Genomic DNA, 72,089 nt, shown 5'->3' with positions numbered 1-72,089 from the left:
GTGCCCGAACCATCTAAGTTGTCCTTCTACTATTTTTTCATTGATTGGTTCTAGTTTTAGGTTTTGTCTAATTGTTTCGTTTCGTATTTTGTCTGTCCTTTTTCTGTTTGCTATTTTCCTCAGGAACCTCATTTCCATAGCATTGACTCTGGATTTTTGTCTCCCCGTCAACGTCCATGTCTCGCTGCTATACATGATTGTTGGTCTAACTACTGATTTAACGACTGCCGTTTTTACTTTTTCCGGTATCCCTTTTTTCCCAAAAAATGTTGTTTTCATAGTGTTAAATAAGCTTCCTGTTCGTCCCATTCTCTCGTTTATTTCCATGTCTTGTTTACCATTTGATTCGATTATTACTCCTAGGTATTTAAAATATTCCACTTGCTCTAGTTGTTTCCCGTCTAATTCTATTGCGTGTGTCTTCCTCGTATTTGAAATTATCATTGTTTTTGTTTTCTCTGTATTAATTTTCATATTTATGTTTGATAGTTCTTCTTCTAGGATTTCAAGATTGTTCTGTAAGTCTTCTCTGTTTTCTGCTATCAATACCATGTCGTCTGCAAATAGTAGCTCCGATAGTTGAGTCTGTTTCATTTGCCAGTATCCTAATGTTAGTTTTCTCATTCTTCTCTTGGCTTTCTTTATCGCTTCATCCAGTACCACTGAGAATAGCAGTGGACTCAGCACGCATCCCTGTTTGACGCCTTGACTTGTAGAAAATTCTCTGGATTCCTCGTTATTGGTTCTTACTGTATTTGTATTATTTTTGTACATATCCTTTATTACTTCTATTATGTGTCTGTCGACTCCCCTTTCTGTTAGTGTCTTCCAAACGTCCTTTCTTCGGATTCTGTCAAACGCCTTTTCCAGGTCAATGAAGCACATATGTATCTCTCTATTTTTCTTGATTACCTTCTCACTTACTTGTCTTAATGTGAATATTAGGTCTTGCGTGCTTCTGTCCTTCCTGAATCCACACTGTGTGTCTTCCATAGTTGTTTCTATTTGTGTTTTTATTCTTGTCTCTAGTATTCTTGCTAATACCTTCCCAGGGATACTTGATATGGTGATACCTCGGTAATTATTACAGTTTCTCTTGTCTCCCTTTTTGTGTATTGGTAATATAATGTCTTTCTTCCAGTCCTTTGGTAATTCTGCTCTATTTATGATATCATTCATTAGTTCTTTCATGCTATCCATTCCCTCTGTCCCCATGAATTTTATCATTTCCGGGGTGATATGATCCTTGCCTGGTGCTTTGCCCAGTTTTACTCTTTCTATTGCTTTCTCTAATTCCTCTCTTGTTATGGATTCCACTTGTTGTTCTTCATTCCTTTCTTGTATCTCCCCTATGTTGTCCTTGTCTACATGAGTTAGCTCTTTGAAATGTTCTCTCCATCTTTCCATTATTTGTTTTTCTTCTGTTAGTACGTTTCCATTCTTGTCTTTTATATTCGGCATCGTGTGCTCTTTCTTTTGTCTGAGTTGTTTTAATGCGCCGTAGAAGAGTTTTTGGTTTTCCCTATAATTTTTTGTCATTTTTTGTCCAAATATCTCCCATGACCTTTCCTTTCCTGCTTTCACCGCTATTTTAACCTCTTTCCTTTTTTCTTTATATGCTTCGTAATCTTCCGGGTGTTTTGTGCTTAGGTATCTTTTCCATTTGTCTTTTTTGTCCTTTATTTTCTCTCGTATTTCTTCCGTCCACCATTCTGTTCTCCTCATGTTAGTGTTTGCTATTTTTGCTTTCCCGCAAGTTTCCTCAGCTGCTTTGATTATGCTGGTTTTTAGATATTCCCATTTTTTTTCTATATTTGTATTTTTTGCCCTACCTTTCAAAGTATTATCTAATTTTTCTTGGAATTTCTTCTTATATATTTCCTCTTTTAATTTGTAACTTTTTATTTTTTCATTTACTACCTTTCTTCTCTTTTCTTCTTTTTCCTCTGTTGTTCTCATTCTCATTATTACTAGATGGTGGTCACTGCCAATCTCCGAGCCTCTTTTCACTTTCGTATCCTGTACTCTTTTCCATTTGTTGCTGCTTACCAAAAAGTAATCTATGATTGATTTTTCGTTTCTGCTGTCTTGTACTCTCGTGTATTTGTGTACTTCTTTATGTTTAAATTTTGTATTTGTTATAACTAGTTTATTCTCCATACATATTTCTATTATTCTTTCACCATTTCTGTTTAGCATTTCTTCTCCTTCTTTTCCCATGCACTCCTCTATTCCGCTGTTGTTGTTTCCGACTCTACCATTTAGATCTCCCATTACAATTATGTTTTCTTCCCCATTATCAATTTGCATTTGGAGCTCCTCGAAAAATTTATCTTTCTCTTCCTTTCTTGCATCTTCATTTACTCCGTAGGCTGTTATTATTGTCCATATTTCTTCGTCCATCAGTTTAATTTTCACCGATAATATTCTCTGGTTAACATATGTTTCTTCTATAACGTGTTGTAGTCTATTCGGTGCAATTATTATCCCGACTCCTTCTTTTGCTCTCTCTTTTGTATCCGCTCCTACCCAAAGTAACCAATATCCTTTGTGTATTTTCTTAAGACCTTTTCCTTTCATCTTCGTTTCTGTTATTCCTAGTATTTCTATTTTTTGTCTTATCATATCTTCTACCAGTTCTTCCTCTTTTCCATTGATGCTTCTCACATTCCATGTTCCCATTTTTATCTCTCCTTTTTTCTGCAATCTAGCTTTCCCCTTTTTCCTATTTTCATCCTTGTTTACCTTTGCATCATCTTTTTCCCTATCGCTTTTCCCATTCATTGCCTTGGTTGTCATTGTTGTGGGTCCGGTCTCATTATTTTCTTTTAGTTTTTTGAAGTCCCTTCCCCGATATTTCTGTGAGTTAGTATAAGTTTCTCTTTATTATGGTCCCATTTCCACTCCTTTCCATTAATCTCCAGTTTCATATATCCTATCTTCGTAGTATTACCTTTGTCTTTTTCTTCTTTTGCCATTTTCCTAATTTTTGCTTGTATTTCCCTTTCCTTTCTTGTTAAATCTGATTCTATATACACCTTTTGTCCCTGTAGATTTTTCAGTTTTCCTTTGTTTTTTAGTACACTCATCTTATCCGTTAGGTTTTCCATTTCTGCTACAAAGATTTGGTCGCCGATCTTCACCGCTCCTCTCAGTCTGACCTCTAATTTCATATTTCTTCCTATGAAGTGTTCTACTGACTCCTTTACAGGCTTTCCGTCGGTAGCATCTAGTGTTAGGCCTTTTAATACTATATTATTTCTCCGTCTATCTTTTTCCAATTGTTCTATTCTATTGTTTGCCATTTTTAAACCTTCTTCCAATTTTTCGTTTTTTTCTCTCAGCTCCTTAATATATTCCATCGTTTCTTTTTGGTCTTTCCGTATGGTTCTTATTTCTGCCATCATTTCATCATTTTTCCACATAACTTCCCGCATCATTTTTATCATCTCTTCATTTGTGTCGTTGCTTTTATTCGGTGTTCGTCTCGTCAGGTTACTCTTTTCAAAATATAATTTATCTTCTTTATATTTTTTCTTCTTAGATTCTTCGTCGCCACTATCAGATAGTTCTTCATTCTTTCTATAGGTTTCCTTTCGGATTGTTCCTGTTCCGCCACTGGCCATTTTAAATTAAATGTTAACCTCAGCACTAATATAAATATTATTATTATACACTTAGAAGTTTATTTTTATTTCGCACAAGAACGCTTTTTAAGTTTAACGATTATCGATAACGATAGGTCTTTTAAAAAACCGGTGTTTTTATTGTGATAGGTTTCGAATTCGAAATTACCTTATCGCCAATACACCTGCCACACGACCTCTCGCCTCGCTTGCCAAACTCGAACTTGCTAAATTATTAAAAACTCGCAAATTCACACCTAAGCAAACGGAAGCAATCAATACAAGACTGTCCTACACACAATACAGTAACAATCGGAACGATGTTATGAACAGTAAAAACTAAGACCATTGTTTAAAAAATAATTTTTTAAATAGTCTTTTAGTCTTTTTTAAACAATGCTAAGACAGTTTGGAATAAATAAAGGAATAACAGGTGCCTGTTGTTTCCGATAAATCTGAGACAATGACCGTCGCTCTGTCGCCGCCGCCGTGTGCCATGAGTCATTTTTTCTGTCGTATACATAGTTCAAATTACACAAATACACATTATCTCTCAAATATTATATTACATACTATCCTTTGCAAGATAATTCGGATGGAATTCCCCATATTAAGAGACTGGGCCGACATCAAGCACAAAATAATCTGGGGAATTCAATCCGAATTATCTTGCAACGGAGTATTCCCATCTCGGCCCACTCTAATCCTTTAATACTTTATGATACCCCAGGTACATTTTAAAAACCCCCCAGCTCGGCTCGACTATTAACAGGTGGGTATTAGGGTGTATTCCCATCTCGGCCCACAAATTTACCTTGGAATTATAGATTAGGGAAAATATACTGTTTGGGTATCTGCTGCGCCACTGCTCATGTAGTCAAAAACAATTATTTCTAGTTGAAGATACACTAATTTCACTGTTTTTGTACTATGTTTTAAAAAGCGTGTTATTCGGTCGACACCGCGTAGTGTAATTAATGTATCTTTTAATTAACTACTAGTTCAGTATCCAGGCAAAATATAAATGACATCTTTAAGTATAAATGAAATGTTTAGTCAAAGAGGAAAAGCATTCATCAAATCAATTGGAGAAAATAAGAACCGAATTACAACTAGTATAAACAATAGTCATAATCATAATCCGGAAGCAGAAAACCTATTAGAAAGACAAGTTTTAAGTCACGGCATAAAAAGAAAGGTTAGTATTTTGTTTACTGAAAGACAAAAGCGAAAATTCTTATAGACAATGCATTAAGAACATTTATCAATATTGCGTGAGTAGAAGTTTAACATTTTCGCCACAAGAAGTAGTCATTTATTTTGAAATTGCTATTCATAATGCTGTAGTTAAAATTTGGCCAAATTGTAAAATTACCGGTTGTCGATTTCATTTAACACAAGCCTGATTTAAAAAAATCCAAAGCTTAGGTTTGGTTAATGAATATAAAGATAAAAGTTCATATATAGGAAAATGGCTGCGTTACTGTTTTGGCCTTTTATTTTTAAATCCCGAAGAAATTGATGATTTTTATTTTTTTGAACTTTATGAAATTAAACCTGAACATCCTAAATTGGAAGAATTTTCTGACTATCTTTTACAAAACTACTTAATATCTGATTCAAAATTTCCGCCAACTGTAAAATTATTTGATTGTAACAATTAATATCTCATGGGCCGAGCTGGGTATATTTTATATCGGGCAGTTTTAATCTTTGCGCCGACTTGGGACATTTTTAAAAGACCTACCTGTTTCTTGGGACGAGATAGGCACTGTCCCTTGCAACGGATAGTACATTATTATTGTTGAAAGGTTTTTCTGATGAAAATCGGTCCGGGTTAGCCGAACTTCCGGGTTATCGGGGCCGACTTATCGGGGTTCCACTCTAGTTATTTTTTCCAGCTCATATTATTTTAGGTTTTTTATTTTTGTTATTTTTATCTTACATTCTCTTATTTATAACAACTAATAACTAGTGTAAAAGTAATATTAGTCTGGGCTGATTACCCTCCGTTACTCGCACACGGTGTGGGAGACCGGGCCTGTAAATAAATTCCTGTAACTCTGCTTGTAGTGGGGATTTTGAATGGCTACTTCGTATTCCTCTTCAGTGGTCAATCAACTGTGGGTAAAGTCAGTTCGCAGTGTAAAAAATAGTACTGTCCTTTTGTTATTACGCAACACGGTCCCGTACACCGTGTGCGAGTATTTGTGCACCAATTTTTGTGTTTGGATCACACATCGATATTTTTAGTTAGTAAGGTAATTTAAGATCTTTTCCTTATTTTCAATGTTTATAGATTAGTTTATTTATATTTATATATATAAATATAAATATATAACTTACCCAGAACCATCAGAATGAGGTTTAGGGAGATATGTGGTTTACCAACAGAACAAGTACCAGTCGTAACACCAGGAACTTCAGATCGCTGTGCTGTTTGTGATTGGAAGAAAAATAGAAAAACAAAGTTTTACTGCCAAATATGCTCAAAATATCTGTGTTTGGAACACCATTGTTCCAATGAATGTGACACCATTGTGTATTTCATGTTTTAAAAACCTTAATTAATTTTTATAACTTTTTTTGTTACTACAATTACTTTTTATTTTTAATTTTTTTGTGTATTGAATTAAGATCTAAAGTTCTTAGTAAACAAATTTAACCATATTCAATTTTTTTTCACTTTCAAAGTTTTTGTATATACATATAAATGGATAACAATGAAAATTATTAAATTTTTGATTAAAGTAATATAATGTGAACACAAACGCATATCTACAAAATTATATGATCATATATTCATTAAATAATTTAATCGTACACAATTTTGCAAAAAAAAATAATTTTAAAACACTGCTGACCCATATTTTTGGACCCGGTCTCCTGCACCGTGCGCGAGTATCCGATCACAAAAAGTTGGCGCGAGTAACGAAAGGATTATCGGAGAATAGGCCATTTTTGGGAAAAGTTATTTAACAGCAATTTTATTGCTGGAATCGAATTATAAGATCCTATATATTAATAATATAGGTATGCAAAGTCCTCAGTTGGTGTGCTACTTTTTTTACAAACAAAATGGCGCCCGAAAATCGTGTTTTTTTCAATTTTTGCTCTATAACTCGGAAGATTTTTACTTTACAACAAGAACACTCAAATAAAAATTCACCGTGATTAAATTCTGCATAGAGACGTGTTTTCCCGATCTGATCCGATGAAAATTTTCCTCGGAAAATGCGTGTTTTCCCAACAAAATCTTTAATTTTCAATTAAAGTTTTAGGTAAGAAATTATCTACCAATAATTAAATAATTTGGTGGCTTAAAACCCTTCTTGGTTTAGATTATATTTCCAGAAGCTGGTGAAAATTAAAAGAATATTTTAGCAACAATTCAATAGTTAAGTAATAATTTACGGTCGCAATAATAACCAAAATAATTATGATACACTGATTAAACTTTGAAATATTATAAAGATGAGATGCCTATTTAACATTTTGTGGACAAAATATAAATTTGTTATTTTTTTTGCATAATCTTTAAATGTTAAAAAAAAATAGTTATAAACAAATTAACGTTTCTCAGAAAGTTTTTATTATATTATAATTTAAAAAAATAGCTAAAATGCACATTTCAAATATTTTCAAAATGAATGCTTTAAAACTTTTTTGCAACCATTTGCAAAAAAGTTATGAAACAGCAAAATAACATACGACTACTACGGTGTTTATAATTTTTTTTAATTCTTTCAAAGCGTAGAAGTGAGACTAAAGTACAAGCTAATTATTTACAAAAAAATATCGATTATCAGTTTAATGTTTATATTTTAATTAAAGATTATAAATATATTTTTTTGTAATTTACAAGCGCGAAAGTAGAGTAATACAGTACGGTAGCTAAAATTTTCACTCGGAGCGACGATCGGCCGCGTGACGTACACTTTTAATAAATAATGTATGCTGCGTGTCAGTCGCTTCGAGTGAACATTTTAGCTCCGACTCTGTGTCAGGCCTACTTTTGCGTTAAAAATTACAAAAAAAGTATTTTTAACCTTGGATTAAAATATAACCATTGCACTAATTTTTGACATTCTTTGTGAGTAATTAGATTGTACCATAGGCTCACTTTTAGGCTTTGAAACAATTAAAATAAATTATAAACAACGGAGAAATCGTATATTCAGTTTGCTGCTTCATAACTTTTTTGAAAATGGTTGGAAATTTTTTTTAAAGCATTCATTTTCAAGACCTATGAAATACGCATTTTAAGTATTTTTTAAAATTAGAATATAATGAACAATTTCTGAGAAATGCTAATTTGTTTATAACGATATGATAATAAAAAAATGAAAAAATTATATTTTGTCGACAAAATATTAAATAGGCATCACACCTTTATAATCTTTCTAATTTTGATCAATGTCTCATGATAATTTTGGTTGATATTGCGACTGTAAATTGTTAATTAACAATTGAATTGTTGCTAAGATATTCGTTTCATTTTCACCGGCTTCTGGATTTATAATCTATTCCAAGAAAGCTTTTATTTCACCAAGCTATATTATATAATTATTGATAAATAATTACTGGCCCAAAAAATTTATTTGAATATTCCAGATTTTGTTGAGAAAACCCACATTTTCCGAGGAAAATTTTCGTCGGAGCAAATCGGAAAAATCACGCCTCTATGTAGAATTAAATTGGGGTGAATTTTTATTTGAGTGTTTTTGATGTAAAGTTAAAATCTTCGGAGTTATAGAGCAATAATTGAAAAAAATACGATGTGTCGGCGCCATTCTGTTTATAAAAAAAAGTAGCACACTATCTGCGGACTTTGCATACCTATATTAATAATAAATAGGATCTTATAATTCGATTCCAGTAATAAAATTGCTGGTAAATAACCTTTCTTTGTACTTTACTAATTAGACCAGCGTATTATAACTATTTTTTTTTTCAAAATTTAAAGATTATGCAAAAAAAGAAGAAAAAATTATATTTTTCGATAAAATATTAAATAAGCATCCCATCTTTATAATCTTTAAAAATTTGATCAATGAATTATGATTATTTTGGTTATTATTGCCATCGTAAATTGTTAATTAACAATTGAATTGTTGCTAAAATATTCGTTTAATTTTTACCGGCTTCTGGAATTACAGTCTATACCAAGAAAGCTTTGATGTCACTAAGTTATTTGATTATTGATTAGTAATTACTTACCTAAAACTTTATTTGAAAATTACAGTTTTTGTTAGGAAAACCCGCATTTTCCGAGGAAAATTTTCGTCGGAGCAAATTGTGAAAAACATTTCTCTATGCAGAATTTAATTGCGGTGAATTTTTATTTGAGTGTTTTTGTTGTAATGTTAAAATCTTCGGAGTTATAAAGCAATAATTGAAAAAAATACGATTTGTCGGTGCCATTTTGTTTATTAAAAAAGTAGCACACTATCTGCGGACTTTGCATACCTATATTATTAATATATACAATCATAAGATTCGATTCCAGCAATAAAATTGCTGGTAAATAACTTTTCCATGAATTTTGCTAATTAGCCCAAAGTATATACAGAAAATCATTTTACACTACATAATTACATTAAATTTGTTTTGACAAAGAAAAATATAGCAATATAAGCGTGGAACAATTACGTTCACAGAAGCCGACTACAACAAATTTACTTTAGTGTTGGTAACGAGCTCTTTCATTGTTTCTATTCCTACTTAAATTCAGATTAACTGGAAATCCTCTCACACGATTAGTTGTTTCGATCCGCTCGCTAGACACTCTGCTCTAAGTTAGGATTTAGGACTTGATATTCGAGTCAGTATCGAACTCTAGAGAGAGACAATGCTACATGTTGTAATCGAAAAACTATTATTTAACGAATTACGTCATCAAAACCTATCGAAAACTATTACAATAAAAAGAAATTTTAAATATTATATGGGTATACAGGGTGTCAATTTAAAAAGTTGCCACCACCTATAATTTGGTCCCTATAGAAAATCTAAAAATATACAAAACACGTCAAATTTATTTGTCAGGGGGGCATTTTATAGACCACTTTTCAATTAAATTACATAAACCCTCTAACGGGGGCGGACACAAACCCTAAAATCTTTAATGGAAAGGGGGTTTGAGTGATACCTCATTTTAAAGACCGTTCGATTACTTTTTCAAAAATACCACATACATTATTATATTTATTTTCAGTACTTTTGGAAAAATCAAGTGAAACCATACAGATATGAAGTATCGGGTTAACCCTAGTAAGGCGTTGCGGGTGCAAATGCACCCCAGACCTCGTTTTTCCCACCTATCTTTTTTAATAAATTTTTTGATTTTTGTCCATTTTTTTATTCGCAATAAATTCAATTCTAAACGTATTCCACCCATTACACCATTTAAAACTCTTAGCGTTTAAGTGCTATTTTGGAAAAATGACTGTAGGGTACAAATGATGAAAATTTCATATCCTGAATTGGACGTTTCTGATGTTTCACCTAAAGCTAATAGAACTAAGGGACAAGGTCGGTGTTACTTATGCCAGAGAAAAAAGACCGAAAGTCTCGGTTTAACTGTAAAAACTTTGTGTTGATCACTCTGTGAAAAATTTCGGGTGTTTGTTTGTCTTGCAATGATAATAATTTTTTTTAAGAAGAAATGAGCACTTTTTTGTAAAATTATGTTTCATAGGATAATAAACAAGTCCTAATTATGTTTTAAATAAATTTTCCAGACATTTACTTATAAAAAAATGGATATACAGATGGAGTGAAAATGCACCCCGCACCGTTGTTTACGTAAGAATCTAAGCACCGCATTCTGAGGGTTAATAACTCCAAAACTTTTTTTAAGTATTGAACTCCAAATTAATTTTTTTTGGGTATTGGAGTACTAAGAGTATTTTTTGGAGTATTTTTGAAAAAATCAAGTAAAACCGTAAATATATTAAGTATCGGGTTCAGAACAAATTTTTTTTAAAATATTTAGTCCAAGATTTTTTCAAAAGTACTGAAAAGAAATATACGGTATGTGGTATGTTTAAAAAGGTAATTGAATGACCTCTAAAATGAGGTATCACTCAACCCCCCTTTCCATTTTAGATTTTGGGAGTAGTGTCCGCCTCTTCTAGAGGGTTGATGTAATATAGTTGAAAACTAGGGACCAAATTATAGGGGGTGGCAACTTTTTAAATTGACACACTGTATAGGTACTAGTACACTTTAGAAGACCAAAAATAGTTATTATTAGAATTTTTTTCTCAGAACCCTTATTAAAAATGACCATAAAACTTTTTACATATTAATATCTAACTCTTATAGAGTACAAAAAATATATATCTTTTTTCATTTATGCAAGTACACTAATATTGTAGAGGGCGCAAAAGACGACGCCCCGAAAAATGATGGCGGACAGTTAATCTCAGGATTGGGATATCTGAAACAAAAAAATCGTATTGCATTTGAAAAAGAAAGGTTTCTTACGTGACAATTTACCACAATTTGACCAAAAAAAAATAAATATTTTTTAACCATGAAAAACTGAAGAAAAACGGGGGAATTTTTCACAAAATTTTTTCAAATTTCCGTAAAATCTTTTTTTTGCGCAATTTTTTACTAACGGTTGTAAAGTGTCACGTAAGAAACCTTCCTTTTTCAAATGCCGTACGCTTTTTTTGTTTTAGAGATCCCAATCCTGAGATTAACTGTCCGCAATCGGAACTCCTTTTTTTCGATGCCTCGACTTTGGCGCCCTCTACAATATTAATGTACATACATAAATGAAAAAAGATATGTTTTTTATATTCTCTAAGAGTAAGATATTACCTAATAATATGTAAAAAGTTTTATGTTCATTTTTAATAATGGTTCTCAGAAAAAAAATCTTGAAAAAATGCTTATTTTTGGTCTTCTAAAGTGTACTAGTACCTTAATAATATGAGTTTTTCTTCAGATTTTTAAATTACACAAAAAGGTAGTTTATTTTGTTATAGGATAGAAATAAGATCGCCCAAAGGCCAGTTGGTATGCAAGATAGTATAGACCAACAATGGAAAACAATAAAAAATAACATAGTAGGCGCAGCCATGGAAGCAGTAGGAAAGAGACAAATAAACGTCAACAAAATCAATAGCATGCCCTGATTCACGCAGGAAGTGAAGGAACTGGCCAATCAAAAGAAGAATGCATACATTCATATGAAATTAAACACCAGACAATTGGAACAACTACACAGAACGAAACGACGTAAACGCAAGGATAAAAGAAATAAAAGAAAACTAAAGGGAAAAATTTATAAAAGACATGGAAAGAGACTTGTATGGGAGTCAGAGAATAGTATGGGCAATGTTAAGAAGAAATAAGCTTGATGTCAAGGACACCGTACAAACAAATAAAATTACGACATTACGACAGCAATGGGAAAGATTCTTTAAAAATCCATATAATGAAAGTGAAGACCTAGAACAGATACAAAATGGATATGAGGAGGACAATGACATTGAGATAACAAACGATAAGATAAAAAAACATCATAAAGTCCTTTAAGAAGAGAAAAAAATTCATACACAAGGCGATATCACCAAAGAGACGGAGGCAAAAAAATTGCAGAACGAATAATTACTAAACTTATTTAAGAATATTAGGGAAGAACAGAGAATACCGAGCGAATAAAAAACAGCATAACAATACCCATTCTCAAAAAGGGAGAGAAAACACATCCAGAAAACTATAGAGGAATAACACTGCTTAACAGGACTCTCAAAGCATTCACAAAAATATACTGGAATAAATCGCCAAAACTCTAAAAATTCGGGAAGAACAATAAGGTTTCCGGAAAAATAAATCTACCATTGATGCAATATTTGTTATCAGCGGAAAAATTAATACAATTTAATAAACCTGCATATATGTGTTTCGTCGATATAACCAAGGCTTTTGACAGAGTGAGATTAAAGGACGTGTTAGAAATAATGGGAGAAAAAGGCTAACCACAGGCTAATTAACCTAGTACACGATATTAACAAACAATGTAAAGCAAAAATAAGAGTAGGACCCGTGTTGAGCTGCCCCCCCCCCCACTTGTAAAAATCAAAAAACAAATAGCCCTGATTTATGAGCTATTTATGAGCTCTCATATTCCGCAAACTAAAAATTTTGAGCTCGTTCCACTGAGCAGGAGTTGAATACTTTAGTGGGGGGGCTGAGTCACCCCCACTACTTAAAAATAGGAATATTGAATCGGTTTTTGCGGCAGAATTACGAGCTATTTATGAGCTCTTGAAATTATATAGTTTCGATTTTTGAGCTCATCCCCTTCACCCCCAAACAACCCTTTAATTGATTTAACTTAAGAGAAAAATGCTGAGAAAACTTAAAATATATCGTATTGCGGATATAATTCCTATAGCTTATATACTTCAAGAATAAACTATTAAATCACGTGCATTTCGATTATTGAGCTACAACCCCTTCGCAAGAAAACCACCCTATCTTCCCGGCTTAAGAGAAAGTTGTACTTGAAATTCATTAAACTAATTATTTGGCGACTACATATCATTTAATAATTTATAAGCTTCCAAATTACGCGCATTTAGATCAGTAAATTGCAATTTATTTTGTATAGTGCAGTCACTGAAGGTAAAAATCAACGATTGCCTTCAATTTCGTTGAACCTTCATCGATTTTCACGAAAATTGGTCAGTGGTTAGAGGATACCTCAAGAAACAAAGGTGACATGGTACCACCTTACGTCTTTACCCTGAGTGTGGATACCGCCCCTTCTCGGGGGTGAAAATTATTTTATAAAAAATAACTGCACAAATCTATAAAAGAACAAATTATAAACAAAATTTATTATATAAAGTTATTAAAATAAGTCAATACTTTTTAAGTTATTAAAGACCAAAATTTTAATTATTCGTGATAAAAATGCATGTTTTGAAGCGGTTTTTCGTAAATCACTGAAAAACTGTAAGTTTTTACAAAAAAAGTTAATAGTAGTTTAATTCGTATAGCTTATATTCTAAGAATAAACTCTTAAATCACGCGCCTTTCGATTATTGAGCTACAACCCCTTCGCAAGAAAACCATCCCCTATTCCCGGCTTAAGAGAGAGTTGTACTTAAAATAATTTAAATTAATTATTTGGCGACTAGATGTCGTTTAATAATTTATGAGCTCGCAAAATATACGCATCTCAATTATTGAATTGCCATTTTCTTTCTATAGTGCAGTCACTGAAGGTAAAAATCAACTATGCGCTCATTTTTGATAGGTATTTCTACGTACTTTGACAAGTATTTAGCACCTAAGTGTTATAAAATGTATCTCTTTCCCGTTATTTAAGCTTGAATCCTTAGATTTGAACAGTCGCAGAAAAAAATTTAATTACCAATAACTTACTTTAAATTAACATTAAAGGGTTTTTCAAGTAAGCAATTTATTATATTTTTTATTAGCTTCAATTTTAGTGATGAAAACTTTTTTGTAAAAATTTACAGTTTTTGAGTTATTTATGAAAAATCGCTTTAAAGCATGCATTTTCTTTCACAAAAATTAAAATATTTGATCTTTAATAACTCAAAAAGTATTGATTTATTTTAATCACATTATATAACAATTTTTTCTTACAGTTTGTCCCTCTCTCGATTTGTGGGGTTATTTTTAATAAAGTAATTTTCACCCATGAGAAGGGGTGACATATACCCCAGGTTAAAACCCCAAGTTGTTATTGTCAATTCGTGAAAATGAATGGAGATTTACCGAAATCGAAGGTCATAGTTGATTTTTACCTTTAGTGACTGCACTATAGAAAGAAGATGGCAATTCAATAATTGAGATGCGTATATTTTGCGAGCTCATAAATTATTAAACCATATCTAGTCGCCAAATAATTAATTTAAATTATTTTAAGTACAACTCTCTCTTAAGCCGGGAATAAAGGATGGTTTTCTTGCGAAGGGGTTGTAGCTCAATAATCGAAAGGCGCGTGATTTAAGAGTTTATTCTTAGAATATAAGCTATACGAATTAAACTACTATTAACTTTTTTTTGTACAAACTTACAGTTTTTCAGTGATTTACGAAAAACAGCTTCAAAACATGCATTTTTTTTCACGAATAATTAAAATTTTTGATCTTTAATAACTTAAAAAGTATTGAGTTATTTTAATAACTTTATATAAAAAATTTTGTTTATAATTTGTTCTTTTATAGATTTGTGCAGTTATTTTTTATAAAATAATTTTCACCCCCGAGAAGGGGCGGTATCCACACTCAGGGTAAAGGCGCAAGGTGGTACCATGTCACCTTTGTTTCTTGAGGTATCCTCTAACCACTGACCAATTTTCGTGAAAATCGATGAAGGTTCACCGAAATTGAAGGTAATCGTTGATTTTTACCTTCAGTGACTGCACTATACAAAATAAATTGCAATTTACTGATCTAAATGCGCGTAATTTGGAAGCTTATAAATTATTAAATGATATGTAGTCGCCAAATAATTAGTTTAATGAATTACAAGTACAACTTTCTCTTAAGCCGGGAAGATAGGGTGGTTTTCTTACGAAGGGGTTGTAGCTCAATAGTCGAAATTCACGTGATTTAATAGTTTATTCTTAGAGTATATAAGCTATAAGAATTATATCCGCAATACGATATATTTTAGGTTTTCTCAGCATTTTTCTCTTAAGTTAAATCAATTAAAGGGTTGTTTGGGGGTGAAGGGGATGAGCTCAAAAATCGAAACTATATAATTTCAAGAGCTCATAAATAGCTCGTAATTCTGCCGCAAAAACCGATTCAATATTCCTAATTTTAAGTCCACTAAAGCCTTAAAGCTTTTCAGCCCCCCCACTAAAGTATTAAATTCCTGCTCAGTGGAACGAGCTCAAAATTTGTAGTTTGCGGAATATGAGAGCTCATAAATAGCTCATAAATCAGGGCTACTTGTTTTTTGATTTTTGCAAGTGGGGGGGGGGGGCAGCTCAACACGGGTAAGAGTAGGACATTTGACAACAGAAGACATAGTTATAGACACAGGCATTCCTCAAGGCGATTCGCTGAGCCCTTTCACATTTAATATAATAATGGACATAGTAATAGAAAACCTTCTTTAAATAGCTGGATTTGAGAGGAGTAATACATTCTTTAGAGTCGTTTGCTACGCTGACGATTCTGTCTTATCGCCGATTCTGAAAACAATCTCCAATGGCTACTGCTTGTATTTAATACTAAAGTTAAAGAACTAAATATTAGCTCATCAACACCGAGAAGACTAAGTGCCTAGTAATTACCAAAGAACTGATAAGCTGCAAATTAGAAATTGACTCGAAAACTGTGGAACAGGTGAATCACTTCAAATATCTTGGAGCGGAAATAACAAGCTATGAAAATTTTTTAAAAGAGGTCAGAGTCAGAGAACAAACAATAAAAGTAGCTAGAATCTCGGGATGACTAAAAGAAATCGTATGGAAGAACAAAGACCTAAATACTAAAAGTCAAAGTATAAAAGACAACAGTAAGACCCTTTATAACATCATCATCATTCTCTTTGCCTTATCCCTATGCGGGGTCGACTTCCCTAACTTCTTTGTCCACACAATTCTATCTTGGGTAATATCAATGTCAATCCCCTTTACCAACATATCCTGCCTTATCGTCTCCCCCCAGGGCTTCTTTGGTCTTCCTCTCCTACTCCTTCCAGGAATCTGCACTTCAGCTATTCTTCGTATTGGGTGATTAACGTCTCGACGTTGAACATGACCAAACCATCTTAACCTATGTTCTCTCATTTTGGCATCAATTGCTGCCACACCTACACTTCCCCTAATATACTCATTTCTAATTTTATCCTTCATTTTCATTCCACTCATCCATCTAAGCACTCTCATTTCCGCTACATGCATTCGTTGTTTCTCTTTCCTCTGCACTGCCCAACATTCAGTTTCGTACATCATAGCCAGTCTTATGGCTGTTTTATAGAATTTTTCCTTCAGCTTCATTGGAATTTTTCTGTCACACACCACACCACTCGCTTCTTTCCACTTCATCCATCCAGCCCTAATTATTCTGCACGCATCTCAATCTATTTCTCCATTACTCTGTAATACCGATCCCAGTTACTTAAAACTATTGCTCTTTACAATCAATTCGCCATCCAAAAGTACCATTTTATTTGTAGTAACTCCATCTATAAATAAACATTCCAAATACTCTCTTTTTGTCCTACTAAGTTTTAAACCTTTTTCCTCCAGAGCTTGCCTCCACTGTTCCAGTTTTTGTTCTAAGTCCCTTTCACTATTTCCTACTAACACGACATCATCAGCATACATTAAGCACCATGGAATGTTACCCTGTAGTTTCGCTATTATCTGGTCCAAAACTAATGAGAATAAATACGGACAAAGCACAGAGCCTTGGTGCAATCCTACTTTCACAAGAAATTTATCAGTCTTCCCACACCATTCCTAACACCAGTCGTTACTCCCTCATACATATCACTCACAATCTTTACATATTCACCAGGGACTCCTTTCTTATTGAGTGCCCACCACAGAATCTCTTGAGGAACTCTATCATATGCTTTCTCAAGATCAATGGATACCATATGAGCGTTTGTTTCTCTACTCCTGTATTTTCCATCAACTTCCTTATAATTAAAATTGCATCTGTTGTTGATCTGCCCTACATAAAGCCAAATTGGTTCTCGGATATTTCGGTCTCTTCACGTATCCGTCTATCAATTACTCTTTCCCATATTTTCATGGTGTGGCTAAGCAGTTTTATAGCCCTGTAGTTTGTACATTGTTGTATATATCCCTTGTTTTTGTACACAGGTACCAGTATACTGCTCCTCCATTCGTCTGGCATTTTTCCAACTTCCATAATTCTATTAAATAGACCTGCTAGCCACCTTGTGCCTGTCTCTACCAATGCTCTCCATACTTCCCCAAGAATATCATCTGGTCCTACCGATTTTCCTTTCTTTATTTTTTGAAGCACTTGAGCCACTTCCTCGTTTGTTATTTTGGTGACCATTGCTGCTACTGTCTCCGTTGACTCCTCAGGCTGTCTGTCAAATTCTTCATTTAATAAGCTGTCAAAGTACTTTCTCAATTTCTTTTTGATATCCTTTTCGTGAACTAGTATTTTATTATTTTCATCTCGGATACATCTAATCTGATTAAAATTTTTGCTTTCTTTGCTGTCTGTTTGGCTATTTTATATATCTTCGTTTCGCCTTCCGTGGTATCAAGTTGAACGTATAGGTTTGAATGCGCTTCTGCTTTGGCTTTTGCTACTGCTACTTTTGCTTCCTTTTTCGCCACCATATAGTTTTGAAGATCTGTGTCGGATCTGGTTTCTTGCCCATTTTTATATAATTTTCTCTTCTCTTTTATTTTTCCTTATACTTCGTTTGACCACCACCAAGTCCCTTTATCCTCAAACTTTTTTCTTGACCTTTTCCCAAGTATTTCAATAGCAGTCTCTCTAATACTACTGCCCATTTTTCTCCAAATTGTATTAGGGCTTCCTTTCATGTTCCAACATATTTTTTCTACTATTCTTCTCCTGAATAGACCTTTTTTCTCATCTTTTAGCAGCCACCACTTGATTTTTTGTGGTGCTCTCCGATATTTTTGTTTAGTTTCGCTTTTTACTTCGATGTCCAGAACAATCAGCTTATGTTGTTGGCCTACTGTCTCACTATTACCTTGCAGTCCTTGCATTTACATATGTCTTCTTTCCTTATCATGAAGTAGTCAATTTGGGATTGATGTTTTCCAATTTTTAGGTAATAAGTTGAGATTCTTTTTTTTTAAGAATGTGTTAACAATCGCCATATCCAATGCTGTTGCTAATTCAAGCATGTCATGTCCAGCTTCATTATTTCTAGTTCCTTTTATAACATATGCGACAGAAACAAGACCAGATACAAATAATGGAACGTTACAAATGATGAGAACCGTTGAAATGAGAAGACTAAGAAGTATAAAAGGCAAAACTATACGTGACAGAATAAAAAGTGAATACGTCAGACAAAACTGTGGAATATAGGATATAGGAAGGTGGGTCAGATAGAGACGAAGATATTGAAACAAACATATAAAGAGGATGGACGACAGCAGACTCGGTAAAAACGCAAAAATGAATAACCCAGTAGGTAAAAGACTACAGGGTAGACCTTCAAAACGATGGAGAGAATGCTGGACCTCATCGTCCGGGGAAGACTTGATGGCAATGAACAGGCAGTACCCTACTAGCATGATCGATCACGCAAAAAAAGAAGAAGAAGAAGAAGAAGCAGAAGAAGAAGAAGAAGAAGGAGAAGAAGAAGAAGAACTGATCAATAGGGTGGAACGAAAAATTCGAAGTCATTATATTTTATGGGGTAAGAATTCTTTTTTGTATTAGACCCTATCTTCAGGTTCCATATTAAATTTAAATTTTTGGGAATAACAAAAAAAAAAATAAAATTTAAAATTTTTTATTTTTTTATCAGTTCTTTGAACCTAAATAATTGTTTTGTGATACAATATACATTTTAAGATTGGTAGTCTGACTTTGTTTTAAAAAACGGCATATTTCTAGACTGCACCTTGAACGAATAAAGCCATCCCTTGATTCTGGTCCACAAACAGCAGCTGATACTTCAGTTACTAACTTAACAGTTCTTTCTACGGACTTTGTATGACAAGTGAAGTTTAAGATCTCTATGTTGTTGTAATTCCCAGAATCAATCATATCCCTTACATCTTCATTGAAAATATGTTTTAGCAAAAGAGGAGCAGTAACTTTTTTTCTCTCTGACTTTCTCGAGCTTTCGGCACTCTGCGTAGTCCTAGCTCCCGTATATGTTTTCGTTCATCTTTCATCATACCGAGTAATACATTTTCGGGATGGGCAAAATAAGCATTTCTTTGGATAACGGCATCGAACATTTTTCTTTGGTCAACTGGTAGAAATCGTGAATAATGTATCATTCGCCAAAAATGTTTTGAACCAACAGAACAGCTAGGATACAGTTTTACATAAAACCAAACTGGTGCATACACTTTTTGGATGAAACTTACTAACATAATTAATTGGGGGCTGGGACATTCAGTTCCAAAATACAATCGAAGCAACCGATTATCAACTGCCAGCCACTTTGCGTGTGATATTTTCCCAGGTTTTTTAAGGCTCAAATCATTATAACATTTTTCCGCAGCAATTGCTTGACTGATATGGTACAAGTACTTCTGATCGGTACCAACGTCTGTTGTTTCTAATAATATTGCTAGGTTGTTTTCTATTGCGACAAAATCGACTACAGCCTTCTCTTCACAGCTTTCCAGAAGTTTACTCCACTGGTGCGTCCATCTAACTGTTGAATTAAATGACGTAGAGGTAGCTCATTGCAATGAAATACGCATACTAGCAATTGAAGTATTGAAGTTCCGCAGTATTTGTGACGTAGATGGTTGGACTGTAACTGTTGACAAAGGAGCAATGAATTCTTCTTCATGATAGTCTGCATCAGAAGAATTTGAATCTACTATTAACTTTTTTGTAAAAACTTACAGTTTTTCAGTGATTTACGAAAAACCGCTTCATAACATGCATTTTTTTCACGAATAATTAAAATCTTTGATCTTTAATAACTTAAAAAGTATTGACTTATTTTATTAACTTTATATAATAAATTTTGCTTTTAATTTGTTCTTTTATTGATTTGTGCAGTTATTTTTAATAAAATAATTTTCACCCCCGAGAAGGGGCGCTATCCACCCTCAGGGTAAAGGCGCAAGGTGGTACCATGTCACCTTTGTTTCTTGACGTATCCTCTAACCACTGATCAATTTTCGTGAAAATCGATGAAGGTTCACCGAAATTGAAGGTAATCGTTGATTTTTACCTTCAGTGACTGCACTATACAAAATAAATTGCAATTTACTGATCTAAATGCGCGTAATTTGGAAGCTTATAAATTATTCAATGATATGTAGTCGCCAAATAATTAGTTTAATGCATTTTAAGTACAACTTTCTCTTAAGCCGGGAAGATAGGGTGGTTTTCTTGCGAAGGGGTTGTAGCTCAATAATCGAAATGCACGTGATTTAATAGTTTATTCTTAGAGTATATAAGCTATAGGAATTATATCCGCAATACGATATATTTTAAGTTTTCTCAGCATTTTTCTCTTAAGTTAAATCAATTAAAGGGTTGTTTGGGGGTGAAGGGGATGAGCTCAAAAATCGAAACTATATAATTTCAAGAGCTCATAAATAGCTCGTAATTCTGCCGCAAAATCCGATTCAATATTCCTATTTTTAAGTAGTGGGGTGGCTGACTCAGCCCCCCCCCCCCAATAAAGTATCAAATTCCTGCTCAGTGGAAAGAGCTCAAAAATTTTAGTTTGCGGAATATGAGAGCTCATAAATAGCTCATAAATCAGGGCTATTTGTTTTTTGATTTTTGCAAGTGGGGGGGGGCCAGCTCAAAACGGGTCAGAAGAACAACACATTGTAGAAACTATTTCAAAGATCACGGGATTTTAATATTTCCTTTTTTATATATTTTAGAATTTGTTTGCTTAATTCACAAACACCTACATGTTATTCCAGCAAGACTTAATCATGACTACTCCACCAGAAATTCAACATTTGATGTCTATTTACCGATCTCGTTAACTGAGTTAGTAGACCGTCCAGTATCGTCGCCCCCGCTAGCGAAATTATTCCGATTCGATTTTTTTGCACAAACTTACTCAAAAAGAGGTCCTTATAACATATTCACAGGGTGCCGGGCGGTACCGTGGTCGAAAAAATTTTTAAACAAATTCACAAAAATAATTTTTTCATTTCCAACAAGTTTTTTTAGATAAGTTGGGTCACTCTGAACAAAAAAGATTTCTTGCCATTTTTCCCCAAAATTGACTGTTGTCGAGTTATACGCGATTAAAAATTTGAAAAATGCGAAAATGGCCATTTTCAAGGCTTCATAACTCGATTAAAAATCATTATTATGAAATTCAAAAAGTGACAAAATAAAGACTCAAAACCTTCTTCAGCGTCCTGAAGAGATCTTTGTCATTATTTTATTATAAAGCTGTTATTTTTAGTTATTAACAATTAGCGCTATAGTCCAACAACTGTATCGTCGCCCCCGTTAGCGGTACTATTTCGATTCGATTTTTTTGCACAAACTTACTCAAAAAGAGGTCCTTATAACATATCCACAGGGTGCGGGCCGGTGCCGTGGTCGAAAAATTTTTTAAACAATTTTTTTTAAACAAATTCACAAAAATAATTTTTTCATTTCCAACAATTTTTTTTAGATAATTTGTGTCATCCTGAGCAAAAAAAATCTCTTGTCATTTTTCTCTAGAATTGACTGTTGTCGAGTTATGTGCGATTAAAAATTTGAAAACTGCGAAAATGGCCATTTTTAAGGCTTAATAACTCAATTAAAAATTAATATTAAGAAAGTCAGAAAGTATCCAAATCAAAGTTTAAAACCCTTCTTTCAAGATCCCGAGTAAATTATTTTATTACAAAGATGCTATTTTTAATTATTAAAAATTAGCGCTAAGGGTGAAATTATTTTCTGGTGTTGATGTTAATGGCAACTACTCTCGTCAAGTAAAAAGCCTAATTAAATATTTTATTTAGAATCAATTATGTCAATTAGATATATTGGTAATTAAAGATATAGGTACATAATATAATAAATAATTAAATAAACTAAAAAGAATAATTTTTTCATTCAAACGTTTATTTTTACATTTTTTTTATTTAACTACCTACGCGGTATAATTACCGATTAATATACCGCAACTGGTAGTTCACAAACAAATTCAGTTTGTAGGTTATGTTCAGATAAGTATATTAGGTTTGTTCTGGCATCAATTTCAAGCGGTTTGAAACCATCAGCGAATAGTCGACCAGCGCGAGTAGAGGGGATAGCAGTGATGACTGTATTATGTTCTCTCACTGACCAACTGTTTGCTGACGTTTTCTGACTAGTTTGACTGTTTGCTTCTATTATAAAATATTATGCATTTAACTTGGCGATAGTTGATGTAAAATTGAATAACATTCGCAAAAAAAATAAATAAACAATATACTTGCAAAACAAATAAACCAAACAAAATTTTAAACTTTGATGTGGTCACTTTCTGACTTTCTTAATAATAATTTTTAACCCTTAAAATGGCCATTTTCGCATTTTTCAAATTTTAAATCGCGTATAACTCGACAACCGTCAATTTTAGAGAAAAATTACAAGAGACCTTTTTTGCTCAGAATGACCCAAATTATCTAAAAAAAAATTGTCGGAAATGAAAAAATTATTATTGTGAATTTGTTTAAAAAAAATTGTTTAAACAATTTTTTGACCACGGCACCGGCCGGCACCCTATGGATGTGTTATAAGGACCTCTTTTTGAGTAAATTTGTGCAAGAAAATCGAATCGAAATAGTACCGCTAACGGGAGCGACGATACAGTTTGACTATAGCGCTAATTGTTAATAACTAAAAATAACAGCTTTATAATAAAATAATGACAAAAATCTCTTCAGGACGCTGAATAAGGTTTTTGAGTCTTGAGTCTTGAATCTGAATTTTGTCACTTTTTGAATTTCATAATAATGATCTTTAATCGAGTTATGAAGCCTTGAAAATGGCCATTTTCGCATTTTTCAAATTTTTAATCGCGTATAACTCGACAACAGTCAATTTTGGAGAAAAATGGCAAGAGACCTTTTTTTGCTCAGAATGACCCAAATTATCTAAAAAAAAATTGTTGGAAATGAAAAAGTTACTTTTGTGAATTTGTTTAAAAAAATTGTTTAAAAAATTTTTCGACCACGGCACCGCCCGGCACCCTGTGGATATGTTATAAGGACCTCTTTTTGAGTAAGTTGGTGCAAAAAAATCGGATCGGAATAATTTCGCTAGCGGGGGCGACGATACTGCCCGGTCTATAGTCAAGAAATATGTATTACAGTCTGCAAAAAAACTATACAACCATGACACTTTACAAATTAAATCTGCAATGTCTTTTTGAAAAATGAGTTTTATTTGAAAATATTTACTGTCGTAAAACAGAACCATTCTTTACAATTACTTCTTCAATATAATTTCTTTCAAATGTTGACCATGACTGCGGTTAAGACGGTTCATTCTGAAGGTCTAATTCTCGATGACGCGTTCGAGCTTTTCGATTGGTATTTGACCAGTGACTCGAGTAATACTACTGGCCTTCAATGCCTCAATCGTAGCCAATTTATTCATGTAGACTTTGGACTTGAGGTAGCCCTAGAGGAAAACGACTAGACATGTGATGTCACAGGATATAAACAGCTAACTCACTGGTCCAAAGCGTGAAATAAATTGCTCACAGAACCGTTTTCTCAGTAAAGCCATGCTTTCACGGGATGTATGGCAGTTGGCGCAATATTTGCGGAAGCAAATGTCACTTAAACTACGAACTTTAATTTCTGGTACCAAATAGTCCGTTATCATGGCCCGATAATGGTCTCCATTCACAGAAACATTCTGGCCTGTCCAAGACATGGACCTACGATGACACCGGCCCATAAACCACACCAAACAGTGTTTTTTTCTGAATGTATTGGCAACTCTTGAACCTCTTTGGGTTGATAATCAACCCAAATACGGGCATATTGTTTATTCACGTCCTTAGTAAGCCAAAAACTGGCCTTATCGGAAAATTTTTTTTTCTGTAAGCGCACGAAACACATTTCTCATTGAACGCCTATTTTCGTAATACAGCTAAATAATTTCTATAATATAATATAATAGACCTTGTGCTGAGTACAGTCTTTCTAGGATGAAATGTCAAATAATACTGCATAATAAAGCAACTTTAGGTGATACCATTCATGCACGATCTCCCAACAAATCCTCACTAAAAAAAGTACTTCTAAATAAATCACCCTTTATTATAGTATGAGAAGAGAAAAATAACATTATTATTCAGTAGAATAGTTCCTGCGTAACCAAGAAATTACAGTACCCTCACATACATATTTACATAATGTTATGTTTTATTTTTATCTATATTTGGCTGTCATAATATACAGCAGCCTAAACTTAAGTTTAGTTCTTAAGTTTTTTTTTATTTAGGAAAAAAAATGTCACGTCAACCATAGGTTATTAGCGACTACATAAGATAAGTTATATAGAGGGTGTCCAGAAACTCGACCGACAAATGAATACAGGAGATTCCTCAGATAATTTTAAGACAATTTAACCCAATTCACTTAATCCGAAAACGCTTCCTAAGGGAACTAGATCTATTTGAAGATGGCGTCTGGTAATTATTTTTTCTTAAATTCCTCCGGAACGCTTCTATTTAGAAAAACAAAAATTGGTATGCGTATTTATCTTCCAGAGATAAATCGATTCCATTCATTGCAAATTTCTAATACCGATCACAGGCGTCCGTTTTGGATAGGACAACGGTTACTTTATCGCATAACTTTTTTGTCTTTAACTTTTAAGCATTTTTGACTCTGGGTTATTATATTGATACGTATTCTTGTACTAAAATATAACTCCTGTTTTAAGTCGATAGGGTACACCGTTTTCTATAAAAATCAATTTGAAAATTTTTCGTTTTGTTAATTTCAAAAGAAATTTCAAAAAAAATCTATTTAAAAAACCGAAAACTTTTACGATTAATTATATTCCAGAGATGAATCGTTTTCATTAATTGCGAATTTCTAGTAACGGTCATATGCGTCGGTTTTGGGTAGGTCAAGGTTATTTTATCGAATAACTTTTTTGTCTTTAATTTTTAAATATTTTTGACATTAGCTTATTAAATTATGAGGTATTCTAGTAGTAAAAGTTACTCTTGCTTTATGTTGGTAAAATACACCGTTTTTTTGAAAAAAATATTTTTTTTTTCAAATTCAAGGGACGAAAAATTTTCAAGTCGATTTTTCTAGAAAATGATGTGTCCTACCGAATTAAATCAGAGTACCTTTTAGTACTAGCATACCTTACAATTTAATAATCCAACGTGAAAAATGCTTAAAATTTAAAGACAAAAAAGATATGCGATAAAATAACCGTTACCCTACTCACAACGGACGCCTATGATTAGTATTATAAATTCGCAATGGATGGAATCGATTTACCTCTGAAAGATAAATATGCGTACCAATTTTTGTTTTTGTTTTTTGCTTAAATTCAATATTAAAGCAGCCGCCCACCTTCCTCTTAACAGTTTGAACATTTAATTTAAGCGAAAAGCAATGAATATTTTTCGAATAAACATTGTTTTCTGTTTTCTTAGACTAGCATAATGTATTTTGAATTAAATAAATTACATGCATTTTTCTTTTTATGTCAATAAATATAATTCCAAAAAATTTTTAGACACCCTGTATAAAGAATTATGTTAATATTTATATTACTGAATAGAGAAATGAATTACCTTTTAAATGAGCTATCACACGACCCCTATTACCATTTAAAATAATCATCCATGACGTCATCACGCCCAGATGGGTGACGTCACTAGTATGATATATATGCCACAAAGTCGTAATTTAAAAATATAAATTGACTTGTTTCGGGATTTTTTTCCAAAATCGTCCATTCTCGAGAAAATGAATTTTTTCCAACATTTACGTGCTCACTGTATATAGATATTAATATCTTCTAAATATCATTAAAAACTATTATATTTTGTGAGAGCAGATTAAAAATTATTGACTTTGACAGTTACATTGACAGTTCAGTTCCTAAGGTTGATTATGCAATTTGCAATTTATTTAAATTTTGCAATAAATTGGTTCTGTTTTACTGCATTATTTTTTATTCTATAATATTGACGATTTATTTAATTTCAGTTAATTGCAAACAAATAAAAAACCGCTAAACGCGGTTTACTATAATTAAAAAAAATTAGGAACACTATCAAAGCTTAATAAAATGTAAGGACTCGTTTATTTTAATCACGTTCATTTTCTTTAATACACTTGAATTGTTGATATTAGCCTCGTGATTGGAAAATTGGATGATCCACAAAGGTTAGTTCATCGGGAGCATTATAGTGCTCAAACACAATAATTGTATTTTCACCTTTATTTAGTAAAGGTGCAGGCAGATATAAACTTTGTTGGGGACCAACAAAGAAATGTCTTCCCAGAACAAATCCGTTAACTATGGTTATACCTTTGGTCCATGAAGTTGAATCAATGTATGTGTCTTGTGGGTCGTTATTAATATTTAGTGTAAACTTGTATAAAGCAGGTGTGGATTGTGTTGATGTAAGAGATTGCCAGTTAGTTAGAGCATTGTTCCAAGATTTTTTAAATTCCAGTGGAACAATATCAAATTTCATCATATTTTTTCCATTTATTTGAAATGAGTCTGTCAATCCCTTAAATTGTCTAAACTGATCTAAACCTCCAAAATTGTTGCGCCCATTATTTTCGACTATAACGTCAATTACGTATGTTGTTTCAGGAGTATTTTCATCTGTTTGTAGATCCAAAGATGTGTCAACTAACTTCCAAAACCCTACTCCGTCAACATCGCTCTTTTTTGAAGGGACTGGTGTTCGAAGTGTCCCATTAACTAATACAAGCAACGTGTCTCTTACAGTTCCAGTCAATGTTAGTTTTACAGCTCCAGCTGCAGTATGGGTATGTCTATAAACAATATATCCAAAGCTTTGTCCAGAATTACTGTTAATTGGCAACTGTTCCATTGGAATCGGATCACCAATGTGATGAATTACATTTTCTCCTGACTGAATTTCTGAGTATATTATGTCCGCTAGAGTTAACTGTCCTTCTATTTGTAGGGATTCATACTTAATCAAAGGTTGTACTTTAGGTTGATCGGGCAATTTGGTTATAACGGGATTACGAGAAGCAATTGCATCCTTTACAATTTGATATTTTTCTGTGTAATCTCCATATTCGGTTATGGGAGAATCATAGTCGTAACTAGTGGTAGTGGGTTGAAGTCCAGTATTGTCCATACCAGATTTAAGACTGTTAGCTCCATTGGTGAAACCGAAGTTGGTACTACCTGAAAAATGAAAGATCAGACATAAAATATGTAAAAATAAAAAAAACAAAAATTAAAATCATGACATTCAAAATTCCACAACAAATTAGAACTCTTATTTCACGTTAATTTGACTACTAGGAAATATTTATAAACAAAGACACAGTAAATTTAGTATTTTATTAAAATATAATAGTAAAAATCATTGTTTGTCAAATCAAAAGAAAGATGTGTTAACAATATTAAGGAATCTAGGTCAAAATATACATAAAAAATGGAAGAAGTTATGAAAATTAAAGTAATATAGAATAGATTGTTCTAGAACAGGGGTTCCCAAACTTTTTTGTACCACGCCCCCTTTTGTTGAAATGAAAGCTTCTCGCGCCCCCCCTTTACAATAAATTTTATGCGCCTTAATAGGAACAAAACAAAAACAAATAAGTATTAGCTTGAAAACGAAACATTTATTTATTCTGCCATAAGATACAATGATATTAGTTTCCATAAAATACAAAAATTATTAATAGAAGAAAAATATATTAGGTTGGTTAGTGAGACGGATGTGCTTGCATTTTATTTACTAGTGAGCCTATTCGTGGCTGAGTTTTAGTAAGTGCACAGCACAAGTCACTAGCAACATCAAGTTTATTCCGATAGTTTTGTTTTAATTGCCACACGTTTTGACTTAGTTAAAGTATTTGTAAATCACACAAATAGTTACTTGAAAAAGGTAAATATAAATGAAGAGCTTCCTGTGATACACTAAGATACACTTTGAAATATTTTAACCAAAATGAAGGTTTGTCCATTATAACAAATATTTAGCAGAGGAATCATTCAAAAAATAAATTGGATTTATTTGCAAAGCATCTTCTTGAACTGATTCAGACAGGGAGTCTATGTTGACATGGAATGGATCAGTTGACATTCTGTAAATAAAATTCTCGCAAGTGTTTGAGAAGTATTTCTGGAACCCTTCAATTAGGCTCTCCAAATGGTTTGATATTTGGATATTCAAACTTGATCCTTCTTAAATGTCCTTGAAGCGTGTTTCTTCTGAGATTGGCTCTACTTTAGAGAAATTTGAATAATTTTAGGGGTTTGCTGATATTTTACGCCTCCAAAGTTGAATTACTAAGCCTCCATCACAATGAGTAACTACTATATTTGAGTCTCCACCCTGCAGTTTTCGGTTAAGGCTGTTCAACGAGTCAAAGATGTCTGACAAATAAGCCAATATTACTTGGGTACAATGTTTTTGAAGGCCATGTTTAGCACATTAGCCATTTGCTTTTAATGTTCCAAGGTGATTACTTCATCTCAAAGGTCAAATAATCTTGCCAACATGTTTCCTTTTGAGAGCCATCGTACTTCTGTATAAAGCAGCAGTGTTTTGTGCTCACTTTATAATTCTTCACAAAGAGTTTTAAACAGTCGAGTATTCAACGCACTGTTTTTTTTATGTACTTTACTATTTTAATACACAACTTCAAGACAGCCATAAATTCATTTGGAAGGGTTTTTGCTGACAAGGCTTGTCGATGTATAAAACAATGTATCCCAATCACATCAGCATTTTTCTCTATTACTAATTGCAAATAGCCTGAGCGAAAACAAAGCATTGAAGGCGCGCCATTTGTACATAAACTGATCAGTTTTTGCCCAGAGAGTTCATGTTCGTCAAAAAGCTCTCAGACTGCTTTCATAACATTAATAGCTTTTGTCGTGGACTCCCGTCTCAACTCTGTAGAAAAGAGTAGCTTGTCTTTCATTCTTTCGTTTTGAATATACCGAACAACAATTAACTGATAACATTGTGCTATGTCAGTACCCTGGTCTAGCTGAATAGCAAAAAATTTTATTATTTAGGCGATTATTTAACTGCATCAACTACCTGGTTTTGTATGCCTTCGGTCATATTATCAATGTTATCAAAATCAATCACAGTGTTGTCAAAAAGAGGTATTTGAGTTAACTTTTGCTTACTCTGCGTTACTAGACACAGTTTAACAAGCGGTTAATTTTGAATTTTAGAAAAATAACTAAATTTAATTTAATGTTCAACTTGTCTCGCGCCCCCCTTGATATGTCCTCACGCCCCCCAGGGGGGCGCGCCCCCCCAGTTTGGGAACCGCTGTTCTAGAACAATATTTGTCGGAAAAAGTGTGGAGATAAATTTGACAACGAAGTGATTCAAGCACGCTTAAAGAAATTTGGTGCATTATGTGTAAATACTATAATGATTAAAATATTTGTTTTTATAATTATCGAAAATCTTCCAGTTTGTCGGCGTAGATATATAGTCAAAGCAATAAAGCACTGAACCTCCGAACAACAAAGGACAAAACGGGTCTTAATAATTCTTTTTTGCATTCGATTCGTGAATGCACCAGGAAACTTTGTCAACCGCAGCCATGATATAATATTAAAAAACTGCATACAAAAAATGCATTCTTAAAGTGCATCTCAAACAGACAATAAAAAAATTTCAGAACTCGTCAATTATCGGCGGAAAAGAGTTCAATTTTGTTACACGGGGGTTCTTGGGGTCGCTAAAAACGACTATGACGTCAAAAGTGCTCTCCGGAGTACCTGGTGCCCAGGGAACCTACTGTGTACCTCGTCTTGTGGAGTTTTCGGCAAATTCATTAAAAATTTAATTAAAAATCATTACTCGGGGGTTTTTGGGGCCGCTAACGACAAATATGACATGGGAAGTAATTTCCAGAGTACCTGGTGCACAGGGTACCTACTGTTTACCTCATCTTGTGGAGTTTTCGGCAAAAAATTAATTAAAAAATTAGTCTAAAATAATTACTCGGGTGTTTTTGGAGTCGCTAACGACGAGTATGACATCGGAAGTCATCTCTGAAATACCTGGTGCCCAGGGTACCTACTTCTTATGGAGTTTTCGGCAAATTCATTAAAAAATTAGCCAAAAATCATTACTCGGGTTTTTTTGGGTCGCTGACGACGAATATGTCATCGGAAGTGCTCAACGGAGTACTTGGTACCCGGGGTACCTACTGTTTACCTCGTTTTCTGAAGTTTTTTGGCAAACTCATTAAAAAATTAGTTAAAATTCATTACTTAGGGGTTTTTGGGGTCTCTGACGACGAATATGACATTGGAGTGAACTCCGGTGTACCTGGTGCAAAGGGTACCTACTGTTTATCTCGTAACTAATGATGTTTGACTAATTTTTTAATGATTTTTGCCGAGAACTTTAGTAAACATGGTAAACAGTAGGTACCCTGGGTACCAGGTATGCCGTAGATCACTTCCGTTGTCATATTCGTCGTCAGTGGCCCAAAAACCCCCCAAGTAATGATTTCTGGCTAATTTTTTAATGAATTTGACGAAAACTCGATAAGAAGTAAGTACCCTTTGCACCATGTCTTCCGGAGATCGCTTCCGATGTCATATTCGTCGTTAGCCACCCCAAAAATTCCCAAGTAATTATTTTTTACTAATTTTTTAATACAGTTTTTGCCGAAAACTCCACAAGAGGGCTAAACACTACGTACCCTGGGCACCGAGTACTATGAAAATCACTTCCGATGTCATATTCGTCGTTAGCGGCCCCAAAAACTCCCCAAGTAATGATTTTTGACTAATTTTTTAATAACTTTTAATGACAAGGTAAACACCAGGTACCCTTGGCAACAGGTACTCCGGAGATCACATTTGACGTCATATTCGTTTTCAGCGACCCCAAAAACCGCCGAGTAACAACATTAAAGTTATTTCCGCCGATAATTGACGAGTTCTGATTTTTTTTGTCTGTTTGAGATGCAGTTTAAGAATGCATTTTTTGTAGGCAGTTTTTTAATATAATATCAAAGCTCCGGTTCACAAAGTTCCTTGGCGCATTCACGAATCGAATGCAAAAAGAATTATTAAGATCCTTCTAATAGAAGATAGTCAGAAAACTACACATTTAAATATTCGCAGTCACATAATAAACAAGAGATAACGGTTTGTAAGAAACATGGCAGGTTATGAAGTGCAAGTGAATTTAATTACTTAAGCTCCATCATTACTAATAACAGTGGAGGATGCGAAGACGAGATCCATCGACGCATCACAATATCCAGCTAGGCAATAGCCAAGCTTACAAAAATATGGAAGAACACTGACATCACAATAAACACAAACTTACGCCTTGTTCGAGCATTGAAATTTCCTATCGCCACCTGCGCGTCAGTAACTTGGACAATCAAAGAAGCCGCTTCAAGCGTATAATGGCATTTGAAATGTGGTTCTACGGTAGAATGTTGTGCACACCAATGGACCGCACATCGCTCACATAAGTCAATTTAGCAGAACTTACTTAAAAATTAGACTCGCCACAACCATCAACCAAAATATACTGAGGTATTTTTGACATAACATAACTGAAGCGACAGAGTAATAACAGTGACCTAACCTACAACCCACAACCAACAGTTTTACCAAAATCCTTTTGATTCATTAAAGTTATCCCTTATGTAAGTATTTTCAGATACAGAACGACTTCAGCAACCATTGGTTGAGCTACTGTGCATCTGAAAATAATTAAATAAGGGACACCTTTAATGCAATAAAAGCGTTTTCATGAAATTGTGTGTTGTGGGTTGGGCACTGTTGCTCTGAGTGCCTCAACTATATTATATCAGATGAGAAGGCATGGAGCGAATGATAGTTAAAGGCAACGTAGCATTAAAATATCTAGAGAAAGATGATCAGACCAAATACAGGACATGACTGACTACTCATTCTCTGAAACAAAATAACATACACAGGAGAAAGATAATTGGACAGAAATAGTTAGACAAATTACTTAACGCCACTACATCCTTACGAAGGAGAAAATATAGAGGAGGGGGAGAACCGATGTGTAAAAATGCTTTTTGCTCTCTATATGGAATTGACCAAAAGGAAATTGAAGTAACCCAAAAATCATTAGAATTTGACCAGTTACTCCCATCATCTAATATGCAAGAACGTCGCAAGAGTAGTCCACATGGGATAAGTGATGACATTATTGAAGGAATTGTGAGCCGCAACAAAACCAAATATGCCATCAGAACCGACACCCGGAGCACTTGGTACCTAGTGTCCCATCACCTTCTGGAGTTTCGACGGTTTTTGGCACTAAATTGATGCACACAGATTACACAGAGATTGTAGGGGGTTTGGGGTAGCTGAACACGAACCCTTCATCAGAACTGACCCTTGGAACATTTGATGCTGACAATAATTACTCCTACGGCACGTCATATTCTGGAGTCTACACGGTTTTCAAAACTTATTGCATGCAAATAAATTACTAGACGGTTTTTGGGGTTGCTGAATGCGAATAAACCATCAAGACCGAACTCCGGACTACCTGAAGCTCAAGGTCACTTCTAAGGCATGTTATTTTACGAAGTTTGGAGGGTTTTTTGGCACCAGGTGGACAGGGAGTCGATTCTGATGGCGTATTCTTATTCAGCGATCAGAAAAAACTATGAGTAATCTATTTGTATCAATTTAGTGCCCAAAACCCTCCAAAGTCCAAATGACGTAACTTAGAAGTAAACCTAGGCACCGGGTGCTCCAGTGATCTGTTCTGATATACACTTTTTTTGCCAGGTTTATGCACTTTTTGATACATGCTACCCTTTTTGATACATTTTTCTATTGTAGGCTTTTTTCCAGACATCATCCTGAACACAATACAAAATGTTGAAAGTCATTAGGTGCTGTATTTAAAAATTGGTTTATTTTTTCCTAAATGCCCTGGTCTATTCTTTGTTGGTGAAGAAGCATAAACGATTTCGAGTTTAAAGTTAGTGGGTAAAGGTGTTATGTACACAAAAGTCGAGTATCACACAATATTGCAGTTTATTTTTATTGTTATAGTTATTAGAAAAAGGAAATGATATTCTAATAAGGTCTGACTCATGGCAACCAAAAACAAAATAAAAAAATTTCAATACAAAACGCGTTTTGATATTGTTCTACTATAACTTTTCCCATGCGTGACGATTCATTTTCTAGCAAGTTAAATCAAAAAATAAACTGAAACCTATGTCGATGTGTAGTATTGACACGTACTGTCAGAATGTCAGTGGTAATCATTAGGAAATGACTATTTTTTTGTGAACGTAAAGTTAATTTATTTAAGTGTTTAATTCTTTTTCAATATTGAGGACTCCATAAACAGCTTTGACAACATACAGGCTATTACGAATATAAACATAAAAATATAGAACGGTAATAAATAAATTGCAGAAAAAGTCACAACAACTAAGTTATTATTGCCTAAAGGGTTGCCAATGCGAGTCCATTATACTATTGGATATAGAAATTGAGTCAATACTCGAAATCTTAAAGTTTGTATTTTTTAGTAGTTGTTGCAAAATCATGGGGCAACCGGTTTCGAGGCTTACAATTTCTGCCTCATCATCAGGCCCAGTACATAATGTCTTCACAATTACAAACTACAAAATATCAGTGACAAAACTGTTCTACAGCCAAAGATATTCAAAGATATTCTGATATCTTGTACTTTGATGGGGCTGGGGGCTGGTGACATTCATGAATATCTTTGGCTGTAGAACAGTTTTGTCACTGAGATCTTGTAGTTTGTAATTGTGAAGACTATATATACTGGGCCTGATGATGAGGCAGAAATTGTAAGCCTCGAAACCGGTTGCCCCATGATTTTGTAACAACTACTAAAAATTACAAACTTTAAGATTGCGAGTATTGACTCAATTTCTATATCCAATAGTAAGTTACTATTGTTAAGAAAATGCAATATTACCTAACGTTGAGAAATACAAAAGTATCGAGTGATTTATATAAAAAACAATTAATGTTTTTAATATATCAAAGCTTTTAGTCTAGGGCGCATCTGTTTTGAGATGGACGTTGAGAGGTGACTCAATTTTTTTGCAGAAATTGCTTGAAAATAACTCAGATAATAATATTTGAGTTATCCTCCCTCTCAAAAGGTCCGGAACATTGTTTAAATAATCAAAATGTCAAAAAATTAAGGAAAAATTCGATTTTTTTCTTGGTTTTTTGATTATAACTTTAAAAGTGTTCATTTCAGAGAAAAGTTGTACTAACATAAAAGTTGCGTAATTAAATTTCCTACAATACAGAATTAGTTAAAAATTTAAAAATTAGTCACCCTTGTTGCAAAATAGCAATAATTGCGAAAAAAATCCATACAAAAACAAGTATTTGCATTTTACGTTTTTTAACCAGTTATGCTAAACTTAGGACCTTCATGTTTTACCCAGAAAAACTTTATGATATAGTAAAACAATACTGTAAATTTCATTAAGGTCGGTTTAATAGATTTTGCAAAATAAATTTTGCAATCCAGCTTTCGCAAAAAAAATCATTTTTTTAAAATGTTGCAGGACTGAAAATAAAGCAGATAGCAAGTTGAATTTTTTTTTGCGTATAGAAGTGTACTGTACCTTTCATTTGCAATTTGCAAAACTAAAATCGATTAATTACCACGGCGTCAGGAAATATTTAAAATAAACATTAATTTTTGATGCTAGGCACAGGACAGCGGTGTTCGATTCACACAAGTTGATTTCCACCAAAATTTCTTCCAATCTTTATCTAATATAATATTATGTTCTTACTGTATATTTTGTTGTATCTTAATATTTTAGTTCCACAAAAATCAAACTAATTTTATTATTGTTTGTGATATATTGTTTAAACCAATGCATATTATGTTCAAAAATAATAAACTTTTATTCTCAAAGTTAAAATATGTGAACAAAGAAAGTTTTTGCTAAAAAAGTGTTATTTCAAAGGATAGAGTATGTGTTTTTATTTTGCAAAAAACAAATTTATTTATTTATATCGAAATGCAATAAAAATTAACATGTATCAATCATTATCAAAGGTCGTTGGAATGCACACTCTGAGCAAACTATCCGCTGTCCTGCGCGAAGCACCAATAATTAATGTTTATTTAAAAAAAAATTCTGACGCCGTAGTAGTTAACCGATTTTAATATTGCAAATAGCAAATGAAAGATACAGTACACTTCTATACGCAAAAAAATTTCAACTTGCTATCTGCTTCAGTCCTGTAACATTTTGAAAAAATGAATTTTTTTTGCGAAATCTGGATTGCAAAATTTATTTTGCAAAATCTGTTAAACCAATCTTAATGAAATTTACAGTATTGTTTGACTATACCATAGAGTTTTTCTGAGTGATATATGAAGGGCCTAAGTGTAGCATAAATGGTTGAAAAACGTAAAATGCGAATACTTATTTTTGGATGGTTTTTTCGCAGATATTGCTATTTTGCAACAAGGGTGACTATTTTTAAATTTTTAACCAATTTTATATTGTAGGAAATTTAATTGCGCAACTTTTATGTCAGTACAACTTTTCTCGTAAATGAACACTTTTAAAGTTATAATCAAAAAACGAAGAAAAAAATTCATTCATTTTTTGACATTTTGATTATTTAAACAATGTCCGGACCTTTTTGAGAGGGAGGATAACTCAAATATTATTATTTGAGGTATTTTCAAGCAATTTCTGCAAAAAAATTTGAGTCACCTCTCAACATCCAAATGTACTAATATTTTTACAGATGCGCCCTGGTCTATTTAGGGAAACAGTGATAAAAAAATGCAAATTTTTCACAAACTGAGTTATCAACACTACGACATTACTAACATTCGTCTTTGTCTGGGGACCCAAGTCACTGTTGCAATTCTTCCTTTATTTAACTGAAATATTATACTTATTTTTTATAAATATAAATCCAAATAAATTTTATTGGTAAACAAATAAAACTTTGTTGATTTATAAAATCAAATAAACAATATGTAAACGCAAATAAATCAATAATGATAAACTGTCATTCTCATTGATAATTATAAATGTCAAAATTCATAAGCTATCAAAGACATTCGATATTGTTTATCCTCGTTTAACTTATTGTGATTTGCATGGAAAAGCGGCATAATTTTTCGATACTAGTTTCTTTGAGACAAAAAGAGATGTATTATAAAAGTAGTTCGTGAATAATTTCGTGCATGGAAAAAGTTAGAGTGGAAGTACTATAATTCACTTAACTATGAAAATAGGAAATTACACCTTCATTGACTTATTATGTCTTTAATTAATGCGAAAAATCTGAAATTGATAAAATAGACGAGAAACGTTATAGTCAAGAAAGCTACTGCGCATCCGCCAGGAAAAATATTCTGATTCGGATTTTTTGCACAATCTTAATTAAAAAGGACCCCTTATAACAAATTTTCATGTTGCCAGGTGCAAAAGTGAGTAAAAAAATTGTTAAACAGTTTTTTTTGTTTTTTCCTAAAACTATTTTTTTGCACTGAAAAAAGTTTTTTTAGATTTTTTGGATCATTCCAAACAGAAAAGGTCTTTAGTGACTTTTCCCTGAAGTTGACAGTTTTTAACATATAAGCAATTAAAAATTTAAAAATTGCGAAGTCGGCCATATTTAACCTTCAAAAACTATGTGAAAAACTAATAATTTAAATGTCACCAAGGTAGGTGAATATCCTTTAAACATCGATTGATGAAATCCCGAAGAGTTTTTTGCAATACAATATCGAAAACCCTTTTGTTTTTTAATTGCTAATCAAGCGGGCGCGACACAATTTTCAATCGTTGCATATAATATTATGTAATATGCTTAAATGTTCGGAGAAATATTCCGATTCAATTTTACCATCTTGCTTGAAAAGGTCTCATTTTAACAAATTTTCATGTTGTCATGCCAGTATCAAAAGGCAGTAAAAAATTTTTTTAAACGTTTTTTTTTTTGTCTTTTCCTTAAACTATTTTTTTTGGATCGGACAATTTTTTTAGATTTTTTGGATCATTTCAAATAGAAAAGGTCTCAAGTGACTTTTCTCTAAATGTGATAGTTTTTGAGATATAAGCGATTAAAAATTTAAAAATTGCAAAATCGGCCATTTTTAACCCTTAAAAACTATGTAAAAACCCAAAACATGCAATGTTACCAAAGTACGTAGATATTCTATGAGCATTGATTGATGAAATCTCGAAGAGCTTTTTGCAATACAGTATCGAAAACCCCTTTTTTTTAATTGCTATTCAAGCAGGCGCGACACTATTTTCAACCGTTGCATGTAGATGTAATAGGAAAACATTTTAAGTTTAAAAAAATTGTTTAAAAAATTTTTTGACCCATTTTTGACTCTGGAAACATGCAAATTTGTTAATAGGGAACCTTTTCAAGCAAGATGGTGAAAAAAATTGAATCAGAATATTTTTCAGCACATATATTTACGCATATTACATTATACATGCCACGGTTGAAAATAGTGTCGCGCCCGCTTGAATATCAATTAAAAAACAAAGGGGTTTTCGACATTATATTGCAAAAAACTCTTCATGATTTCATCAATTAATGTTTAAAGAATATTCACCCACCTTGGCAGCATTGAAATTTTCAGTTTTTCACATAGTTTACGAAGGTTTAATATGGCCGATTTCGCAATTTTAAAATTTTTAATCGCTTATATGTCAAAAATTATCAACTTTAGTAGAGAAAAGTCACTAAAGACCGTTTCTGTTTGGAATGATCTAAAAAACCTAAAAAAACTTTGTTCGATGTAAAAAAATAACTTTATGAAAAAAAAAACTTTTAAAAAATTTTTGACTCACTTTTTGACCTGGCAACATGCAAATTTGTTAAAAGAGGTCCTTTTTGAGTAAGATTGTGCAAAAAATCCGAATCATAACATTCTTCCTAGCGGATGCGCAGTATCTTTCTGGACTATTAGAGATTTTGTCTTGCTGAAAGAATGATATGAACAGTAGACATAAAAATATAACACAAACGAAGGAAAACAGCAAATTAATCAGTAAGTACGTTCAATGATATTTAAACTAGAAAAATAAAAATATGTGATTCATATTAAAATATTGTAATATTCGTAATATGAATGCATATAGCCTATAATGATAGATAATCAAACAAACAAAAGATGCGTGATCAAGTATACCTATCTGAAATCTAAATAATCTCAACAACTTATTAACCGATAATTAAACAAACATTGAGATAAGAGGACAAGGTGATAAAGTAGACGTTGAACTTGTAAAAATTCAAATATTTAAAAATTTCGGATAACATCGATTTTTCTCTATTTTTTTGTTTATAACTTTAAAACGATTCATTTTGGAACAAAGTCGTATAGGAATAAAACAAAGATAATTAAATTTTATATCAGATACGATTGGTTAAAAATGCCTTAATTTATCACCCTTGCTGCAAAGTAGCAATAAATATAAAATAAGGGGGCAAAACAAGCCTGTCATTATTCAATGACTTTCCATCACTTAGGTTACACTTGGAATCTTCCTAATTCGCTTAGAAAATTTTTGTAATGTGCTAAAACCGTACACCAAATTTCATTAAAATTGATTTACTAGATTTTGAATAATAATTTTGCAATCAAACTTTTTTTAAAAAATTAAAATGTTTTAAAATCTTTCACAACAAAAACAAGAACATACAAAGATTTGTCAATTTTTTTACATATAAAGAAGTACTCCACCTGTCTAATGCACTTTACAGAATTCAAATTGGATTATTTAAGCAGCCTCAGCAATGTTTTAAAGTTATAAACAATTTTTTCACTTATAAACAAATTAGTGCTGTGGCCAGGAGGGGGTGCTACGCGCTCCTTTATTTAGATGGACTTATCCAAGATTTTTATGTATTTTTTGACCCGTAGAACACGATTTTTTTGGGTAACAGTTGATTCGGATGTCGATAAGACTGTTATAAACAAAGAACTTGAGGAATTACATAACATCGATTTTTCGCAAAACAAAACATTTTTTTGTATTTCTTGGGTAATTCTAAGCAAACAATGTTCTTACAAGTTTTTTCGTAGGATGCATAGTTTTCGAGATAAACGCAGTGGAACTTTCAAAAAATCGAAAAATTTAAATATTTGAACGCGAATAACTTTTGATCAAAAAATAAAATAGTAATTCTGCTGACAGCATTTGAAAGTTTAAGTCAAATTATACCGGTTTTAATTATTTGCATTGCTAAAAATGATTTTTTTTATTATTAAACAAAGCTATTTGTTTATAAGCCAAAAAATTGTTTATAAGTTTAAAACATTGCTGAGGCCCCTTAAATAATCCGATTTTGATTCTGTAAAGTGTATTAGATAGGTAGAGCATCTATTTATATGTAAAAAAATTAGCCAACTTCTAAATTGTCAACTTTTTGTTCAGAAAGATTTAAAAAAATTTGAACTTTTTTAAAAACATTTAGATTGCAAATTTATTATGCAAAATCTATTAGGTCGATTTTAACGAAATTTGGTACACGATTTAAGTATGTTACAAAGAATTTCCTAAGTGAATTACTAAGATTCTAAGTGCCACCAAAGTGGTTAAAAACACTGAATAACAACAGGCGTATTTTGCCCCCTTATATTGTATTTATTGCTATATTGCAGAAAAGGTAATACGTTAAGACATTTTTGACCGGTTGTATATCATACAAAATTACTTAATTATCTTTATTTTATTTCTGTACGACTTTGTTCCAAAACGAATCGTCTTAAAGTTATAAGCAAAGAAAGCAGAAAAAAATCGACATTTTTCGAAATCTTTAAATATTTTAATTTTTTTAATAATGTTCCGGGCATATTTGAGAAGGAGCATAAGTCAATTATTATTACTGAAGGTGTCACCTAACTTTATCTGCCAAAATCCGAATACCACCTCTTACATCCAAAAATAGACGTTTTTTCACAGATCCTTACTGGTCTATAATATGGATAAATAGATCTTTAGTAGTCTAAAAAAGTAAAAGAAATATCTGGTACAAATAACAGCTTAAATGGTGATTATATTGAATTTAACTTACCTACAAACATGTAATGGTTAACAGAAGAGGGATAATCCAAAATTTCTTCTAGAAGACTTTTAAATTGCTGAGCGCTTACGGTATGATGATCTTCTAACCAATGATCAAACCAGCCTGTCCAAAACTCCATAGTCATTGTGGGTTTATTATGTTGAAGTTGGTTAAGCTTGTCTAGTTGCCACTTTGGATTAGAATTGAAATTAGCAGTTTGTAAAATACCCGGAATAGCACCAAGTCCATTTGCGCTAGGTGGGTCTGAAGTATAGTACAATTCAATGAGATTATTGTCTTCAAAAATTTGTTGAATGTATTTTAGGTATTCAACATCGTCATTTCCAGTATTTCCGTATTCGTTTTCAATTTGGAATCCGATAATTGGGCCCCCCTTTTGAAATTGTAAAAGAGCTAATAATGGCAGCAAAATATTAAAATATCTCTTAACGTAACTTAAGTAATTTTGATCTTTGGAGTTTCTTACTGATGAAGTGTTTCTTAGTATCCAGCTAGGTAATCCTCCAAATTCCCATTCTGAGCATATGTATGGACCTGCTCGAACAAGGGCAAAGAGATCCTCCTCTTTCGCGATTTTCAGAAATTCTTCTACATGAAGAAAGTCCTCAAAATCGGAGCCACCGTTTCCAAAGTCATATACACCTAAAAAATATTTAGAAAATATATTGACAGATATTTTGTAATTTATATGTTTGTCTATTATACATTATTATTTGTTAATTAAAGTGGAACACTAGGATAATAGTCCAGGAACGAAACTTTTCACCTCGCAATTTTTACAGAATGAATCGATTTACTTGAAAATTTGAGAATAGTAGTGGATAGTTCAAGGATCAAAATCTATATAATGCCGAAAGGCGCTTTTACCGTGGGGGTGGTTGCCAATCCATCTCGGGGGTGGACAATGTTTATTATATTTTGACCGCACAAGTTGATAAAAACATTCATTCTAAGCAAAAAACGTTCTATACATTTTTTTTTTGATGAAACTAATAGTTTTCGATTTATTCGCTATCGAAAATGTTAGTTATATATCTAAAAAATCAATGTATTTCGATGGTGTATTCATTAACGATTCACTCAATTTTTGCCGTAGAAAAAATTTTTTCAGACGAAGTTCTTGGGAGTAAAATGGCCTACAATTTCATATTTAAACATTTTTTCGTATCTCTGATGCAAAACTTTCTATTCTGAAGAGAATAGCATTTTTTACCAAATTACAAAAATTGGTTATTCGCTTTAAACTCCACTTTTTTGAAAACTAATCATTCTAAGCTTCTAGAATCTATTAATAATACATAAATAGAATAATAAATACTGCTAATGACTAAAAACACCGCTAACTTGCATTATTATGTTTCCAATTGGATTTCTCCTTTTTTTTTTTCAAAAAAATATATGGATTTTTTAAGCGTGACTTTTTATTTTTTAATTTAGAAAGTTCGGTAAAAAATAATTTTGTAGGTTTTTACAAGATCTATAACGCTGTTAATATTAAATCCTTTTAGAAACCTCAATCACAAAAAGAGGTGGCATTGAAAGGGTTGTTAAAGGTGGTTTTTGCATGTTATTACAAGTTTTAATTGTCAATAGTTCACTCAATTTTGGCCGTAGAAAAAATTTTTGCAAATCATGTTTTTGGGAATTAACTAAGCTACAATTTCGTATTTAAATATTTTTCGTATCTCTGATGCTACTTTTTCTATTTTGAAGAAAATCCATATTTTCCAAACCACAAAAATTCGTTATTCGTTTTATCCCCATTTTTTTTTTAAACTAATCATTCTAAGCCAGTCAAACTTCTAGAACCTATTTTTCTTAAAGTTCCATCTCCTAGCGGAGGTTGGATATCCTAATGGCTATGGTCACTTTGTTGGCTGCTGCTCTGAACAGTTGTAATGAACTACAGTTAAACCATTCTCTAAGGTTCCTCAGCCAGGAGATGCGTCTTTTCCTATGCTTCTTTTTCCTTGTATCCTTTCTTGCATAATAACTCTTAGCAGCTCATATTTCTCTCCTCTGGTAATGTGACCCAAATATTCTAGTTTTCCTGTTTTTATACTGTTCATAATTTCTAACTCCTTATTTAAACTTCGTAGCACTTCAACATTGGTAATCCTTTGAACCCACTGAATTTTCAACATTCTTCTGTAACACCACATTTCGAACGCTACTATTTTTCTTATATGTTGCCTTTTCAATGTCTAAGCTTCCATTCCGTATAGTAATATAGAAAATATGTAGCATCTTAGAGCCCTCAATCTGAGAGGCAACTGAAGGTCTTTGTTTTTAAGCAGTGTCTTCAGTTTTATAAGTGCTTGCCTTGCAGTTTCAATTCGGACTTTAATTTCTTTGCTTTGGTCATTTTTGTCATCAACCCAGGTTCCCAGATATTTGTATGTCTTTACTTTTTCTATTTGGGTTTGATCTAGTATTAACCTTTCATTTCCATGTTGTGTTTTTGAGACAATCATAAATTTAGTTTTTTTCTTGTTTATTTTGAGTCCATATCGAATGCAATAATCGTTAATTCTATTTAACAATTCTTGTAGCGACTCAAGGGTGTCTGCCATTATAACGGTGTCATCAGCGATTCTTATGTTATTTATTGTTCTTCCGTTTATAGAGATTCCATCACTTAGTTCCGCTATCGCTTCCTGAAATATGGCTTCACTGTACACGTTAAACAGTAGCGGCGACAGTACACAACCCTGTCTTTCCCCTCTCTTTATATCAATATTCTCGGACTCTTGTTCGTCTATCTTTATATTGGCCTTTTGATTCCAATACAGATTGATGATAATTCGTAAGTCTCGTCTGTCTATATCTCTGTTTTTCAATAATTCTATTAGTTTTTCATGTCGGACTCTGTCGAACGCTTTTTCGAAGTCGATGTAACAGGAATGCATATCCAGGTTCATATCTAAGCATCTTTGAGAGAGGACATTAAATGCAAACAATGCCTCTCTTGTTCCAAGTCCTTTGCGGAACCCAAATTGGGTATCATCCATATCATTTTCTAGCTTTCTGTATAATCTTCCATTAATCACCTTTAGAAATATTTTGAGGGTATGGCTTATTAGTGATATTGTCCTATAGTCTGAACAATCTTTGGCATATATTGTTTTAGGTATTGTTACAAAGGTGGACACCAACCATTCCTGAGGTATTTTTCCGGTTTTATATACTTCATTAAACAGATCCAGTAGTAAAGGTAGAGTTTCATCGTCTAGACATTTCAGTAATTCTGCAGGTATTTCGTCTGGACCTACAGTTTTTCCGTTTTTTGCGTTTCGTATTGCTTGTTCGATTTCCTCCATTATGATCTCTGGTCCCGTTTCGCTATCGATTTCTTCCGGTTCTTGTCTATTATCCTCAAACAGATCTGTTATGTACGCCTTCCACTTTTTTAATTTCTCTTTGACTTCTATAATAATTTTTCCATTTATGTCTTTAAGAAGGCCATCTTTCTTTTTTCGCTGTGTATTTGTGATTTCCTTTATTTTCTTATGCATATTAAAGCTATCATGTTTTTTAGAATATTCCTCTATTTCACTGCATTGATTTGTCAGCCAGGTGGATTTGGCCTATTTTATTTTCTTTATTATTAACCTCTGTATTTCTTTGTATTTTGCCTTATTCCTGCCTTTATGTTTTCTTCTTTCCTCCATTAACTCTAGGATTTCTGAAGTCACCCATCTCTGTTTTTTTCTTATTTTTGTCTGTAATATTTTCTTTCCTGCCTCTACTAACGTTTCTTGTATCATGTTCCATTTGTCATTAATATCTGTTGTCTTTATCACGTCTTGTTTGATTTTCTTTAAGTTATCATTTATTTCTTGTTTTAAACTCTGACGTATAGGTTTTTCTTTTATCTTTGAGACATCGAATCGTGGTATATTTGTTTGTTTTTGGATCTTTTTTAATTTTATCTTCATTATGCCTACTAGTGGATTATGGTCTGAATTTATGTCAGCTCCGGGGTATGTTCTCACAGACTTTATAGTGTTTTTATATCTGGATTTGATTAAAATGTAATCTATCTGGTTTCTTACAATGTGATCTTCCGAATCCGCCGGTGATTTACAGGTATAATGTCTTCTTTTAGGTAGTTTAAATAATGTATTCATTACTACCAGCTCCTCGCTTTGGCAGAATTCGACAAGTCTGTCCCCCCTTTCATTTCTTTCTCCCAACCCAAATTCTCCCACACATCTACCCACTTTTCCTTTTCCAATCTTGGCGTTGAAATCTCCCATCACCAACAATATGTCATCTTTTTTTGTGGATCTTATGATTTCGTTCAATTGCATGTAGAACCTTTCTATCTCGGCCTCATCTTTGTCTGCAGTAGGTGCATATATTTGGACAACGTTTATCTTCTTAGAGAATGTTTGCAACTGAATCATCATCAATCTCTCTGAGTAGGGGGTAAAACCAACGACAGATTTGTTTGTCTCTTTGTCTACAAGTATGGCAACTTCATATCGGTGTCCTATTAGAACCTATTATTAATACATAAATAAAGAGGCCCAAATAAGATCAATGACAAATTTTAATTAGAGTGGTAATTAGGGGATTGCTTCTGATCACTTGTTCGCTGAAGAAAATCGGGGCTGACATTCTTTTCATTATAAGTCACTTAATTTTTAGCTAGAGATTTTTTTTTATTTCTGGAGATAGATATCTTTAAATACTTTAAACTAGCTTAAACAAGTTATCCTCGAAAAATGCATGGTTTTCCCGTCTTTTGACTTTGAAACTACAATATTTATCATTCGACGAAGAAGAGCTAGCATATAATAAAGTATAGCTTGATTACCCTTGGTCTTAACGAAAAAAAAACCGTTTTGTTTATTTTTTCTAAGGGTACATTTTTGTTAAGTAAAGTTGTTTTGATAAAACGAAAACTTTTGGAGTTATTAGCAGAAAACTTATTAAAAACATGATTTTTTTCGGTATAAAACTAACAAATTCGATAGCGAATAAATCGAATACTATTAATTTTATCTAAAAAATATATAGAACGTTTTTTGCTTAGAATGAATGTTTTTACCAACTTTTTTGGTTAAAATATAATAAAAAATTTACACCCCCAAGATGGGGCGGTAACCACCCATGGTAAAAGCGCCTTTCGGCATCGTATAGATTTTAATGCTTGGACTATCTACTACTTATTCTCAAATTTTCAAGCAAACCGTTCCATTCTGTAAAAATTGCGGGGTTTTGTCCTATTTAAGCTTCATTACTTGGACTATAAGGAAATAAAATGTTTTCCTAATTTTTCCACATTTTGCCTTAAGTCATCATTTAACCCATTAAGAAATAGAACTCAGAGTAGGTGCAAGCAATCATATGTAAATGCAATTCAGGATGAAAACGACTTAAGGAAGATAATTGAGGATAATAATTGCAATGTTACCATAACAGAAGACAGTAATGATAACATTGAAGAAGTTAGTAACCAAAAAGAAGTTTCTTTACATTAGATATAATGTGACTATACCGATTCCATATATTGACAACAGCAAAAACAACGGTCTCAGAAACATACTTCATTGGAGTTATTATTAGGTTTGTTCTAGCATCAGTTTTAAACGGTTTGAAACCATCAGCGAATAGTGGAAAATCGCGAGTAGGGGGGATAGCACTGGGACTGTATGTAATGTACTTAATTAAAAATACATTTTACTGCTGTCATGAATCAGAAAAAATGTTTTTTTCACAAATAATCAATGGTTTTTAACTTAAATTAATGTTTTAACTTCCAAGAGGCATGTGGCTGGCGGGAGCTGGCTTGATCATTGAATTTAATCGATAAGCAATATTTAATGGTGAAATAAACATTCTACCAGATTTATTGTCATCACGTTTTGACTTGACTATGACTATGTATTAAGTTTATATAATTATTAAAACGAGTACGCACATCGTTCATATCCATGGTAACACTACTTATTAAATAAATTTACGAGTCATTTCAGCACGAAAACAATACACAATATACACACATGAAGTAAACAATAGTCAACCTACACATAACCTATCTGTTAGTCAAAATTTCAACATTGACCGCTTAACAACGGGCATTTTCGACATTGGCCGGGCAATGATAGAAATGTTATCAAGAATTTAAAATTATCATCAATGTCCAGTTTCTATAGACAATAACGTTAATATCCGGTCATTGTCGACAATGACCAATTCAACCGGCCATTGACGTTATTGACCGGCCAATAACGTTATTGGCCGGATTTACGTCGTTGTCTGTAACATATACATTGTTTTTTAAGGATAATAAATTAAGAGCATCTTTTATTTTTCTACAATTTGACCTTTACTTCCTCTCATAAAAGTGCTTGAAGACACACGATACCTTATCTTGCCCTACAACGATTTATTATATGTACAACTGATTTTTAAATATTTATACTTTATGAGTTATGACTTATCAATATCTGTAAACTCACCTGACTGTGGTTCGTGCAAATTCCATGGAACATAGGTTTCTACGGTATTAAGTCCAGCCGCCCTCATTTTCCTTAATCTATCCCTCCAGTAGGCTCTTGGAACCCGAAAATAGTGAAAAGCGCCACTGTATATAGTAATATTCTTATTATTAAGTGTAAAATAGGGCTGTTTATCAGACAACCCAGCGGTGATACCACCATCCGTGTAATATTCATATGACGTCGGTAGTGCTGCGAGAGCCATCTTGAATTATTTTAATTTTTTAAGTGATGTCGCTATTACTTTTATAGTAGATATTAAATTCCTAAATCCAGATCCGTACTCATAGTGAAAAAAAAACAAAGTTTTTATAATTTTTTATATTAATTATGAGTTCGAAACGAAAAATAAAATATTTCTTATCAAATTGAAGAGTCTCAGATGCAGAATCTACCATTAAAATGGTAAACAGTAATTTCAATCTAAGACTTTTCATGTTGAAAGTTCTTTCTGGTACATCCTTAATCTGCGACTTTAACAATTTATAAGACCGCAGACGACGAATGTAGAAAACAAAAAGGATTCCTTGCAATCTCATTCCGTTTTCATTCGTCTCGGAAAAGGACAGAAGAGGAATTTTGTAGTACTCAAATCTGAGTAAAGATAGAAAAGTAAATTATGGTTTTGCTTGTTTTTGATTCAGAGTGATGCACAATCGCCGGAAAGCTGTTTCCACCGTTTCAGGCTTTTTCAACAGCGCTAGCGTGCACTCCTCTGAATCGAAAAACAGCTCAACCATCAATTTAAGGGGAATTTGAAAGATCATTCAAATTCCCATTGGGACGCGATTCAGCGACATCTCTTAACAAATTGAAGAGTCTCAGATGCAGAATCAACCAAAAATGGTAAATAGTAATTTAAATCTGAGACTTTTCATGTTGAAAGTTCTTTCTGAATGAAAACGGAATGTGATTGCAAGGAATCCTTTTTGTTTTCTATATTCGTCGTTTGCGTTCTTATAAATTGTTAAAGTCGCAGATTAAGGATGTACCAGAAAGAACATTCAACATGAAAATTCTCAGATTTAAATTACTATTTACCATTTTAACGGTGGATTCTGCATCTGAGACTCTTCAATTTGTTAAGAGATGTCGCTGGATCGCATCCCAATGGGAATTTGAATCATCTTTCAAATTGCCCTTAAATTGATGGTTGAGCTGTTTTTCGATTCAGAGGAGTTTACGCTAGCGCTGTTGAAAAAGCCTGAAACGGTGGAAACAGCTGTCCGGCGATTGTGCATCCCTCTGAATCAAAAACAAGCAAAACCATCATTTACTTTTCTATCTTTACTCAGATTTGAGTACTAAAAAGTTCCTCTTCTCTCCTTTTCCGAGACGAACTAAAACGGAATGTGATTGCAAGGAATCCTTTTTGTTTTCTATATTCGTCGTTTGCGTTCTTATAAATTGTTAAAGTCGCAGATTAAGGATGTACCAGAAAGAACATTCAACATGAAAATTCTCAGATTTAAATTACTATTTACCATTTTAACGGTGGATTCTGCATCTGAGACTCTTCAATTTGTTAAGAGATGTCGCTGGATCGCATCCCAATGGGAATTTGAATCATCTTTCAAATTGCCCTTAAATTGATGGTTGAGCTGATTTTAGATTCAGAGGAGTGCACGCTAGCGCTGTTGAAAAAGCCTGAAACGGTGGAAACGGCTCTCCAGCGATTGTGCATCCCTCTGAATCAAAAACAAGCAAAACCATCATTTACTAAAATATTTCTATTACTCTTTTCACTTCTTTAACCATTTTTCATTCACTTCTGAATGTAGGTATCTCACAATTTCTTCCACCTTTCTTTTATTATCTTGCGCTATTCTAACCACCTGTTTGCCTGCCACTTTTGTTATGTTATCTACCCATCTCTTTTGCGGTCTTATTATGATTCTTGTGGTCCTCCTTGGTCTCCATTCTAAGATTCTCCGTAACCACCTATTCTCAATACATCTGACTATGTGACCGTCCCTGCGCCATATCATTTTTGTAATTTCTTCGCCGATATCCCTGATCTTCGGTCTAGGTCTTATCTCGGTATTTATAATTTTGTCTATTATGGACCGGCTAAACACAACGTCTTGCCTGTACAGTCCAAAACTGTACAGGCATGACGGAACTAAAAGACGGTACACCGTACGTTGTCCACACGTGCAGACTACGTAAAAACTGAACTGCGCAAACTTCAGTCTTTCGAGAACTCGACACGATGAGTAGTACGGAAGTGCTTTTTTCAATGGAAGCGTTATTTTATTGTTTATTAATTAAAAAGCAACAAAAAGACAAGCAACGACACTGTAGAAGTAAGTGGACTACTGTTTGACGTGTCGATTTGTACTCTGGAAATCGTATGCAGAAAAAATTAGGGTTGAAAATTTCAGGAAAATTTCTAATATTTAATTTTTTTTATTTTTTCTGAGGACGATCGAAACGTCAAACAGTAGTTAATTGAGAAATGTAATTTTCATTACACCTACAATTATTATGGCTCAATCCCATACAAACATAACACAATTGTATAACTAGACCGTTAAACAATGATAATACTACAGTAAACATGCCACAAGAAAACAGCTTCAGTATATTATACAGTGCTAGTCAAAACTCCGTACCCCCCCTCGTATCTTTTGAACGGTTATACTTATAATAGTGGAATTTGGAGGGAGGAAATAAACGGATATAGGCTTCTTAACTAGTCATGACAGGTGACGTAATAGTGACAGATGACGTTACAGCGCCACTATGACAGATAATTTTAAATGGGACCTTATGGCAAGTGATACCTCGTTTGAAAGGTATTGAAAATACCTATCCAGTCATACTATTTTTTTGGGTTTAAGTAGATTTTGATTTTGGTGAATAAATTAAATAAATATAACATTGTAGTTTCGTATTTAACTAATAAAAATTCAAATGTCCGCCTATGGTTTTTTTGTCAAAAAAGTTGACGTTTCTCAGTTCTCTAGTAGTTTTTACGTCAACGTCAACCTTTTTGACAAGTAATCATAGGCGGAGGTTTGAATTTTTATTAATTAAATGCGAAACTACAATTTTATATTATTTCATTTATTCATCAAAATGAGCTTAAACTCAAACAAAATTAGTATGACTGAATAGGTATTTTCAATACCTTTCAAACGAGGTATCACTTGCCATAAGGTCCCATTTAAAATTATCTGTCATAGTGGCGCTGTAACGTCATCTGTCACTATTACGTCACCTGTCATGATTGGTTAAGAAGCCTACATCCGTTTATTTCCTCCCTCCTAATTTCACTATTATAAGTATAACCGTTCAAAAGATACGAGGGGGGGGGGGGTACGGACTTTTGACTAGCACTGTATAAGTATATAAACTTTTTTTTTCAATGGTAGTATACCAATATTGGAAAAAATAATAGTTAATCTTTAAAAAGTGTTAACAAAATTATATGATTTTAAGGAATTCCCTATTTTAGAATCAATTAAAAATAAAATATTACGTTTTAAATAAAAGCGTATGCTTTATTTTTCTTATTCCTGTCGGAATATTCTCTACTCTTCACCTTCCATAATGCCGGCCAAGATTTGTATTATGTCTATAAATTCAGTTAAGAATTGTTTTGAAACACTTCTTATGCCGCGCATTTCGTCGGGTATTGGTCTATCCACCTCGAAAACTTTTGCGGAACTGAAGAACCGACTGATATGAACTGCCGGCCACACGTTCAAGTAAAACTGTAGAACCTAAAACTTCACAGGTAAAATCTTCAGCATGTCGACGAGAGCACAGTATAAAGAGGGAACCTCTATATACTGTGACGAGAGTACAGTCCGCGCTTGGAGGCCTGGGCGCGATACACTCTTGCCGTCCATACACACGCTCTTACCTGCACAAACGAGTCTCTGCAGTCATGCTCTCAGGTAAGACATTGATTGTGTGTAGCCGGCCCATTAGTGATATTTCATGCATGTTTCGTTCTATTGCCTTATGTGTGGTTTCTAGTTTTTTAGCACATTTTCTGGTAAGGGCTACGGTCTCCAAGCAACGGTCTACAAACTGGTAGTGTGCATGTGTTATAAAACTTTTTCTTTAAGTTTATAGGAATGGAGGGTTTATAATATGAGGGAGGTTTGTGAGTTTATAATGGAGGGAGGAAAATAATATGATTTACCGAAAGCGGCTCAGGCCAGTTGGGTTCTTCTTTTAATATCAGCATCTTGATTTTGTTCTCTCAGTTTGATGATATGACCTAGATTTTTTTCTTTGTGAACTTTTATTTACAATCAACTTCTTAAGAGTTTTAAGTAATTTTGAATGAAATTTTGAAGCAAGGAAGGAGGAGCATTCCATGACGCTCCGTCTTATAGTATTTTTCACTGTTGTATTGAATCTTATGGCCACGTTCGCTTTCGTTTGCGCTCTGGTAGAGATTTTCAATCAGTTTGTTGTCATGGTTTCTTATTCGACTTTCATGGTTGGTCGATGCCAGCTGTATTTCATCTCTTACAAAGGAAATAGTCCGATCATTGTGAATTGTGAGATTATTGACATATCAGGGTGCGCCAGTAATTATTGATCTAAGGACTGTTTCAAATCGCTGTATAGTTGTAATGTATGTTAATTTAGCGCATCCCCAAAGATGGATACCGTACATCCAACTTGGTTTAGTATAGTAGTAATTTGTTATTTAATGAAAATTGGGATGTCCTAACAAGGAGTCAGAACATTTTTCTGAACTTGAGATTCAACTGCCTGCTTTTAGTTTCTTCTTCTTCTTCTTCCTATTTATAAGCAATTCTGCTTGTTCATTGGCGGATTGATACCTCTATGGAAGGTTGTCACTCCATCTTTTGCGCAGTCGGCCGATACTTCTTCTACCGATTGGTGATTTATCTCGTTCTATTTTGATCACACGTGTCTCCCCCATTCTTGTTATGTGGTTGTTCCATTCTTTTTTTCTATTTAGTATCCATTCGTTTATACACTGTATGTTATATTGTCTTCTAATATCTTCGCTCCACTTTCGATCTCTCAGTGTATTTTCTGTAATTCTTTTCAGTACTCTCATATCTGCCGTTTCCAGTAGTCTTTGCGTTGTGGCTGTATCGGGTCTTGTTTCTGATACATATGTCATTATTAGTCTTACACTGGCTTTATAAATTCTTGACTTCATCTGTGTTAATATGTCGGTTTCGCCATATCGTTGTCCCGGTGGAACATTGACGTAACTGCAAATTTATAGAAAATGAGTTTATGTCGTCATTGGGTCCAAACTTGGTTACCCCATTCGGCAGATTACTGTCAGAAGTAATGTTCAGCTTTTAGCCACCAGGGAGCAGATGCGTCATAGTTGAAAAATCAGGCGACCTCGGAGAAACAATGATATAATATACAGTTGTGCTTCCATAAGTCGAGTGTGTGCTTGTCCCTACGGTGCTACATTGACGCAATTGTATTTTATGTTATTAAAACCTTGACGTAACTGTATTCTGTGTCAGTTTCATCTGGATTTCTCCTTATTGTGGGGCAACATTGACGTAAGTGCATTTTATGTAAGTACTATTTTTATGATATTAGATTTAAATGCATGATAAATGTTCCAGTGAGCACTATCATCATTCCACTACTGAGGTATCACCATCACCAGAAGAAGAGTAAGCAGACATAAATATACACCAAGATCCCCAAACATCAATATTTGGTAATGCTCTCTTGGTCAAGAAGGAATTAATTAGGAATGCTAAAAAAACAGGAGCTCCTTTAGCGGTTAAAGAAATGGATTTCACCGAGTTTTACGATGTAAAAGCGCTGTACAATGAAATAGACTGGATGTTAACTTAATGAAAACTGAAGTAATGTTACTTTAAATCTTAAAAGGGAAAGATTACTTCCTGTATAAGGAAAGCTATAAACAGCCAACGTGGACGAAAGTTGATGTTTGTCAAAAAAAAAGAGTCGGAGTTCGTCCGAATAGTTTTCACCAAAATGCCAGCTGCGTATTGCTTACTCTTCAAAAATTCCTTTAGGTGATAACAAACTAAAAGATTTCAAACAATTGCTTTCAAAACATATAATTCTTGGATTTTGTAAAGCCTTTTACGATTAAATTTTTCGTTGATACCTACTTTTTCTGTAATTTCAATTTTATTTTTAAGTTCCTTTTTATTAAAAATGTTTGCTTTTACTACAATTTTCAATTTGTTTAATAAAATTTTCAATGCCTTTTGGTCCTTATTTCCACAACACCTTTCAGAACTAGCTAGATAACCAAAAATTAAACAAAATGAGTATATCTGTGGAAATTATTTATAATATTGTATGAAAATTTAGAATTTAGTTTTAAAGATATTATCTTTAAAACTATATTCTAAATTTTTCTTTCTAAAACTAAATTCTTAATTTTTCATCCCTTTTGATCCCTAATTGCAATTACGTCATTGCTGCCACAAAATGACTGTGGCAACAATGACGTAATTGCAATTGGGATCAAATTTAGGGATGAAAAATTAAGAATTCATTTCGAATGTGTAGTAGAGTTACAGTATATCACGGTGGCCAAGTATAACTGCAATACTAATCCAGTATCTCCATTATGCTTCATTGCATGAGGTATTAAGTAAAATAATTTTATATTTTTGGCTCTCCTGAAAAGTTACGCTTTTGTAGTTGCGGCCTTTTGTCAAAATGTCCCCTGTTCCACCGGGACAGCGATATAGTGAGATTAAGGCATCCTGCCAATCTATTTGCTTTTTGTACTTGATTTCTCACTTCTTTGTCTAGGTCCCCGTAACTTGACAATGTAATTCCAAGGTATTTTACTTCCATTACTTGTTCAATACTGATACCATCAATTTCTATTTTACATCTGATTGGTTCTTTACTGATTAATATTGTTCTGGTTTTCTGAGATAAAATTGTCATATTGAATTCTTTTGCTCTTATGTTAAATCTACGGACTAATCTTTACAGACTATCTTCATCTTAGGCTAGCAATATTGTGTCGTCTGCGTAGCAGAGTATTATTACTTGTTTGTTTCCCATTCTAATCCACCTTCTTTGTTGACGTTTTTGATGATTTTATCCATGATTAAATTGAAAAGCATGGGACTCAATGAGTCTCCCTGTCTTATTCCTCTGCCTATATCTATAGGTTCTGTAAGTTTTCCTTCTATTATACAGAAGACTTCTCTATTATACAGAAGATGGATTACATCTTTGAGTCTTACTCTGTCAAATATTTTCTTTAAATCAATCAGACCTAGAAATGCTGGTCTATTATACTCTAGTGATTTCTCAGTAATTTGCTTTATGACGAATGTTGCATCTGTACACGATCTTCCAGTATGAAAACCCTGTTGTTCATCTGCTAAACTTATCCCCTCTAATTCTAATTCATTACGTCTTGTAAGATTTTAGTTGTAAGTTGTAGGGTAGTATTTAACCAGTTGATACCTTCTTTGAGTAGTAGAATTAGTTCGCTCGTTCTCCATTCTTCCGGTATTTTATTGTGTTTTATGATTTTGTTAATTAATGTTGTTAATGGTTCTGTCATTGCTGCTCCACAATATTTCAGTAATTCGTTTGGTATTTCATCTTCATTTGGTAATTTCCGGTATTTCCGGTTCTATCATCATTTGTTCTTCCTCTGCATAAAGCTTTTTTAGATAGTCAATCCATGTATCCTTTTCTATGTGTTTTGATTCTATTAGTTCCTTTACCCCCCGTTCCTTGACCTCTTATAAAGCGCCATATATAATTTAATTGCCATATATATGCGTTTAATTTGGATGTGTTTATTCCACGTTAGCCTTTGGTCGATATGCAATCCAAAATATCTCACTTTTGTGCTAACGGGGATGTGTGTATTGTTAAGTGTGAGTGGAGGACATATTTCCCTTCTGATGATAAATGTCCCTTGTACTGACTTTCTTTAACTGATTTTAATTCTCCATAGATTGTAACATTCTGCGAGTAGGTTTAGGTGGGTGTGAAGATGAGAAGAGGCATTTACTGGATTCTCATTAGCTACGACAGCTACGACCAGCAAGTGATGCAATTGAAGTGTTGTGTTTTTCTGGTAAATCCGCTGTGAAAATCCGGAAAAGTGGTGGACCCAAAACGTTGCTTTGTGGAACTCCCGATTCGATGGTACAAATAGTAGATACTAACGGAGAAGCTTCTATTAAATAGATATGGTCTCAGTATGAGGTAGTAGGTGGAATATTTTCAGTCCAGGGTGCCACACTCTATCGAAAGCCTGGGAGATGTCGAGAAATACGGCGTTGCAATATTTATTTTCTTCCAGGTTTTTTCCAATTTCATTAACTATCCTATGAACTTGTTGTGATGTCGAGTGGTTCTCACGAAAGCCAGATTGGTGAATTGGGATATGTTATGGCAGCGGATGTTCTTTTTTTACTCTGCTTAGTAACAGCCTTTCAAACAATCTACCCAGGATGGATAGTAGAGTGATGGGTCGGTAGGAAGAAGGTTCTTGAGAGGGCTTGTTAGGTTTTAGTATCGTTATGATTTCTGCATGTTTCCAGTTAATACGAAGATAGGATAGTACTATTATGTGATTGAATAGTGTTGTAAGAAGGATTATAGTTTTATGGGGAAGGTGTTTTAATAATTCTCCTGTTATTGGTTCGTACCAAGGTGCTTCACGTGGGTTTGGTTGCTGTATCTTGCAAATTATTTTTGAGGTAGGTTTGAAATTTTTCCCATTTTGAGTTTTTAGATGCTAGCTTTGGATGATTTTCTTATGTATAACTGTTGTATTTATACTTATATGACATCTAGATATACATGTTGTTCAACATTTTCTATGATTTATTTTTGTATTTTTATTATTGTATAAAATTGTATAAAAATATGTCCTCTGCAAATCTCAAATGGATTAAGTATAATCCGTCGATGTTTATACTCTTGTTCCATTCTGATTACAGCATCAACCATAAAAGGTTATTAGCGATAGTACAATACAGATTAAATTAATATAAAATATAAACTATGGAGTTTTTACAAAGCTCATTATAACTTAAAATTGATCTTAACGTATCACTCATATTTGATTATATAATTTCGTTTTCTTTAAAAACCTAATGATTTTGTCACAATCCTTACTGTGTGACTGTGACTGTGACTGTGACTGTGACTCCTGTCGCAGTCTTATGCACACTTTATATTACTTGGTAATCCAGTAGCTTGTCTTTCCATTTGATATAATGGACACTATGGACAGAACAGTCTATAACAATGTGTTACAGGGTGTCCAGAAACTCTACCGACAAACGAAGATAGGAGATTCCTCAGATAATTTTAGGACAATTTAACCCAATTCATCTAGTCCGAAAATACTTCCTCTAAGTGAAGATCGCGTCTGGTAATTAGTATTTATATTTGTCTTACAGAGATAAATCGATTTCATCCATTGCAAATTTTTAGTACCGGTCATAGGCGTCCGTTTTGGGTACGAAAACAGATATGTTGTTGCATAACTTTTTTGTTTTTAATTTTTAAGCATTTTTGAGTCTGGATTATTAAAACATAAGATATTATGGTACTAAAAGGTACTCTTACTTTAAGTCGATAGGATACACCGTTTTCTAGAAAAATCGACCTGAACATTTTTCGTTTTTTTAATATAAAAAAAATTGAAACAAAATCTATTTAGAAAAACAAAAACTGGTACGTTTATTTATATTTCAGAAATGAATCGATTTCATTAATTGCGAATATCTAGTATTCATCATATGCATCCATTTTGGGTAGGTCAACGGTTATTTTATCGCATAACTTTTTTGTCTTTAATTTTTAAGAATTTTTGACACTAGATTATTAAGTAATGAGGTATTCCAGTACTAAAAGTTATTCTTGCTTTAAGTTGGTAAAATACACCGTTTTTTTTTCAATTTTTTTTTAAATTCAGGAAACAAAAAATTTTAAAATCGATTTTTCTAGAAAACGGTGTGTCCTATCGACTTTAAGCAAGAGTTACTTTTAGTACTAGAATACCTCACAATTTAATAATCCAGTATCAAAAATGCTTAAAAGTTAAAGACAAAAAAATTATGCGATAAAATAACCGTTGACATACCCAAAACGGACGCCTATGAGTGGCACTATAAATTCACAATGGAAGGAGTCGATTTATCTATGGAAGATAAATATGCGTACCAATTTTCGTTTTTCCAACTAGAAGAGTTCTGAAGGTATTTAAGAAAAACTAATTACAAGACGCCATCTTCAAAGAGCTCTAGCCCCTTAGGAGGCATTTCCGGACTAGATGAATTGGGTTAAATTGTCTTAAAATTATCTGAGGAATCTCCTGTCTTCGTTTGTCGGTAGAGTTTCTGGACACCCTATTGGTGTTAGAGGCATAGAATATTCTAGGAGGTTGCTTCCTTAGTAAGTGTTCGTGCGTTAGTCTGGTGTGCCCTATTCGGATACGACGTAGTAAAAGCGGGTCCCTTCGCTTTACTAACTTTGCTGTTTTCGCTGAAACATCTGGGTTTACTTGTCCCAATGTATTCTTTGGTAAGAGTTGCCATCTTCTTGGTGGGATTTGTTTTTGTTCTTTCGTCTAGATTTATTCGCATCGAATATCGAATTAATATGTCATAGAGTCGAATGCTTTCTGAAAACACACAAACGCCATATGAATTGGAACTTTATACTCGGTACATTTTTCTATTAGTTTTGTTATGGTTTGCAAGTGTACTCGGTACTAGCTTATTTGTATTGTTCTGAAGCTATTTCCTTGTGGCATTTTTATAATCAACTATTTTCAGTGGGAAATAAGCCACAATTTTACAAAAAAAAAAACGATTTTATGACGCCCAAGTTGGGTGTCGTTGTCAAAATACAATATAATACGAAACTAAACAAAAATGTTTTTGCTTAGTAAAAAATTCTTCTAATATTTTATTTAATCTGATCCATTTATATCATATTATTTATATGAGGTAAACCCGGTGAAAATTATTTTATTAATAATATTACCAGAAATACATAGGGGGACAAATCCTAATCAAAATTTGTTATATAAATTTATTAAAATATTTCAATATTTTTGAGTTACTAAAGATCAAAGATTTTAATTTTTCGTGAAATAAATGCCTGTTTTTAGCGGTTTTCACAAATTGCATCAAAATTATAAGGTTTACAAAAAAGGTGGTGCACCAAAATTAAATACAATAAAAAACCGAAAAAAAAATCCTTACTTGAAAAACCTTTTAATTTTAAGTGAATTATATGTAATTGAATATAACTTTTCCTTTTCAGCGAGTACTCAAATCTCATTATTTGTGCTTAAATAACGAGAAAACGATGCATGTTATAACATATACTTACTAAACGCTTGTCAAAGCATTCAGAAATACCTATCAAATAAGCTCCAGAAGTTGATAGCCTCAAAATTTGTGCTCCAAAAATTTTTAAAAATGTACACTCAAAAATTTTTCCTAAAAAATGTATATTATCTTTTTTTTTGAATAACTTTTTAATTTTTAAGACGTCTGGTTCATCCAAAAACCATATCAAAGATAATTTAAGCGACAGTAAAATCGTATTTAATTTAATCTTTTAAATCTCTTATTTTTTTTAATATAAAATATTAAGGGGCACTGGTTACACGGTTCTCGCAATATAATTTAAAATGCAAACGTTTCTCTCTCGGTTATTGTTTATCCTACAAAAATATTAAAATAGCAAAATCTTTAAAAAAACTAAAATTTGATTTTGTATCATTTTTTACGTATATCCAGTATTTTTGGAGTTGTCATCAAAAGAAAACGAAATTTACGAAAATTTAAAAAATTCTGATACTTTTAAATCTTATCATTAGTAATTGCACAAGAGCTCTGAAATTATTGAATTTTTCCCGAGTGACACTTTGAGAGTTTTAATTTCACGAGCCGAAGGCGAGTGAAATTATGTCAAAGTGTCACGAGAGCAAAAATTCTATATTAATTTCAGAGGTCGAGTGCAATTTGTTGCGATTATTTCATGAATAAAACTGTTCAAAACCAAAATTTTATTGTAATTTATTTATGTAAGTACCATTAAACACACAGTTTTTATAAATATTTGACGACTGAAAGTCATCATTTTATCATTTTTAAAACATTAATTGTCATTAATCTCACTGAATGTATTTTTTCGTAGCAACGAAGGGCATCTGACGTAATATACTTAACGACGGGAGATTATCAAAAATTATCGATTTAATTCAGATTTCTGTAGCTTTCTATTGGTCAGAATCTCCTATGAATGAAATAATCTGTAACATATAAGACTATAAAATATAAAAATATATTCGTATTTTTGTTTTCACAAATAATATGCATTCTACACTGGCCAAAATTGTTGAAGTCTTTACTTATGGTAAAATAAAGAAAACCTTATAGGGATTACTAAAAATTTTAATTTTTTGGAAAAGACGTATGTTTTATTTTTTATTTTTTCCTAATAAAATTGAAAGGGTTTTATTATTTTATCATAACTTGCTTAATTTTGACGCTATCAACTTCCTCTGGAGATAATTTGATAGGTATTCCTAAGTACGTTGACAAATGTTTAGTAAGTATATGTTACAAAATGCATCGTTTTATCGTTATTTAAACACGAATAATTAGATTTGAATACTAGCCGTGTCCAATATCAAACATTCATTATTCATATCCGATATTGAACAGTATATTTTTATCACCCCGTATATCACATGAGCCAATTTGTTATGGAATAATACATATACGGGTTTCTAATTTAGTTCACGAATTGTAAATTGTAAACAATAATTCGGGCAATTGCATTATTTAATTTGATGATCAAATATATTTCTTTGTTCTCAATATTTTTAAGTATACTCAGCGCGTGGCTTGACACCAATACTAAGTGCCACCGCTGAGAAAGAATACACATTTAGAATCATTCTCAAGAATCAACTCAAGCTGTCAAGATGTAACTTCAAATAGAGTCTTCATCAGTCTTCAACTAAACGCGTACCAGTAACAAGTCAGTGTTCAAAAGTTCTCCCGGGGTAAAAATACCCTAGTGTCGGTTCTATCAATAAATTCTTTTATCGCTATTGGTGTTTCCCTTATCTGAAGAACGTTCTCCACTGAGCCCCAGAGGGATTATACATTATACAAGCCGATAAAAATATGCATTCAGTTACACTAACCACTTTGAATTAATACTAAAAGTAAGTAGTTTAACAGATTCTTTACTGGCTTTAATTTTTATAATAATTATTTTTTTATAACTTAATAGCTATTGAGATATTTAGGAAAACCGCATTCAGACATGCATTTTCTTCACGGAAAAATAAAATCTATAATCTTTAATAACTCAAAATTATTGATTTTTCACCCCCGAGAAGGGGTAGCATCCACCCCGCAGGGTGAAAACGCAAGTTGGTACCATTTGATTTTTGTTTCTTGAGGTATCCTCCACCTACTTACCAATTCTCATGAAAATCGATGGAGGTTCAACGGAATCGAAGGTAACAACCTTCAGTGACTGCACCAGTATATCATATTTTAAAATCGAAAATTTGAGAAATCACATATATCATACTTCTTCTCGTACTTAAATTAGTACGTAAAACGTGTTTTTTAAAATAATTTTAAGAAACTGGCAAAGTATGTATCCATTTTTATATAATTCTTTACTAATACAATCTGGCTTAATACGTTCTTAAATTATAATCATCTGTAATCTATTCACCGATCGATTTTAGTTACTGGATAAAGTTTAAGTTTTTCTAAAAATTACCAAATACTTAAAATTTATATAAAATAATATGTACACAAGATACTAGAGATATCAGTCAGTTTATAAGTATTTATTTATTGTTTATGAATTTGTAGGTAAGGACCTACGGATTTTTCTGATTATTTTTACTTAAATATAGTTTTTATATAAATTACTTGTTTAATTAGGGTATGTACACGTAAACTCATCAAAAATTGGGTCTGGGACGTTTCATCGCCGCCAGTTCATCGCCGCCGTTTCGATGCCGCCAGTTCATCGCCGGCCGATTCATCTCCGGCCGTTTGGATGCCGCCGGTTCATCGCCAGTCAGTTAATCGCTAACTGATATATTTCCGAATTTTCGACCAATTTTAGACAGTTACATTTATTATTTATTTTTAGTATTAATTAGGAATTCTAGGAAATGCGAGATATGACCATTGATATATGACTTTTAAGCTTTTATAATATAAAGTATAATTTAGCACTACAAATTTAATACTGTTTAGTATCAAATTTAGGGGAAGTAGAAATGGAACAGTAAATTAATATAATAACATTTTTTATATATTTATTTGTCATAAGTTTTGAACTGACTTTAACGTCGTGTCGTGTCATCTCCCATAATAGAAGATCAACTGACTAACTGGCGATGAAACGGCCGGCGATGAAACGGCCGGCGATAAAATGGACTGGCGATGAACCGGCAGCATCGAAACGGCAGCGATGAACCGGCGGCGATGAAACGTCCCATTCCGTCAAAAATTAGCATAAATGCACTCTTAGATAGAACAAACCCATCACCGCAATAAAACCAGGATTTGAAAAAAGGCCATAAACAACTTGCAAACCGTTATAGGCGAGCAGCACGCACCACCAAGATGACCAGGTACTGACCACGGTGTGGTGAATGATTAATGTTGGTCATACTTTGTGCTTTTAATGGTGCTGAAAACGAAAATAAGGTTTATTTTGAATTTAATGTGGGGAACATTGTCATAGTCGCAATTTTACCACAAAAGTAAAAAAACAATGAAGTCACGTTTTTTAATTTATCGTACTACATACATAGATAAATTTATGGGATCGTGCAAAAAAAAATTTGAGATTTTACTTTTTCTGGACGTTTTGAGTCCCCCTGAGTCTAAAAAGCACATAAAAAAAACATGTAGGAAGTATGTACGTATGTATGTCGTCACCGCCCAGCAAAAACTACAGAAACGATTTCGATGAAATACGGTATGAGTAGCTTTAAAATAATTTTGTTGAAAAACTAAGCTTTAAATAAAATCTCTCGAAGGGGGGCCGAAATAGAGGGGTTATTTATTTAGGGCCCATTTTTGAAAATTTTTACTGACATGAATGGAATTTAACTCAAAGTTAGCTGATCAATACGTAAATAGAAATACGGAATTTGATATTTCCAAATTTAAGATGGCGGCCAACGTGGCCCACCGCCCACCCGGCACATTTCCTTACCTATCTAAAAACTTATTTAAGATAAGTTTAAATTGAAAAAGTTGTTATATAGCCTAAAGATGGGGCTATAAGAATAATATTATCGTTTTTTTGAAAAGTTATGGGTTGCCTGTATTTAAGGGGTCAAAATTTGACATAATTTTGAACTAGATTTTATCAAAATTGGCTTGTTTATTTTTTGACATATTTTTGATATTCTATTTCTTATATCCCCAAAAGAGGGGAGTTATGAATTTTTTTATAAAAAAATATTCGAGTACCCGTAACTCCTTCTGTGATAGAAACTAAAATTTGAAATTTGGTACACTTATACAGTACTTTATTATCTATTTCCACAATAAATTTTACCCAAAATATGGCTTCCGGTTGAATCGGAAATGAAAAAAAATCTTAATTTTTTAGACATGTTCTGTATATTTTTACATAATTTAAAAGAGTGCAAAATTACCTTTCCAATGACATAAAATTTGTTGCTGCAGCTCAAAAACTTGAAAAGTTACAGTAAATACATAGAAATTTTGCTATAATCTTGTGTGTGTCCTCTCATGCGATCATAGCGGAGCATATTATAGGGCAGTCAATGAGGGTATTTGGCTCCAATATCCATCCTACTACATCGATGTATGTACTTGATATTTTTACAGTAGGTAGGGAATAGCTTAAGAAACAAAGTCTACCCTATATACAATGGTGCTTTTATCTTGGGGGGCCGTTCCCACCCCTTAACCCGCCGTTACACGCGTCTTCTATTGTGACGTGGTTGCACGCGTATGAGCGTCGCCCTCACCTACATAAATTCGACTTATTTCGAGGAAAAATGAATGTCAACATGTATAAATATAAAATGGGTTGTACTCACATATTATAGAAAGTCTCGTAAACCATTTTTTTTTATTAATTTAACAAAACAAAAGTAAAAATAATATAGATCAAAAGCAAGTTTTCTTAATTTTCAATTTCAGCAAGCCACTGAAGAAATTAACGTTCTTTACGCGAATTAATTTTACTAAAAATACAAATTAAAATAAACAACTGTTCTGAAGCTATTGCTTTGTGGCATTTATGTAATTAACTATTAATATTTTGTATTTTGATAACGACGTCCGAGGTGGAATTTGAAACGTCAATAAAATCAATTTTTCAAGTTAAATTTTGGCTTATTTCCCAATTAGAATAGGTAAATTTAAAAATGGGTTCTTAACCAGTGGCGCACCTAGAATTTTCCTCTGGGGGGGGGAGGGGGTTTGCTTGGGCACCGAAAGTTTTTTGTATTATTTGTGAAAGACAAGTTACATTTTCCTACTTTCTTTTATATATATTTCTATATGCTCTGGGTGGGATTTTAACCTCCAAACCCCCCCTCGGTGTGCCACTGTTCCTAACCTAATCCAAACAATAATATTTTAATTAAATCTACCTAAATATTAAATAAAAACCTAAAAGTTTCTTTGATATAATAGAAACGTGATTTCACTGTGATTGCACGCGCAGTGAGGAATTCCCTCACTTGAAGAGGGATGTCTCTCCGTTCAACTATCACACAGCACACTGACCGCCTGAAATATTCTATAACTTTTTCATACCCTCTCATGAACCATGCTAAAGGCATTCCTGGGTGCTTAAGGTTATCGTATTAGTTTACACAATTTCATTGGTTATAAACAAATATGGTGAGGGATTCCCTCATAGCGCGTGTAATGGCGGGTTAAAGGGGGTAGAAAATTTGTTGGTCAAAAGAACCAAGAAGAGTTGTACGTAGGTAGCTGAAAATTGGACATTTTCATTGAAAACTGACACCTTTTTGGACAGTTTTTTTGTAAGTACGTAAAAAACTATGCATCGATCTAAAAAACTATATAAAACATTTTTTAGATTATACAAAAAACAAAGAGATTCGTTCCTTCGCAAATCTTCTATTATAACACAAAAAGAGATATATGGGAGGTGAAAAGAATTTGTTTTTTGGTGAATGCTCAAATTGGTGTATTCAACTTGAAATAACACAGGAACGGTAGGTTTTAGGTGTATAATGCCACCAACGCCTTTTGTAGTGTTTCAAAAGGCCTTTAAAACGGGCACCATTAAATGTTGATTACATTCAAACTAAGCGAGATACGCTGCAAAAAAATATATGACTACTGTACTGTACTGTAAGGAAAAATGAGAAGTACATTTAACGCCTCATCCACCAGAATTTAAATGCACCGTTTTTTTTTCTACAATACCTTCTAATATTATTATAGTGTTATTTCTACGTTAAAAAAGTTGGACGGGTTTAAAATGAAAGGTTTTTCAAAACAATAAGATCAAATTATAGAGCGCATTTTTAAATTTTCTCAAAAATCCTTCATTTTCTGCAAGTAATTCGCAAATAAAAATGTTCCACCTTCGACAAGGGGTGGGAACCGCCCTCATGATAAAAGCGCCATAAATTATAGGATAGCTTTTGAATTAGGAGAAAAGTAGAGGCTACTCCCAAAATTTCATTAAAATCCATGTAGTAGAATAGAATTCGGAGGTAATATCTTGTTATTGCTCGCTCGCATTGACTGGCGTAGTAGAGACAGAATGAAATGCAAATATATAGTATGTCCCCGAATTATGGCATCGAACATTTTCTCAAAATAAATTGAAAATTTTACAACAATTTTTTATAAAATTTGCAGGAATTAATGATGTGAAGAACCACAAAATATTCCCAAGTATACAAGGTGTCTCTAAAATATCAAAATAACAAGTAACTTTGTTATTCTTTTAGAATGCCAGTATCCAGTACGATAACGATAATAGATCGGTACGATAAAGTTCTCGGGCGGCGTTCCGTCCACCGTTTTTGCGGTTAACTCGTTACAGCTATATTCCATTTTAATATTTTTTTCTGAAATTTTTATATGTAGTATATATTTCTCACCTTTCTGATAGTAGGGGAGGAAAGTATGCCAAATTTGCAGTTACTCGAGCGTTATGGGGACCTATTGGGTTGTGAAGAGTAGGTCCTAAGCCAAAAAAAGTTAAGTTACGTTTTCCATAACGTGGGGGACTTTCTATTTTTAATTTAGTTTTCCATTTCCAACAATCGTTTTTTCCGATTATAACGCCATCTATCCATAAGTCGAAAAAATATCTCTAATAAAAATTGCTTATTTTTACGTAAAGAATCCAAATCTGCAATAAAAATTGGGGCTCCTATTTAAGATTTTAAAGTAACCCCCACCCTACCTCCGTGGGGGGTCGTGTTTGGTGCCATTTGAAAGATTTTTTAAAAATACTAAAGACGTGTATCGCGGGGATCATATTTGAAATTTTAAATTTACCCCCCACCCCTCTCCGTGGAGGTCGTGTTTGATATCATTCGATAAATTTTTAAAAAATATTGAACACGACATGTTTTTTAGTTTTTCGATCTGACGTTCATTTCGCGAAATATTCGCTTTTTTGTGAAACTTTGTGACTCGCCCATTTCCTTACTCCCCGCTCAAATCTTCAGATTTTCAAATATACACTCTTGCATGTACCTAGCTTATAGTAGAGGATCCGATATAAGGTCGATTTGCACCGATATGTTTAATGGATAAAAATAATTGGATATGTAATTTAGCATGTTAACAATTATTACAAAAAACAAGGGTTTCCAGATCTAATCTTGTTCTAACTATAATTAATAATTAGAAAATGACACTTTTTTTAATAATTAAAAAAAAAATCGACCCGGGCAGATATTATATCAGATTTTTTAGATCATTCTAAACAAAAAAAGGTCTTTTGTAATTTTTCTCTAAATTTGATCGTTTTCGAGTTATAAAACAATGTAAAACTGAAAAAAGAAAGAAATTTTACAATTTTTAAGGCTCAAAAACACAAGTAAAAAATATCAATTTTGCAATTATTAAGTACGTAAATTCAAGATCAGACCTTTCTCTATAAGGCTCGATAAATCTTAGCCATGTTTTATTCTAAAACATATTTTTTTAGTTGTTAATGAGGAAGGTTTCTTATGGGGAGACGGGCATTAACAACTAAAAAACAATGTTTCAGAATTAAATACGTCCAAAAACTTATCAAGCACTGATAGAATAAGGTTTGAGCTTGAATTGAGTTACTTCATAATTTCAAAAATGATATTTTTTAATTATGTATTTGGGCCTTGAAAATTGTTATCTTTCGTTCTTTTTTCAGTTTTAACAGGTTCAGCCCGGAAGTTTCGATATGCAAGATGGACAAAACATCGAGGCCATGGGAGAAATTGGCATGTATAAATATCTCGGAGTAAAGCAATCACGGAAAATTGATCATAAACAAATGAAAACCCAACTAAATTCTGAGTTCGTACAAAGAGTCAGACAGCTAAATCGGTCATATCTTAATAGTAAAAATTTGTTTAAGGCATTGAGTACGTACGCTTTTTCCGTGATTAACTACTCATTTGGTATACCACTTACCGGGTGCTGCCAGGCATTTGTCGGAACTGAGTATAAAGAACGCCATGACTCAGTAGGAAAGATTCTTCACCAGGTACTAGCTAGAAAACTTGGACTTCTTCAGAGTGACCATCTCCCTTATCTCAATACGCCTCTGATATAATGCTTGAAAACGACAACTACAAGCTATACAGGGATAGGACTGTGCTCACAGATCAACTAGTGGCACATAATAGACTGGATCTCATACTAGTTAATAATCTTTGTAATGATACGCTGATACGCGGAACACACATTGACACTTGGAACCCTGCCATTCTCTCAAATTGCGCAGATGCCTTCGCCCAGAAACGACAGTTCTGGTCTCCAAATACCAGCCAAGCGAGGTGAGCTAGGCAGGCCGACCTGAGTAGCGAGGTGCACCTTACTGACGTGATTCGCAAACTTAGGCAGGCCAACTAACTCGAGCCGCAAGGTGCACCGTAGTGACGTGATTTGCGGCTCAGAAATAAACGGAGGCACGCGTAGTGAGCGGGCCCCCGATAAACGTATGTATTTGAATAACATTGTTAATTTTGTTCTTATTTTCCAGACGTCTACCCGGAGGAGAACTTCGCTCCGACGAATAGAATGAGATATATTTTTTTATTTATTTTGTAAATAATTAGACTGAATAGATTTATTTTGTTTCAACCTGTGTTTTGCTGAGTCTGTCGTCTTAGAAGAACTAACCATCATAAAATAACCATCAATAAACGTCGTTACTCGACGCCCGGAAAATACCAAAAATGCCGACAGATAAAGACACAGACTCAGTAACAGGTGCCACGACAGGTACGTCATGGATAAATTGTCTTTCCAAAGAAGAATTACAGCGCTACGCCGAAAGATGCGGAATAGAAATCAAAGGAACCGTCGACGAGTTAAGGTTAAGACTCAGAATCTTTTATAAAGAACGCGGGGAAGCAACAGGAAAAATCCCAAAAATCAATACTTCCAAGGAAGCCGAACCAGACACACTTACCCATTAAATTTCGATAATCAGAAGCCAATTACAAGACTTAATAATGACAAAACAAATGACGCAATCAGATTTGTTAAATCAATTATGGAGGTGGAACACACACTTCAACAAGAAACATTCGGATGCGGTAGACTTCATAGAGAGAATAGACGAGTTAAGCATAGCCTACGAGGTCGATAAGCAAGATCTGCTAAAAGCGTTACCACAATTATTAGGAGACCATGCATTGTTATGGCACCAAAACAACAAGAGAAATTGGAATTCATGGACGGACTTCAGCAATGATTTTAAGAATCAGAAACAGGAAGCAAAGGAAAATGGAAACCAGTGGATAGATATATCTCGGATGTTCAAACATTAATCAGACGAGAAGAATCTTTTTCAATAAACCAAGAACTCGAAAGGATATATAAAAATATGCTGCCTGAATATAAGCTTTATGCTTGCCGCCGAGACTTCGAAAATTGATCGGAATAGCAAGACAGCCCAATTATACGAAACTTTATAAGACGAAAGGACCAAAAAAAATAAAAATTTTCGCGGAAATTGGAGATGTATAGAACCTACAGAATACGATGCCAAAAGGACATGCTTTCGATGTAAGATGCCAGGTCACTTCCGTAAGAAATGTAAAAACCCATGGAAAAAGTTTTGTTCGCGATGCGGCAAAGAAGGGGTCTACAGCAGTGACTGCTGTTCCAGACGTCAGGGAAACGAATAATAGACTGGAGAAACAAGGATTCGTCCCAGTCTGAGGAGCAAGATTCGATTCCGTTCGTTCTCGCCGTTGCACAACAAGCAAGCAGCGACATGCGACTGTTCGCATCACTGAAAATCGGACAAAGACCTTACAGAGCATTAATTGACACATGGACCATTAAAAATTACGCCGAAGATAGAATAGTGCAGATATTCAAACACTCTCTACATAGCTATAATGGAAGAACTAGACTAGCAAACGGATCTTCAATGGAGCTCAACCAGAAGTTGACAGTTGACTGCGAGATCGATAATTTACAAACAAGATAAACATTTATAGTAATGCCAGGGTTAACGGAAGATGCAATACTAGGAGAGGAATTTCTCGGGAAACATTCTACTGAACTTAAGTTCGATAGGGATACGTCCAAACAGTACGAACAACAGCAAGAAAAAACATCTAACACTATAAAAAAGTCCACTCAAAATGCAGAGCTAGAAAGGTTCCTAAGAAAAGAACTTAGGGAACTCGAGAGGTTAACAGGACCCACCAACTTATTAAAACACGAAATAAAATTGAAGAAAAGGTGCGATCCTCTCAAACAGCCGTATAGGCGGCACAATCCCGCAATGCTGCAGATGATCAACCAGGAGGCGGACAAGATGTTGAAAGAAGGAACCATCGAACCCTCCGCAAGTGGTTGGAGTTCACCGATTGTACTAGTTAGAAAAAAGGATAACTCGTACAGATTTTGCATTGACTTTAGAAAAGTCAACGAACTATCAGAAAAGGACGCATATCCGTTACCTCGGATATCAGAAATTTTGGATAGACTTAAGGAAGCAAATTTTATCTCAACCCTAGATTTAAAGCAGGGATATTTTCAAATACCCCTGGAAGAAACAAGCCGCCCAGTGACAGCATTTAGCGCACCCGGAAAAGGCCATTTTCAATTCAGAACTACGAACTACCCCGTTTGGACTACACTCCGCCGGAGCAACTTTCCAACGACTGCTAGACAAAGTAATACCGCCCGACGTAGAATTCGCGTTCGCATACTTGGATGATATCGTGGTAATATCTCACGACATTCCAAGAGCATTTATATCACCTACAAGAGGTCTTGCGAAGACTGAAAGAAGCCAGATTACAACATAACTTCGAAAAATGCACATTCTGCCAGCCAGAACTCAAATACTTAGGACACGTTTTGGGAGCACAGGGAATGAAAACTGACCTGGAGAAAACCAACGCTATAACCGAACTTGCAGCATCTAGAAATGTACGTCAGCTCCGTCACTTTTTAGGAATAACCTCATGGTGTCGGCGATTCATAGAGAAATATTCGACAATAGCAGGACCACTAAACATGTTTCTAAAGAAGAAGATAAGATGGAAATGGACGGATAAGCAGGAAAACGCGTTTAAGGAACTCAAAGCAAAACTTACGACGGCTCCAGTATTAGTGTGTCCCGATTTCTCAAAAACGTTCTACCTACAAACAGATGCGTCAAACTGCGGACTTGGAGTTGCGCTAACTCAGAAATACGACGGCCAAGGTAAGGTAATCGCGTATGCTAGTCGAACCCTCACACCAACCAAGACAAAATATTCCACAACGGAAAAAGAATGTCTATCCATAGTGTACGGGATAAATCAAATGAAGCCATACATCTTCTTCTTAAAGTTCCATCTCCTAGCGGAGGTTGGATATCATAATGGCTATGGTAGCTTTGTTTGCTGCTGCTCTGAACAGTTGTAATGAACTACAGTTAAACCATTCTCTAACGTTCCTCAGCCAGGAGATGCGTCTTCTTATTATGCTTCTTCTTCCTTGGATCCTTCCTTGCATAATAACTCTCAGCAGCTCATATTTATCTCCTCTGGTAATGTGACCCAAATATTCTAGTTTTCTTGTTTTTATACAGTTCAAAATTTCTAAGTTCTTATTTAAACGTCGTAGCACTTCAACTTTGGTAATCCTTTGAACCCACTGAATTTTCAACATTCTTCTGTAACACCACATTTCGAACGCTTCTATTTTCCTTATGTGTTGCCTTTTCAATGTCCAAGCTTCCATTCCGTATAGTAATATAGAAAATATGCATCTTAGCCATACATAGAAGGGTACAAATTTAAGGTTATATCGGATCACCAATCCCTCAAATGGCTGAAGAATCCCAAAAACCCGTCAGGTAGATTCGCCAGATGAAGTTTAGAACTACAACAGTACGATTTCGAGGTCATATAGTATAGAAAGGCAGTTCTGAACAAGGTAGCAGACGCTTTATCAAGGCAACCACAAGAAACTCTTCATGAAGAACCAGAGCTGGAGTTGTTAGCATCGGAACTAGAATCATGCGATTGAGACGATAATTTATATATTTTCCGGCAATTTCCCAGGCAATTTCCCGGATTTACAGATATCAAACGAGAAACTATATAAACACATCTGGAGCAGGCACAATTTAGCCGACCCAGAATTTAACAACCCATGGAAATTATGCGTACCAAGTTATAAAAGGAAAGAGGTTTTGAAAGAAAATCACGACTCAACAACAGCAGGCCATTTAGGAATTGCAAAAACAATTTGCCGGATAGCGCAGAAATACTATTGGCCTAAGATGTTCAAACAAATTGCAGACTACATTAGAACCTGTACGAAGTGCCTCCAATATAAACCGTCTCAAATGCAACCAGCCGGGAAAATGTAACCGTTCTCCGGAGAAAAGCCGTGGCATACTCTCTCAATTGATTAAATGGGACCATTCCCAAGATCTACAAAGGGAAACGCTTTCCTGATAGTCATGCAAGACCGGTTTACCAAATGGGTCGTCGCCCAACCAATAAAAGCAGCATCTACAAGCTCCCTCATCGACTTTCTACGATCAAAAGTAATTATGCAATTCGGTATCCCAAAGAAAATCATCTCGGACAACGGCGCGCAGTTCACAAGTAGCAGCTTTGGGGCATTCCTACAACATAAGTCACATTCTGACACCACCATACTCACCTCAATGCAATTCAGTAGAACGAACAAATAAGGTACTGAAAACCATGATAGCTACTTACGTGAAGGATAACCCTAAAGACTGGGAGAAATTCATACCAGAGTTCTGCTATGCCATAAATTCGTCAAAACATGATTCGACGGGATTTTCACCAGCGCTTCTCAATTTTGGAAGAGAATTAGATAAAACAGATGTGACAAACGACCAGGGTATACAGGGGTACGCAGAAAACTTAAGCAAGTTAGAAGCATTAAGGGAACTGGCTCTAAAATTAAACCCTTTCGCCATACTATCTGTTATTAAATGTTTAAGATTCTATTGGTGCTTGAAACAACAGTATCTTCTCCCAAAGAGGCCAAACAAGAAACCTGAGACAATGAAGACTACATTATTATATTATATACACTGATGAGCGTGCTAATAATCAGCAAAATAACGCAAAAGGTGTAAAACATAATAAATTGTGAAATAACAAGATATGAAACTAGTATAGGTGAAAATTATCGATTTAAACATATAAATTAACATTAAATTACATACTTTCCCATCTTTAGACGTCTATGACAGGAGTGTTTTATAAAATTCTCCTGTCACAGTGACAGTTCTCATAC

At 33.5% G+C, this 72,089-nt stretch overlaps 1 protein-coding gene across 1 annotated transcript; it reads right to left on the bottom strand.

The window, feature by feature from the left end:
- Positions 1-26,580: 26,580 nt before the first annotated feature.
- On the bottom strand, positions 26,581-47,320 carry LOC126884015 (beta-galactosidase-1-like protein 2). Its single transcript, XM_050649790.1, has 3 exons — positions 47,065-47,320; positions 40,583-41,236; positions 26,581-27,691 (listed from the first exon to the last, which is right to left on the bottom strand). The coding sequence occupies exons 1-3, from the start codon at positions 47,306-47,308 to the stop codon at positions 26,646-26,648; spliced, it is 1,944 nt and encodes a 647-aa protein (XP_050505747.1). The 5' UTR covers positions 47,309-47,320; the 3' UTR covers positions 26,581-26,645.
- Positions 47,321-72,089: the final 24,769 nt, after the last annotated feature.

This window comes from Diabrotica virgifera, chromosome 4 (assembly GCF_917563875.1).
Source record: "Diabrotica virgifera virgifera chromosome 4, PGI_DIABVI_V3a".
Taxonomy (NCBI): Eukaryota; Metazoa; Arthropoda; class Insecta; order Coleoptera; family Chrysomelidae; genus Diabrotica; species Diabrotica virgifera.
The sequence above is the reverse complement of the archived record's forward strand: the minus strand, read 5'-3'. Positions and strand labels throughout refer to the sequence as shown.

Excerpts from the sequence above, each read along its gene's own strand:
- LOC126884015 (XM_050649790.1), bottom strand. The coding sequence starts at position 47,308 with ATGGCTCTCGCAGCACTACCGACGTCATATGAATATTACACGGATGGT. Across the intron at positions 41,237-47,064 it reads TTTGCACGAACCACAGTCAG|GTGTATATGACTTTGGAAAC; the intron begins GTGAGTTTACAG and ends AATATTTTTTAG. Across the intron at positions 27,692-40,582 it reads TAACCATTACATGTTTGTAG|GTAGTACCAACTTCGGTTTC; the intron begins GTAAGTTAAATT and ends TTCATTTTTCAG.